The sequence below is a fragment of the Grammomys surdaster genome, unplaced genomic scaffold (assembly GCF_004785775.1).
Source record: "Grammomys surdaster isolate TR1022 unplaced genomic scaffold, NIH_TR_1.0 136, whole genome shotgun sequence".
In the NCBI taxonomy this organism is placed as follows: domain Eukaryota; kingdom Metazoa; phylum Chordata; class Mammalia; order Rodentia; family Muridae; genus Grammomys; species Grammomys surdaster.
The window spans coordinates 123,632-195,720 of record NW_021604594.1 but is presented as its reverse complement, the minus strand read 5'-3'; the positions used below and the strand labels follow the sequence as shown (position 1 = coordinate 195,720).

The 72,089-nt window shown below is 43.8% G+C and overlaps 1 protein-coding gene across 1 annotated transcript; it reads left to right on the top strand.

Moving 5' to 3' along the window:
- The first annotated feature begins 33,591 nt into the window (after positions 1 to 33,591).
- Aplnr (apelin receptor) lies at positions 33,592 to 37,093 on the top strand. The gene has a single exon (XM_028762964.1). It carries the CDS (start codon positions 33,853 to 33,855, stop codon positions 34,984 to 34,986), a length of 1,134 nt encoding a protein of 377 aa, XP_028618797.1. The 5' UTR covers positions 33,592 to 33,852; the 3' UTR covers positions 34,987 to 37,093.
- The last annotated feature ends 34,996 nt before the right edge of the window (positions 37,094 to 72,089 follow it).

Below are 72,089 nucleotides of genomic sequence, written 5' to 3'. Positions count from 1 at the left end.
CATGACACAACTAGAAATCTCCACTTTATTTGGTTCCTGACACGATAGAGCAGAGACATGCCATACTTCTGGCCATATCATTCTTCTCTGTCCAAACTTCTGACCCACAGCTTGCAGGTACAGAATATAATGATTACCTTACGTTGCTAAAATTTGGGGTAACATATTATGTAAGGATAATAGGGTAGAAAGAAGATAGCTTCTAGAAGGGCCACTTTAATCTTCCTACTGGTAGAAAAATGGAAAAACCCAAAACTAAAACAAAATTGCTTTCTTGACTCTTCTGTCTACTTGCCTCATCCTCTGACCATCCCTTAGAGGAGGGTCTAATCACTTTTAGACCTGGTGTCCACCTTCCTGTGCTCAGTTGTTGTCAACTCTACACAAGCTAGTGTTTCTTGGGAAAAGGAAACTTCAATTGAGGTACTTCCTTAACCAGATTGGCCCATGGGCATGTGTCTGGGGGGATTTTCTTGATTAATGATTGGTGTGAGAAGGGCCCAGCCCAGCATAAGTGGTGTCATGCCTGGGCAGATGATTCTAAGATGTATACAAAGCAGGCTGAGCAAGCCATGGGGAGCAAGCCAGAAAGCAGTGTTCCTCCATGGACTCTGCTTAGGGTTCGTGTCTGTCTATCACTGAGGTACATGCTGCCTTCGCTCTGTCTGTCATTTGAGCAGGTGCTCATGGTTCTGAATGAAAGGCCTTGAAGGCTGCCTGGATTCACAATCATTCTTTAGGCTTTGTAGTTGTGTCTTTTACCTTGAGGTAGTGTGGATCCACTATAGCACCACCTCCAGATGTGTTAGTGATGACTAGCGAGCAGCTGCAGCATTGAAGAGCCTTTGGACACTGGAGGCTGCAGAACAGTGTAGCTGGCCTGCCTTCCGAAGCACACTGCTTTGAGGCCTTTCTTTCTGTGATCCCTGTGGGTGGGGACAGAGGGACTTGCAAGCTGCTCTTTTTTCAAACTGGTAATGGGAAGAAGGATTTGATTTATTTTACCTTTTTTTAAAAAAAGCTTTGTTGAGATAGAATTAATGTGTTGAGATAGAATAAAGGACCCATTGAAAGTGTGTAATTTGGTGGTGTTTGGTATATTTTCAAAGTGGTACAGCTGTCATCATAGGCAATCTTAGCACATCTTTATCATCTCATAAAGGTATTTTATACCTCTTAGCCATAATCTTCTCCCCACTCCAATCTTGTCTTCAGCCCTAATGCTATAGCCTTGTCAATTCTAGACATTTCATATACCCAGAATTTAGTAATACTAATTTTTAGTGATTTGCTTATGTTTTTAGTGCAATGAGTCTTTTAAAAAAATTTTAACTAAAAATTCTAAAACCACACTATTTATTTATTTATTTATATGTTTATTTATTGTATCTGTGTTTATATTTGTGGATATGTATGTGCCACAGTGCACATGTGGAGGTCGGAGGACAACTTTCAGGAGTTTGTTCTCTTCTTCCACCGTGAAGGACCCCAGAATTGAACTCAGGTTGTCAGGCCTGGCAGCAAGTGCCTTTACCTGCTGAGCCGTCTCCTCAGTCCTGGTTACCATATGTGTTACTGTTTCATTACTTTTTCTAGGATGAGGGTAAAAGATACTGAAGGACTTGCTCATGATAGGTGGTGAGGACTCCAAGCTATACCCTAACCATTAAAATATGTTACTTTGAGATGATCTTGCTTAGTGTTCAAGGCAGGCCTTAAACTTTCAATCCTTTACCTTTGACTCCCGAGTAGCATTTGCTGCCACTCTTGGTGGCTTCATGCCTTATATGCCAATGCCAGTCCAAGCTGTGACTACACTATGCTCTCTTTAGTGGGGATTTGAGCTGATTTCACCTTTGGGATTTTAGGAACAATGCCTTTCTGTTGGAAACACTGGTGTATACTTTTAATCCCAGCATTCAGGAAGCAGAGGCAGGTGGGTCTCTGTGAGCTCCAGGCCAGATGGATATACATAGTGAGTTTCAGGACAGCCAAGGCTACATAGACAGACCCTGTCTCAAAAACCAACCAACCAACCAACCATCCAACCAACCATCCAACCAACCAACCATCCAACCAAGCAACCAACCAACCAACCAACCAACCAACCAACCAACCAACCAAAGAATAATGCTTTTTTAAACCTTTGCGTGTATCCTTATGTGGGCATAGGTGTCTTTTAGGCAATGTACCTCGGAGTAGAATCGTTGGGTCATATAAGCCTCCGTGTTTAGTCTGTTGAGGGACTGCCAGGCTATTTTCTAGCACTACTTTCCTGTCTCTACCAGCAGTGTAGTGTTCAGAGTCCCTGCATCTGGCATGTCCATAGTTTCAAGTGTTTCCCTAGTGGCTAAGGATGCAGACCACCTTCTGATTTTATGCTTGCCTTTTGTATGCCTTCTTTAAAAACTTGTTAAAAGATGCATCTATTTTTGTGTCTATGGGTGTTTTGTCTACATGTAGGTATATGTACATGCTCATGCAGTGGATTTTCCATGGAACTGGAATTACAAATGATTGTTAGCTACCAAATTGGGTGCTGGGACTTGAACTCAGGTCCTCTGCAAGACCAGCAAGTAAGTTTGTGTGTGTTTTTCTCTCTATGTCTGAGCTACTTTTCTAATGCTGTGATAAAATACCATAACCAAAACAACCTATAAAAATCAAAGTATTTAATTTGAAGGATATGGTTTCAGAGGGTTAGAATCCATGACTATTACGGTGGGAAGCATGGCAGCAAGCAGGCAGGTGTAGGTAATGGAGCAGTGGCTCAGGGCTTATATCCAGATCGGTAAGTATAAGGTAGGAAGCTAACTGGAACTGCTTGGGCTTTTGAAACCTCAAAGCCTGCTCCTAGAGAAACACTTCTTCTAACAAGGTCACACCTCGTAATTCTTCCCTAACAGTTACGCCAACCTGGGACCAAGTATTCAAACATGTGAGCCTATGAGGGCCATTCTCATTCAAAGCACCACAGTGGTGGTGGAACTCACTGTGGTCCTGGAACTCACTGTGAAGACCAGTCAGGCCCTGAGTTCACTGAGATTCCCTTGCCTCTGTCTCTCAATAGAGTTCTGAGATTAAAAGTATATGAGACGGCACCGGTGAGAGTAGCAAGTGCCATCTCGCCAGCTTCCTGATACACCTTTGGAGAAACAAGGACTCATATTCTTTGCTGCGTTTTCCTCTTATTGTGAGTTGTAAATTCTTTACAACCACCCCCACACGTCCCTCAGGTTGGTTTACTTTTAAGGCTGTTTAGAAAAGGCCATTGCCGAACTTCCTGGTTCCTGTGTTTACTGACTGGAGAACTGGCAGAAGATAAACTTTGGCTGGTCCATGGGCACAGCGCACACTGAGGAGGCGAGTGCTCACGTGCAGTCCTGGTGCTAGTGGGATAGGGCCTTCCAGTTCCCCTCTGAAATTCTTCTCCCTAGCTTTCCCTGTGTGAGAAGGGCTGTCTCAGGGTGCAGAGTACAGGGGCTTGTCAGGATCATCTGTGGGATTCTTCCCACCCCTCATGACTCACCTACCTCTGAGAGTTGGCTATTTTTTCTATTTCTTCCTTCCCCTCCCCTCCCTTTCTCCTGTTTCCTCTGAAAATTGTCTTGAGAGACACTTCTGAGGGTAGCTCCTGTGTGGCGTGACAGGGCACCTGGTGACCAGAAAACTGAGAGGGAGGGGTGGGGCAGTGTGGTCAGTGCTAATTCTCAGGCAAAGGAAGGGACATTGCCTTCTCACAGGCAGTGAAGCGGTGAAGTGGCCAAGCTGTTCTCTGACTAAGGCCAGAGTGTAACCCTTTGAGGTAAGATCGCACCCTAGGGAGGAAGGAAGGGACAGTGGCCTCTTTCTGTCTCCAACAAGGATCTTGGCAACATCATTCAATGTTTATTAACCTCTAATGTTGAGCCAGGCATAGTGGCGAAGGATTTGTATTCCTTATCCATTTAAAGCCCAGCCATAACTTTAAGGGTTATCCAGTGATTCCTTACATCTCCAAAAAGGCAAGTGAGTCGGGATGAATAAATATGCCAGCTCCCACCCAGCGCGCAGGCGCAGGGCTGTCTGATTAGAATGTCTGTACTCTTAAACTCCTTTTTGATGCACAGAACTCCCAAGTGCTGGAACCCAAAGCCTACACATGCTATTGCACACTGTGAAGTTCCATCAAAATTTGCATGGGAGGTAGAATTTACCTGCAGAAGAAAGCCCTGAGCATGGATTAGAAACTGGTACTGAGGGCTGGGGAGATGGCTCAGTGGGTAACAGGATTATTGCAGGAAAATCTCCACACAAGCCAGGCACAGGAGAGTGTGTCTGTAGTTTCAGCATTCATACTGGGTGATGGGTAGAGGAGGCAGGAAGATTTCTAAAGCCCATGGGCCAGCTTGCCTAAGGAGGGCAGTGGCGAATGACAAGAGACCTTTCCTTAAACAAGGTAGAAAGCAAGGCAGGGACTGACATCTGAGGTTGTCCTCTGACTTCCACACATGTGGGGTGGCATGTGAATACCTATAGTCACATGCACAAGAGCAAATGCTTACACACCCATCATCAAAAAATTAAATAAACTAACAGCCACCACTGGGAAGTGCCCAGACTGCACAGGTTTTGTGTGACGCTAGTCAGTTACATCATCCTTCTCGAAGTTTCTGTCCCATACAATGGAGATAACATGCCTAAGTCACAGGGTTATTGTGAGGTCAGTCGAGATTGTGACTGGGAGTATGATTTGTCAACTCTAGCGTTTTGAAAAGTCAGAGGTTGTTATTCTTATTACATTGTTCACTTAACTCAGGTCACATCCTGTCATTAACAGTCCCAAATCTAGATGATAGTCAGTCTAAGTCTTAGCCAATGAGCTCAGTGTTGGCCCCTTTTCCTGAGCAATCCTCAAAACAACAAAGATGTGGTACTGCCCAAGCACTGGGTTTAGAGATAACTTTAAAACATGGGTTTCTTTTATGTATTTATTTCTTCGTATATATGTATGTATATGTATACGGGTGTGAATGACTGGCTGTGCTGGTGCATGTGGAGGTGGATATTGGGCCTCTTTCTCAGTTGCTTCTCTACCACATTTTTCTGAACTAGGGTCTTTTATGGAACCTGGAGCTCAGCTGGCTAACCATCCCCTGGCATCCTTCTGATTCTAGCCCACTCCCATGCATGCTGGGGTAACAGGTGAATGCCGCCATTGCTGAGTTTTTTATGTGGGTACTGGGGATCTGAACTCAGGTCCTCATGCTTCTGTGGTAACACTTTACAGATTCTGTAGCTTTGTTGTTGTTTATTTGTTTGTTTGTTTTTTGAGACAGGGTTTCTCTGTGTAGTCCTGGCTGTCCTGGAACTCACTCTGTAGACCAGGCTAGTCTCGAACTCTCAGAGATCTGCCTGCCTCTGCCTCCTGGGTGCTGGGATTAAAGGCCCATTCACAGACATCCAGCAGTTCCAGAGTTTTTGATCCTAGAGTCTTGATAGTTCTTCCTAACTCCTCAACTAACAGTTCAGGTCTTGGCCTTTGCTTTTCCTCTGTGATACCTTGGTACCTGTGGGCTGATATGCCCAAGTCTTATCTTGATCTTAACAGGTACAGGATGGTTGCTTGGGACAAAGAAAGACATACTCATCAAATGTTCAGTGCATTGGTTGGGACAGTGAAGCACAAGCAACTGACACATGTGTGTCATTGGCTGAGGCACCTAGAGCCCAGAACATCTCTTCCATTTCTCTGTGCCTCTGTTGGACCCTCCTTCCAGTAGGAGAGAGTTGTGTCACTTGACTCACACCAGTCTGTGCTATCAGGAGGTACAGAGACTTGAGGGTTGGTTTGTGCAAAGTGTAGCATTACCCCGACACGTGTCTATTCCCTGCCAGGTTATAGAGAGGGAAGGAGGGACAGCCCCTCCTCACATCACTCCTGTAGTGAGATGGGTGATGGAGGCAGGGGAATCTCCTGGTTGCTTGAGGATTGGCTAGCTAACCTGGAGTATTCAGAAAGGCAGAAACAGCTAGATAGATCCTGCTTCCTCAAGCTGGAAAGAGGTAACTGACTTTGGAGAGCTGGCCTTTGACCTCCACATGCATGGTTTGGCAAGTGCACTTTTGTGTATTCATACAGCACACTAATAATAACAAACAACCTAAGAAGAAATGAATAATGGGGGCTGGAGAGGTGGCTCAGCAATTAAACACACCTGCTGCTCTTGCAGAAGACTAGAGTTTGGTCCCCAGACCACATATAGTGTGTTACAACTTTTTATAATTCCATTTCCAGGGCATCTGGTACCCTCTTCTGACCTCCAAGGGCATCAGATATATATATGTATGTAGACAAAACATTCATACACATAAAATAGGTAATCTTAAAAAAGTAAAAGTGAGAACATACAGTGAGAAAATAAAAGCCAAGAGTCATGAAGAATATTAGAAGAAGTCTTGTCTGGTGGAGGAGGTGTATACCTTTAATCCCAGAGATCTCAGGCAGATCTCTGAGTTCAAGGCCAGCCTGATCTACAGAGTGAATTCTAGGACAGCCAAGGTTATACAGAAAACTCTGTCTTGAAAAAAAAAAAAACACCAAAAAACCAAAAACCCAAACAAACAAAAAACAGAAACCAAAATCAAACCCAAACCAAACTAAGGAAGAAAGAAAGAAAGAAAGAAAGGAAGGAAGGAAGGAAGAAAGAAAGAAAGAGAAAGGAAGAAAGGTAGGAAGGTAAAGAACTGTCAATCAAAGATATTTTGAGGAATTAATATTCATTCATTCACGAGTATTTCCTGAGCATTGAGCACATGCCATATACTGTACTAGGCATGGGGATATAGTAATTACCACAAACAGTGTGGTCCTTGACCTCCGGAGCTGATAGTCTGGTGGTTCCAGGGGCATTGGCCTTCTCAGAATGACCTGTGGGAAACAAGACAGACACATGACACTACAGCTCAAATGAGGGAGTAACCAGACTTGGCTTTGGGGGTTCAGGGAGACCTTCTTGAGGATGAATTGCTTCAGCTGATGTGGGAAAGCTCAGCAGGATAAAGTGGGGCAGGCAGAATGATGTGGTGATGGGAAGCGTCCGTGGTGGAGGGGGTCTGATGCTGCAAAGGTTCTGTGGTGAGGGACCACGGGTGTGAGAAGAACAGAGGAGATCCATGTGTCTGAAGCACAGAGGAAGGAGTGGGCAACAAGCCGAGACAGGAAGGTGCAAGACCCTGTGGGCCTTGAAGGCCGCTGCTTTCTTACATATTTTTGGGTTTTGTATTGATTACTTTTGTGCCGCTGTGACCAAAATACCTGACATAAATGATTTAATGGAAGAAGGTTGTCTTTTTTCCCCCCTTCACAAATTCTGAGGGTACTGTTCATGGTTACTTGGTATCACTGATGAAATGTAGAATGTCATGGGAGTTGGAGTGTGTGAGTGTGTGATCAAATCAGGGCAGAAAGGAGAAAGGGAGAGCGGGAGGGTGGGCAAGCGATTGAGCACTGGGATGATTTAATTGAGATTTACCACCAGTAATTTACTTCTGGTTGTTGACTGTGCTTTCTAAAGGGTTCACAACCTCTTAAAAATAGTGTTATCAGCTAAAGACCAAAATATAACACATTAGCCTATGGGGTACATTTTATAGTCAAACCACAATAACTGTGTCTTTGAGTTGGCATCAGGAAGGATTTGTGAGTGGACAATAGGATGGAAACAGGAAGCAGCGTGTGTAAAGAAGGGAGTTAAGAAGGAGCATGTACACTGGGCTGGGGTTTACCTGGAGAGGCCAGCCCTAGCCAGCCCATATTTCTGGTTGTCCTAGCCAAGAATGGAGACATTCTCTTGCTGGTTCTTGTCCCATCCTTAGCCTAAAGAAAATATAGTCTGTGTTCTTAAAACCTGTGGCTGGAGAGGTGGATGGCTCAGTGGTCAAGAATGCTTACATCTCCATCATAGGAACAGAATTCAGACGCATGTACCCACACTGGGAGGCTCACAAAGTAAAGAGGCTCCTCTCTTTACGCATGCTGCTCCCTGTTCCTATCCTGTTGTTCATTCATGAATCCTTCCAAATCCCAACTCAAAGACACAACTATTGTGCTTTGAGTCCAGCTGTAATAGTGCCAACATTCTCTTCTGGCCTCTGTGGGTATCACCCACAGAGACACAAACAAGCAACATGCACATGTATATCACACACACATACACACACATCACACACACATACACACACTCACACACCACATACACCACACACACATCACACACACTACATACACTCATGCTTACATTCACACGTACCACCTCTCTCGCTCTCTGTCTCTCTCTCTTTAATCTTAAGCCACCATTCCCCTCATAGCTCCTCTTCCTCCAAGTAATATTTAATATTTCTGCTATTGGTGAAAAACTAGTTAATTTCAAACCGAATGGCTTAAAGCCATAGTGGTTTGTCAGGAATTCTTCAAGATTCTGTGGAAATGTAGTGGAAGGTCGAAGATAGCTTGAGTGATGCCTTTGGCACCTTGATGCTCTCCCATCTGCCCCATTCTGTCTAACTGCCTTAGGCTTCCTGAGAGAGGGTGGATCCAAGACCAAGATTTATGCTACACTGTGACATTTGATTAACAGCTTCACTTCACGTTTCATAGGTTCAGTGGAAATGAAGTGTGTGCATCGTGTGTGTTTGTGTATGTGCCCATGACAGTGTGTGTATGTGTGTGTGTGTGTGTGTGTGTGTGTGTGTGTGTGAGAGAGAGAGAGAGAGAGAGAGAGAGAGAGAGAGAGAGAGAGAGATATTGAGATTTTTTTCTAGGTGGAAAAAAGATGTTGCAAATTTTATACTACCATCAAACTCATAGAACGAGTTACCCTGTTGTTTAACTGAGTAATACTCATGGTCCTTAATGTCATCGCTCACTCACTTCACTCCAGATGCTTTTAAAATCACTCAGAGTGTCATTTTCCTCATCCATAAAACAGGATTATGACGCTGTCTTGGCAGGCTTATGGGGACAGTACAGTCAGTAAACTATAAACTATGATTAAATAACCTCCATCTCTCCTTGGACACAGATGATGGATGTAGAAAGATCCTGGGAACACATGTGATGGAGGGATGGAGAGAGAGAGAGGAAAGGGCGGGCCTGGGAACACAGGTGATGGAGGGAGGGATGGAGAGAGAGGAAGGAAGGGACCTGGGAACACAGGTGATGGAGGGATGGAGTGAGAGAGGAAGGGCGGGGCCTGGGAACACAGGTGATGGAGGGATGGAGAGGGAGAGAGGAAGGGCGGAACCTGGGAATACAGGGACTCTGGTCCTCCTGGTTTCTTCACATATACTGGTATGCAGGTGGGTGATGAGGGTACTCTGCCTTTATCATCACAAAAATGGGAATAGTGAAACTGTAGAGAGGGCTTAATGGTTAGAGCATTGTGTACAGGACCTGGGCTTGGTTCTTAGCACCAATGCGGAGGCTTATAATCACCTGCAACTCTAGTTCCAATGGCTATGATGCCCTCTTCTGACTGCCAAGGCACACATGTGATACACACACGCACACACACACACACACAGACACACACATACATTTAGTTGGTATTTTATTGCTGTGAAGAGATACCATGACCAGGGCACCTTTTATAAAGAAAAACATTTAATTGGAATTGGCTTACAGTTTCAGAAGTTTAGTCCATTATCATCACTGTGGTGTGTTGGTAGACACAGTGCTGAAGAATGAGCTGAGGATTCTACATCTCGATCCGCAGGCGGCAGAAGCAACTGCCACCCTAGGCCTAGCTTGACCCTATGATGATTGAAAGCTTTCCTGTACAGTGACACACCTCCTCCAACAAGGCCACACCTTGTAATAGCATCACGCGCTCTGGGGCAAGCATTCTCACACATGAGTCTGTGGTGGCTTTTCTATTCAAACCACCACCACCACCACCACCACCACCACCACCACCCACCCACACAGGAAGACAAAATACTCATACACATCGAAACAAACAACTGAGAAACCAAAGTGGAACTAGTAAGTACACTTGTCTCATTGGGTTGTCTTGAGATGAAAAATGCATTTTGTGGAGCAAATTTTGCAGGGCTGGAATTTGTTTCCCTTTTAGAGCATCACTCATTCTGTGTGTGTGTGTGTGTGTGTGTGTGTGTGTATGCCCGACACAATGTGTTGAGATCAGAGAACAACCTCGGGTGTCAGTCCACACCTTTCACCTTATTTGAGTCAGTCTTTCTTTGCTGTTTGCTGCTGCATAAAGCACACTCACTGGCCCAGGAACCTCCAGAGATCTCTGCCACTCATCTTGCAGCTGAATGAGTTACAGATGATTGTCAGCTGCCATGTGAGTGATGGGAATTGAACCCAGTTTTATTCATAGTGTGTGTGTGTGTGTGTGTGTGTGTGTGTTATGAGTATAGACAGGATTCTTATGTGTGTGCACGTGCAAGTAGAAGTCTGAGGTTTATGTTAGGAAGTGTCTCTCTTCATGCCTCCACCATATCCTTTGAGTCATTAACTGGGACTCACCAGCAGGTTAGGAACCTCACTCTCTTTGTCTCCCCAGCACCGAGATTACAGATATGCACCGCCACACCTGGCTTTTCCTGAGTGCTGGTGTTCCAAACTCAGGTCCTCATGCTTATGTAACAAGACATTTACAGACAGAGACTTCTTCCCAGCAACTCTGGTTTAACATTAATTGACCAAGATTTAGCTTTTGTTTTGGTGGTGGGAGTTTATCCCAGGGCCTGGAGCATGCTAAAGCATATGATATACCACGAAGCAACATTCTTAACACTGAATTAGTTAAAATGAAAATGTCTATGTGTGTTTGTGTCTACCATGTTGGATGGAAATATTACTGAGTTTTATTGCTGCCTCATTAGAGTTGAGTTTTAGACAATATCAAAGATGAAGAGACAAGGCAATCTTCAAATCGCCACCGCTTCCAGACATGAAGCTGGTACCCTGACTCAATGCTTGCGTGTCAGCTCCATGTTTCACAGTCTTGTCTCCAGTCTTGTCTCTTCTCTGATGAGCTGACAAAGATTGGGCCATAGCTGTAGTTTCCTGAGATGTGACAAAGAGCTGGTTTCCCTGTGGCAGGAGGTGGACCTCTTACTTTCCTGATGGAAGGTCAAGCATCCCTCTTTTAATCTCTCCTCCCCATCCTCAAAAAACACCCTATTTCATCCACAGTTCTGCTTTCCCAGATAGGCAGAGAGAAGCCGAGGCAGGAGCTGTACCAACTGCCTGCATCGTCTCTGAGCTGGAAGCCAGGCTGGCTGGTGCTCAAGGTTTAATTAGCTGAAATAACTGCACATAATCATCTTTAAAATGATAGTGGTTAAAGCCCAGGCCTCGGTGCGGATGATTATTCAATCGCCCTGCATGAGCATATTCCTTTGCCAGCTCAGCCGTGCCAATGAGGCTGCCAGCCTGTGTGCATGGCTCCAGTGTGCCCTACTGAAGCACCTCTCCTGCCGTTCTCATGCCATGTGATGGAGGAGGCAAGGCAGAGTGTGTGTGGCTCAGCCCTGCATTTCTTCAAGGACAGAGATGACACCTCTCAAAAGGAGAGTGTTTAGGGATGGGGGTGGGGTCTGTCATAGGTTCTGTAATACTATCAAATATTCCCAGAGAGTAGCAATCAGAGAGTCCCCATGGAGATCACAGACAAGGAGACACTGGCTCTAGCTGATGAATGCTATAACCCAGCCTTTTATATCTGCAAGTCTGTTTCTTTGTTTGGAAAATGGAGGGCACTCACTTTAATTTCAAAAATCTATTTTATGTGTCTGGGTGTTTTGTTATAATGTATTTTTGTGCATCATGCCTGGTGCCCAAGGAGGCCAGAAGAGGGCATTGAAGGCCTTAGAATTAGAGTTACAGACAGTTGTTAGCTGTCATGTAGGTCTGGGGAACTTAATCTAGGTCTTGGCAAGAGCAGCTAGTGCTCATAACTGCTTAGCTTTTCTGCCATGGAAAAGGGAGAATTCTCACTTTTAAAGGTCTCCTGGAGAATATTTTATTAATATAACAACTTATTACTATTATCATTATTATTTAAAATTTTACACATGAATGCTTTACTTACTGGCAACTCTCACCTCCCTACCACCCCAATCCACACTCTCCACAAATCTCTCTTACATTCATATCTATTCATTTTGTTCTGTGTCTCACCAAGATTAATCAGGGCATCTGTATGACTATAGGGTTGGAGCTATGCAGTTAAGCTTGTTGGTCTCATTGAAGGTATACAACTAAAGAAAGTAGATTCCCAGAATCTATTGATAGCCAATAGTCAGAATTAAAGGGTAGTGCTCCATAAGTCCCTCATCCTTCCTTGACTTATTCTTGATAGGGATTGTCTTCTTTAGGTCCAGAGATTATAGCCATAGTTGATGTGGCATTTAAATATTAATTATTAATTAATTAATTACAGTGCTGGGGACCGAGTCTAGAGCCTGGTCATGCTAGGCAAAGAGCCTGAGTCCTACCCTTTGTCCCTGTACAAGCGGCACTTGGGCCATGGGCCTGGAACACAGCTAGTTCTCTTCATCTTCCTTGTTTCCCCTTTTCTCTTTTGCCAGGTCTTTGGAAACCTTGATAGTGCAGAATGGGAGAAAAGAACTCAGTCAGGAGGTTCAAAGGAGCTGATGACCCAGAAATAGCTTTGTTCCCCAGAGTCACCAAGACTTCCTCTGAGAGATGCAGTATTTAGAGGATGCCTGGAAAATGAAAGAAGAGGCAGGGATCAGGTTCCCTCAAGGGCAGACCGTGTATATTCCCCCCGAGAAATCCAAGCAAGGGAGAGTCCTCCAAAGCTACTGACTAACTTGCATGGGACAGTGAAACTGTGGGACAGAAGGACCAGAAACTGCTATTTTTCAACATCGAATCTGGAGAAATGTAAGCAAGACTCATAATTATAAATTCAGCCATTGAGTTTTCACTTTATTAACTAATTTATCTGCATTAAGTGATATGCTGCTCCTATAAAAGAGTTCATTAAATGACAAAAAATATTTTAATGCAGAAGAGAGGCTACCAAACAGGTTGTCACTCATTAACAAGTGATTTATAGAAAAGAAAACTATACACACATACACACACATTTACACACATGTAAGTGTATAAACACATATGTATGCACAAAGGCATATGTATATACATATATACACGTGTATGTAGACATACACACAGATGCATGCACACATGGACACACACACATTTGGGAACCTTTAAGAAGCTATAAAATGCTTAGGAGTACGGAAGTTCTCAAACTGAAGAAATTATTTTACATTTTCACCTAAACCCCATTTGCCATCAGACTGTCGCAGCATCTAGTCTTTCGTAGGAAATAAAAAAAGACAAAAGAAAAATGATTGTAGGACTGGAAGGAGGGAGAGGGTGCTCCACTGACAGTAAATGGAGCGAGGGGTGAACTAGGAGAGGTGCGTGGTTTTGACATCTGTCTAGAAGGCAATAGCAGCTGGGATAGGCAGATAGAGAGCCGACCAGTGCAGACAGAAACAGCGCCACCTAGGTACGGGAGGACTCTGAAGCAGAGCAGGGTGGGGAGATGGTGTCTCTATCTAGTCAATGTAATCTCTGTGACAACAGACGTCAGCAGTTACTCGATGAGATAATGACTGAATCAGGGAGGGCTCCATGGCTCAGTGGGCCAGAACTGTGAATGTAAGAGCACCTGACATCTGCCTGCTTCAGCCTCCTGAGTTCTGTATCCACGCCTGGCTTCAGGGGCTTCGGGACTTCAGTCACCTTCTCAAAGCCACTAAATTATTGATGTGTGTGTGTGTGTGTGTGTGTGTGTGTGTGTGTGTGTGTGTGATAGCGTATCTCTATGTAGCCCTGTCAGGCATAAAATTCACTATGTAGCCAAGACTGGCCTTGCAAATATCTGCTTGCCTCTGCTTCCTGAGTGTTGAGACTACTGGTGTATGCCACAATCCACAGCGAGCCACCAAATATTTTTTAAATTTAATTTTTAAAATTGAAAATAAACCTATTTTCATAAAATATATTATATAAAATATCATCATCTTATCTCTTCCTAGATCCTTGCCACTTCCCCTCTCTTCCAGTTTTATATCTCCTTTCTCTTTCTTTCTCTTTCCCTCTCGCTCTCTTAAGATGCTGTTGTGTAGAAAAAACAAGCAAACAAGAATAAAACAAAGATCATAAGATGCCTTCTCTAACTAAACAGAGAAGGGGGAGATGCCAGAAGCCAGGACCCTCGTCCTTACCCTCACCCCCTACCTTTCCCCGCCTGCACAATGTCCTCTGAAGCTTGGCAACTGCAAGATCCTGCTTAGCAACTGCAGATAGACTCAAAGCAGTGTACCATATCATCTTAAGAATAGCAGGGAGACCATAACTCAAGCAGTGTACCATATCTTCTGAAGAACAGCAGGTAGATCATAATTCAAGGCAGAGTACCTTATAGACCATGACATGTTTCAAGGCACAGGCCAAGAAGATTTTGTACTTTTCCACCACCTGGCCCCTCTTACCCCCTCCCCTTGTAAAACATGCTATAAAAAAGCATTTCATGTTCAAAAATAAATAAATTAAAAAAAAAAAGAAAAGAAGTGTATGATTTCATAAAACTGTAATTGTGTTGAAACCATTCACCATTAATAGAAAGATACATATAGTTCTTCTGTGAAAGAAAATAAAGCATAAAAATATATTAGTAAATACAGTCTACATGTGAAATAAAGTTGTTACTGCCAATAGAGTACTTAATAATCTACTATCTCCACTGTCCTTTTTCCTACTACATGTACAAAATTTCTTCAAATAAATTATTATTATATTAGTTTAAAAAAAAAGAATAAAACAAAATGAACAAACTAACAAACAGAAAGAAAAAAATAAAAAGGGAAAAAATGAAACAAAGAAAGAGCATGAGAAACACATATGTTGAAAGACAAAAAGAAGCACTTAAGCTGTAGCAGTGTGCGCAAACACACACACAGACACACACACACTCACGCATGGGTGCGTGACCAATAAAAACAAAATGGGGAACCGTAATATACAAGCAAAAGACCAGTAAGGTTAAAAAAAACAAACCAAATAACAACAACAACAAAACCCCCCAAAACGATTGAGTTAATTTTGTGTTGACCATCTATGGCTGCAAGTGGGGCTTATCTCTTAAGTGTGACTTATATATCCAGTGAGATTCTATTGGGGAAAACGAAGTTTTCCTTTGGCAGTGGTTGTTAACTGAAGATAGTTTCTTAGTTGGGGATGAAACCTTGTGTTCACCTCCCCTCTCAGTGCTGGGACCCCATCTGGGTTGGATCTGTGCACGACCTAGCCAGCTGTTACAGTCTCTGGGAGTTCACATATGCATCAGTTCAGGAGTATCTGGAAGACACTATCTCCTTGGTGTTATCTATCCCCTCTGGTTCTTAAAGTTTTCCCACCTCCTCTTGCAGAGGTGAGTCTTGAGGGTTTGCGGAAGACATTCCATTTATGATTGAGCGGTTCAAGGCTTATTGCTCTCTGTACATTGTCCAGTGGTGGGTCTTTGTGTTAGTTCCCATCTACTGCAGGAGAAAGCTTCTCTGAGGAAGGCCAAGTGAGACACTGATCTATGGGTATAGCAGAATGTCATTTGGGATAATATTGCTATGTTCCTTTAGCAGAACAAAGCTATTTGGGTTTACCCTAGATCCATGACCTATCTAATCTCAGGTTCTTGGGCACCTAAATAACATCCAGCATGTGTTCCTTATCATGAAATGGGCCTTAAATATAATCAGAGAATGTGTGGTTTCTCCCACAGTGTTTGTGGTACTATTACACCAGTATATTATACAGGCAGGTCACCATTGTAGACTGAAGAGTTTGTAGCTGGGATGTAGTGACTTTCTCCAATGGCAGTGTGCAGAGTATCTTCCAGTACCACAAACACTAATCAGTAGAGGGGAAGGCTCTAGGTGGGCACCAGCTTGGTTTCTCCATGTTCAGTGAGTTATACAGGTGTTATTTTCAGCAGTAGGGTCTTACCAGTTTGTGGAGAATAACCAATAGACTTATGTCTGGATTTTTATGTGGATGTTGGGGAACTGAACTCAGGTCATCAAGTTTATGTAGTCAGTATTTTAGTAACCAATCTCTCTGCCTCTTGGTACTCTTATTTTGATGAGATGTTTTCATCTTATTTTAGAAAGAATGGTTCTTGGTATCCTGTGAATGGGTGGTATCATATTTGTTTTTAATAAGATGCATTTACTTTATTTATGTATGCACCTGTGCCTGCATGAGTTTTTATATGCACCCCATGCATGCAGATACTTCAGAGGCCAAAAGGCACCAGATGACCTGGAACTGGAATGACACTGGCAGTTATAAGCCACCTGAGGTGGGCAATGCGAACTGAACCTAGGTGGTACATACCTTTAATCTCAGCACTCAGGAGGCAGAGGCAGGTGATCTCTGTGAGTTCAAGGCCAGCCTACTCTACAAAGAGAGTTCTAGGACAATAAGGGCAAAACAGAGAAACCCTGTATTGAAAAAACACAAAACAAAAAAAGGAGTCTAGTATCACTTTAGAGTTCAGTCTTTACTAACTTTCATTGTTGCTGCTGCTGATATCCTGGTATATCAGTTGCTTTGAAATCTGATTAGATACAAGTTAAGAGTAAGGCTGACTTCGACCTAAAACATGTCCTGCCTACAAGATATGCAGGGACAAAGATGGAGCAGAGACTGAGGGAATGGCCAACCAATGATAGCCCCAAATTCAGACCTATCCCATGGGCAAGCACCAATCCCTGACACAACTAACAGTACTCTGTTAGGCTTGCAGACAAGATCTTAGCATAACTGTGCTCTGAGAGGCACCACCCAGCTGCTGATGGAAACAGATGCGGAGACTCACAGCTCTGGGACTCTTATGGAAGAGTTGGGGGAAGGATTGAAGGTCCCTAACAGGATAGGAACTCCACAGGAAGATTGACAGAGTCAACTAACCTGGACCTTTGGGAGCTCCCAGAGACTGAACCACCAACCAAAGAGCTAGTAGGGGCTAGTAGGACTATACATAAGCCCTCTGCACATATATAGCAGATGTGTAGCTTGGTCTTCATGTGGTTTTCCCAACAACTGGAGTAGGGGCTGTTCCTGCATCTGTTTTCTGTCTGTGTATTTTTGTTACCCTAATTGGGCTACCTTGTCTGGCTTCAGTGAGAGAAGATGTGCATTGTCCTATAGATACTTGATGTACCTGGGTGGGGTGATATTCACAGTGGGGGCCTTTCCCTTCCTAGAGGAGAGGGGGATGGAGGATGGGGGAGGATCTGTGGGGGGACTGAGAAGAGGGGGAAGATAGTGGGATCTAAAGTGAATAAATCTCTCTCTTCCACAAGACTCTAGGTCCCATGAAGGCAGAAGTCTTGGTGGTGTCTTGACACCACTGGGCTTAAACTAGGGTCTTCCAAAGAGGAGAAATAGGCAACACTACTCAGTGAATGGCAGGTGCCTGGAACTCTAGCTCCCTTTGATTGCTAATTACCTCTGTTTGCCTCTGATTATGTCTGTCAGCACAGAGTGTGCTGAAGTTCATATGTCTTATCAGAATGGCCACAGTCAACGAAATAGGATACTACCACCTTAATCTCTCCTCCTCTCCTCCCTGTTCTTGTCAAATTCCTACATAGTGTTTACTTTTTTCCAGAGTAAAGACTGGGATATCTTTGAATAAACACTGTCTCCCTGCGTATATATTACTTCAACCAACTCAACACATACACACCTTTAGAAATGCTAAAATTAGTAGGTACAGCACAGAAGACTCCAGCACAAAGTACGTGGATATAAAAAGGTCCAGACAAAGGGATTAGGAACCTACAAAGTGCTTAAGAACAGTTTTGTAAAAAAGTGCATTTAAAGATTATTTGTTTTTTTTTTAAGCTCTTATACATGTGGATATTGTATACTGGGCAGGCGCTGCAGAAGAGTGGAAGCAGAGTGCTAGTCTTAGAAGCAACCACAAGGTGGTGCTGTGAGCCCAGTGATGAGATTCTCGCCTTTGTGCCTTCATGTCATCTTTTCTCACCAATTATCAGTTGAGTAAAGCAATTTCTCAGTCTCTTTCTAGCCCATAATTTTTTTTTTAGTCAAATAGTTTCAGTTTTCCTTTCTGTGTCATCTTTGCAGAGTGACATGCTTAAGGAAGAGTCATGCATAAAGCTGAGGTTAATTCAACGCCTCCTGGTTTTATGCCTGTACTACCCAAAGAGAAAATAGTTCGACAAAATTATTCCTTTTCTCTATCAAAGTCATAACATAATACTGTGTCATGACAGTGTGCTGTAACTACATTTTGAGAAAGAATAAGCATGTCAAAACCATGAATGGGGTGGAGGGGTGTGAGATTCTGTTTTGGGGGTCATTGGGACCTATGCTGGGATCTGGAACCTGTTCACCCTCAAAACCATCAGCTGATTTGCTTGTAGCCAAATCTCCTTTTTAAAGGGCTCACCCAGTTCAAAAGCTACAAGATAGTGGGGTTAGCAGTTCCAGAGACCTGAGGTCCTTCAAGAAGAGAAGATGTCAGTCGTAGCAGTCTTCTGGGCCTTATCCGGACAGGTCTTAACTCCTGAGGCAGGTTTCCCAGGCAGTGCTGCAAACTTGCACTGGAGAAAGGATGAGCCTGAGTATCTGGACACGGCCACTAGAGGTCAGCATCACCAAGCAGTCAGAGGCACTGAAGATGCTTCCCAGGCTCGGTAGGGTGTTCTAGCAGAGCCCGTCCATGCCCTGTGCCTTATTCTGTCTGACCAACCACAGAAACCCTCAGGAGTATGGACATAATGTAGCATTAGTATCCTGTCTTTTTGGCAAGATACATTGTAATTGGGTGCCTGTGATCTTGGAAGTGCCTAGGAATTGATGCAACTCACAAGCAGAGCCTTCAGATATGCAGGGACAGTCAGACACAGAGTGATGGGTCAGCCTACGGGGTGCTAATAAAGCTGTGGCTAGAGCTGGGTATAGTATTGCATACTTGTAATCCCAGGACTCTGGAGGTTGAGGCAAAAGGATCACTTCAGATTCATGGCTAGCTTTGGCTATGTAATGAGCTTGTCACAAACAAACAAACAAACAAACAAACAAACAGAAATAGCATGCAAGCAAAGAAGCAACAACAGCACAATCCTGGACAGACAGATGATACCTCTTTGTTTGTGTTTATTTTAATTTAATTTTATTTTTGAGACAAGTTCTCTTGTAGCCCATGCTGGGGTTGAACTCTTGATCTTACTGCCTAAGTGCCAGCATGTGTACTGCCTAAGTGTAGGCATGTGCCACCATGCCTGGCCAAGGATGAAATATTTTGTGCAGAAGGAAATTAGGATGGTAAATATCATTAAAGAAAGAAAAGCGGGATTTAAAAAAATACTGTGGCTTTGTGAGTTGCTTAAGACCATGACCTGTCCAGCTCGACCGTTGTGACTGCAGACCTTGGGACCAACAGTCCCCGATTCGAATCCCATTCTAGTACTTGGAAGCGGAGGGACTTAGGCACGCTTCCTAATCTCTGTTCCCCAGTTTGTGAAGTTATAACTTGGGAAGATGATCATTTCAGAATCATTACCGACGACGTTCCCATAGGGTCGCTGTGAGGATTAAGTAAAATCACTGTAGCAGGAAGCGTTTACTGTGTGCTCGGTGCAGGCGGCAGACTTAAGTCCTCAATTTTAGCATTTCTCACAACCGGTGTATTCCATCTTGCAGCTACTTAAACTGAGGCGTGGCTACATCGACACACCTGAGTATGAACTAGTCGGTTTCCTCTCCAGAGTCTGCTGCTTAGCTGCCTTAATTATTACTCTGTTTTCATCGAACAAACATTTAACAGCAGGCTGGGGAGATGGCCTGGTAGGTTATGTGCTTTCTGTACCAGCCCTGGAACTTGAGTTCTGACCCCCAGGCACCCTTGTAAAAAAACAGGTTTGAGGGTGCATGCCTGGCAGTCCGGTGCTGATGGCTGTAGCGGGAAGTATTAGAAATGAGTGTCTGGCTGGCTCCCAGCTTATCTGCCATGTTCCCGCTCTGAGCCCATTTTGTCTCAGAAAGTTCTCTGGCAAGGCTGGAGGTCCCGAGCTGGTTCCACCAGGCTACGCTCTCTAGCTTGTCCCTGTAGTGACCAGTCCCTGTGCTTCCAGCTCCACTTCGCTTGTCCCTGGACCCGCTAGTTCCTTCACGGCCATAACCTCCCGGTTGTCGGTGCACCCACCTTCCAGTAACCCAGTAAATCAAAACTCTAGATGCTTAAAGTTAATCTATGGATTTAATATCAATACAATCTCAATACACAAGATACCCGCACAATTTAGAAAGTTATCCCAATTTTCCTAACCTTTAGATTTCATATCTACCTATTTACTTGAAACCACGCGGGTCTACGTCCACTGCCTTTTCGCCTTCCTCACTCTCCCCACTGAGTTTCTCTCAGAGTCTCTGTCTCTGCCACCCTTAGCTCCGCCTCCCTTTCCCCCTATCTAATCATAGGCCTCCCGATGCAAATAGATTGGATAGAGAAATTTCTGCCACAGATGGTGGGGAAGAGACATGTGGGTCTAGAGGACTTTCAAGCCAGACAGCTTAGTCAAAATGGCAAGCTCCAGGTTCAGTGGGAGTTTCTGTCTAAAAAAAGTAACATGAATAATCTCACGTTATATTTTTCCAGTATGCTATCCAGCGATTTTCCCACAGATTTCATTTTCTTTACAGCTAAATACGATTCTGTGGTTTATCTATACCATATTTTTATTGTCCAATAATTTGTGGATGGAACCTAGGCTGACTTCATTTTCTAGCTATAGTAAATAGGTATGCACAAATAAGTGTCTCTGTGGTGGGATATGCCCAAGAATGGAATATCTGGGTCATGTTTTAGTTCTAACTCTACCATTTTGAGGACCCTTTCATGCTAGTACCCACAATGGCTACGCCAGTTTACATTCCTACCAGCACTGAGTAAGTGTTCTTCTTTCTCCACAGCCTCTCCAACACTTATTGTTAGCTTTCTGGGATTGTAAGATGGTGCAACCACTTTAAAAATCAGTCTGGCAGTTCCTCAGAAAATTGGACATAGCATTACCTGAGGACCCAGCTATACCACTCCTGGGCATATATCCAGAAGATTCTCCAACATATAACAAGGACACATGCTCCACTATGTTTATAGCACCTTATTTATAATAGCCAGAAGCTGGAAAGAACCCAGATGTCCTTAAACAGAGGAATGGATACAAAAAATGTGGTACATTTACACAATGAAGTATTACTCAGCTATTAAAAACAATGAATTTGTGAAATTCTTAGGTAAGTGGATGGAACTAGAAAATATCATCCTGAGTGAGGTAACTCAATCACAAAAGAACACACATGGAATTCACTCACTGGTTATTGGATATTAGCCCAGAACCTTGAAATATCCAAGATTCAACTCATAGATCACATGAAGCTCATGAAGAAGGAAGACCAAGTGGGGGCACTTCGGTTCTTCTTAGAAGGGGTAACAAAATAGTCAAGGGAGCAAATATGGAGACAAAGTGTGGGACAGAAACTGAAGGAGGGGCCGTCTGGAGACCATTCCACCTGGGTATCCATCCCATGTGCAGTCACTAAAGGTAGATGCTGATAAGGATGTCAGGAAGTGCATGCTGACAAGAGCCTGATATAGCTGTGTCTTTAGAGGTCTGCCAGAGTTTGACATATTCAGAGGCAGATGCTCACAGCTAACCATTGAACTGATCATGGGGTTCCCAATGGAGGAGTTAGAATGAAGACTGTAGGAGCTGAAAGGGTTTGTGGCCCCATGAGGAGAGCAACAATACCAACCAACCAGAGCTCCTAGGGTCTAAACCACCAGCCTGGGAGTACTTAGGGAGGGATCCATGGCTCCAGCTGTATATGCAAGGGAGGATGGCCCTGTCGGGTGTAGGTGGGAGAGGAGATCCTTGGTCCCATGAAGGCTGGACGCTGTGTGTGTGTGAATTCGAGGGTGAGGAGGCGGGAGTGGGGGGGTAGGTAGGGGCACATCGGCAGGGAAGCAGGAGGGGGGGGGGATGGGATAGGGGGTTCCTGGGTGGGAGGGGGATGGGGTAAGGGGATAACACATCTGAAATATAAATAAAATATCCAATAAAAAAAATAAAAAAAAATAAAAAAAATAGTCATCATGCCTGGTGTGAAACAGCACCTTAAAAGTAGCTTTAATTTGTATTTTCCTGACTACTAGGGTTGTTGAACACTTTTATAAATACTTACTGGCTGTGTTTCTTCTTTTGAGACCTGCCTGTTCATTTCACTAGACTGTGCTCAGCAGTTTTGATTAGTTTGGTACTTAATTTTTGCACTTCTTTGTAAATTCTAGATATCAACCCCCTGTCTGAAGTACAGTTGTCAAATGTCTTCCATTCTGTAGACTGTGTTAAAAAAGACATGTTCTTTTTCTAATCATGAAAGATGATGTTTAATATCTTATGCTAATTAAAAATACAATTAAAAAACAAAAATAAAACAGAGTAAGCTGGAGGAGCAGCCAAGGACGAGGTTGGGACACTATCTTCTGGCTCCCACATACCCCTGCGTGGCTGGGGTACATTGATACACCGACACACCTGTAATTGTTACTACACTTCTTAACTATTATTGTAATGGGGCGACCCATGGCCTGATCTTCATGTTTCTATCATGTAGTCACAAACTGTATAAGTCTTGCAATGTTTAAATTTGCATTTTAGGTATATGTACGTATGCCTGAATATATGATACACACCACAAGCATACAGGTGTCTGTGGAGGCCAGAAGAGATATTAGGTTCCCTGGAGTTGAAATTAGAGTTGTACGTACCACCAGGTAGGCACTGGGAACTAATACTGGATTCTTTGCAAGGACAGCAAGGGTTCTTCACCACTGAGCCCTCTCTCCAGCCCAGATAGCCTTTTACAGTTTTGCCGTGAGCTCTGGGGAGTTTTTTTTCATCCAGTTTTTTCATCTTGCACACCATATATGGAGGAGAAAGCAGACTCTGTCTATCTCTGAGACTTCTTGCAAATCTTCTTCAGTAAAGCTGTAGCCACTCACTTCCGGGTGCATATGCAATATGCTGGGTTGGAAAATTACTTCCTTGGAAACATAGTACTCAGTTTGTTAGAAGTCAGAGTCAAGATCTTTATCTTTAAAAATATTATTTTAAAAATTATGTGTATGTGTCTGCATGTGAGTGAAGATGCCCCACAGAGGCAGGAGGTGTTAAATTCCAGTGATGTTCTTAGTTATCAATTTCTAAAGTACATGTAACTTTTTAGCATTTAATATTTACTTATTTTTTATTGTATTTTATATATGTATGTGTTTTGCCTGCACATATGTGTGTGCACCATGGGCATTCAGTGAGCAAGAGGAGGGAGTCAGGACCCTGGGACTAGAGCTATAGATACCTGTGAGCCACCATATGGATGCTGGGAATTGAACCCAGTTCTCTGGATGAACAGCCAGTGCTCTTAACAGCTTAGCCATTTCTCCAGCTTCACTTTATAGTGTTTAAAAGACAGACTTGTCTGGGAGCTAGTTCGGTTGGTATGTGCTCACTGTGTAAGTATGAAGACCTGCACAGAGAAACGAGCCATGGAAATGTTGCCCAGCTGACAGTGTGAATAGTGCGTGTAAAATACATGCTAAGTGTCAAGGACACCAAGTAAGAAGAGAAGTGTGACCATGCCTCATCAGACATGTTTGCACAGGTTTCTTGTAAAAGTAATAATAATCAGAATAAATAAAACATGAAAATGAGGTTCACTTTTTTTTTCTATTTTCCTCATTAGCGAGAGCACATGTTAAATATTTCAGGCATGGTGCTGCATCTTGCTGGGGAGGAGGTAGAGACAGGTAGATCTTTGAGGCTCCCTAGACAGCTTAGCTGGATAAGTAAGGTCTAAGCTAGTGACAGATACTGGTTTTTGTTTGTTTGTTTTTTTTAAAAAAGCATTCACAAGTTGGATAATATCTTGAACCTCAAGGTTTGACATCTGGCCGTCATGTACATTTATTTGCACAAATGTGCACTTAAACCCACATTTGCAGCTACATGCACACACATATAAACACACATATGCACCCACACACTCACACATAACACAAAACAAATTAGACCGAAAAAAAAATAAGTGACTAATAATAAACTTAGTATACCAGGATGCAAGACTTGGCCATCACCAGTAGGGGCACTCTGGCTTAGAGATGGAAGAAATCACTTCTCTCTGATTCGACTTCATGACAAATTTCCCATGATTCCAAGATCCAAACTGCATCCTCTCCTTCATACTGGTTTCAATCTGGAAAACTGTTTGTCTTTGTTACAAGCCCCTTCCCTTCTAAGCTATCACCAGAGACTGAAGCTGACATCTGGTCCTTTATCTCATCTTTGTCCAATAGGAATATTACACAGGCCACATAACTGAGTCTACATGTGCTCTCGCCAATAAGGAAAATAGAAAAAAAGTGACCTTATTTTTATGTTTTATTTATTCTTATTATTATTATTTTTACAAGGAACCTGTGCAAACACGTCTGATGAGGCATGGTCACATTTCTTTTCTTACTTGGTGTCCTTGACACTTAGCTTGTATTTTACACTCACAACTCACACTGCTGGGCCACATTTCCATGGCTTGTTTCTCTGTGCAGCCAGAGCTACGGTGCAGGGATAAGCTGCATCTTATATGGGACGAAATGATCAACTTTTTGGCCTTATCTAACTTCATACCCATACTCATTAGCATATATATTGGTTATATAAAGTAAGGAATTTCACACTGATATTTCTGTATGCTGGGCTGTAGCTTGCCCGTGGGTGTGTGTCCTGTTGGGCTGAGTTGTGGATCCTGTGTGTTTGTCACTGCTCAGGGAGGCAGAAGCGCGGGAATTTGACTGAGTTCACTCTGTGTGAGGCCGGGCGGATGCTAGGCTGTGAAAAGCCACCAAGCTCCACTCCAGGAATGGGGAGATCTCAGTCTGAGACCCACTGGGGCAGAGCTCTCGGGTCAAGGGTCTCTGGGCTGAGGTGGCAAGGGGGAGACTGGTGGTCTCGGCCCTTGGGCTCCCAGACGCCACTGGGAGGCTGCAGAAGGATCAAGATGAGAGGCATACAGGCTGGACCAGCCCGCAGCTGAGAGGGGCAAGAGGGAGAAGCTTCAGCAGCGTACCTCAGGGTAGAAACTTGGTCACAGCAACTTGCTTGGCTGGGTCATGGCTGTCTTGGCTAGCTTGCTTGAGTTGGCAGGCCTCTGTTGTGGGATCATAGAGAAGTCCTCCAGGCAGGAGATTAGGTGGCAGCTCATTAGTTGAAGGCCCCTTCTACGGTTCTCCATGGCAGGCCCCAGTGACACAAGGAAGTCCACGGTTTTAAAAGGTTTATTGTCATGGCTGAAAGTGGATGAAGCTGTACCCCGTGTCCTCAGGGTGGGCCTGAGGTTAAATATTGTTTGTAAGGAGAAGGGTCTGGGAAGGAATGTTTAATTGGCTATGCCCTCTGGCCTTTAGATATCTCATTAATATGGAGATCTCTTGAGCTTCTGAGGCCTGTAGTCACGCCCTCTACCTGTGGAGGGGCTGGTAGGGGCGTTGCCCTACGTGATTGAAAGGCGCAGATCAATGGTGGTCTTCGGCCTCATGTCAGGAGCCTGGAGTCTGGGAGTGTGGTGAAATGCATACTGTCCCTTGCAGGGATACCTGTTAGGTCCCGGCCGTCTCTAGCCAGTGCTCCACCAGAAACCATGCTATCCTTTCACAGTCTGCCCCACATCTGTATGTGCATGCAGTGTCCTAATGAACTTTGACCCCAAGCAGCCCTCTTTGATCTTTCTCATCCTCAGTCTTCTTCATCCTTTATGCTTTCACATCCCTAATGTTTTTTTTTTTCTCTCCCCTCCAAGCCCTGCTCCATGCCTGAATCTCACACATGGGAGAAAACACCATGTTTGTCTTCATGAAACTGGCTTATTATTCTCAACAGGATGATGTCAAGTTCCACTCACTTAGCTTTAAAGGACACCATTTTATTCTTTATGGTTTAATAAAATTTCATTGTGGATATATACCGTATTTCATTATCTAGTTATCAGCTGTTGATGGGCATCTGTCTGACTCTGTACCTTGCTGATTTTGAGTTTGGCAACATGGCCTTGATTAGCGGCAGTCCTGTGACATTTTAAGCTCTTTCTTCTGTGTCCCTGTAACTTGGTCCACAAGGCCATCAGCCATTTTCTGAACACGGAAGTGCTTTACTTAACATTCTCACTGACTCCTGTCACCAGTGTCAGGTGATAGAGATAGATGAGCAGTCTCTAAAATGATGTCCACCTTATAGACAAGGAAACTGAGCCTTGCAATGGTTAGATTTTCAAGACTTCAAGTAGCAGCATGGGCTCCAATTCCTTTGCTTTGAACACTGCTTTATTGATGGTGATCCCATGGGAGGTGCAGGGCTGCCCAGACTAGAATGAGAATGTGCTGTCAAGGTCAAGAGTAAGCATCTGGTCAATTGAGGTACCCAAGTGGTCCTAAGGCACCCTTCAGGATGAAGTAGAGATTTCTGCATTCCATGGAAGCAGGAAAGGCAGGGTGAAGATGTTTTGTGTAGCTTTGAGAATGCAGCATACTCTCTTTTCCTCAGGGAGACAGGGCCAATACTGTGGTCACTAGGGCCTGCAGGCTGAGATTTCCTCCTGTAGTCTATAAGGCTAGCCTTCCCCCAGGCCCAGTCCCCTTGCACAGTGCCTGGGGCCTGATTGCGTTGGTCTTCTCCCCTGGAGGACCAGCCCCACATCCTCCCATTGTCAGAGCTGATATAGTCCCTCATTAATTTAGACTCGTGTAAATATTTTTGGAAGCTTTGCTTTGCTGTCCCGAAGGTTGGTAGGGCTGAGTGTGAGCTGGCTGGGGTCTCATCCGCCTCTTCCTGACCTCCTTCCTGCCTCTGTTGTTTCCTGCCCTCTGCCTCTTGCTGGAGTCCCTCATCACAGCTAGACAAAGGCCAGGGAGCTGTGGGGAGAAAGCTTCCTCTGTAGGAGTTCTTGGGGGCCTGGGAGGGGCAGACTGGGTGGCCCAGGGATAACTGGGCAAAGCCCTTTCCTTCCCTGGACCTTGCCTTCCTCCCAAGTGAAACCCAATGTGTAGATAGCTTAGTAGCCTCAACCTTTCACCATCAAAGGCCACTTTGCTTGCTTTCCTGTTCTTCCCCGGTGAGCTCCCTTCAGGGAAGGATTCTGTTTGTCTAACCCACACCATTTATTAAATAATAATGACACTATCTTCTCAGTTTTTATTCAACAAAGGCCTGCTGAGCAGCACGGGAGGAACCAGAGCCACCACATGGATTTGCTAAAACCCAGGCTTGAGCTGCTGGTGTGTGGCATTTAGAGGTTTATCTTGTGAAGGGAATGGTGACCGTGCCATTTCCAAAAGAAATGCTGGTGCTGGCCTCATGCTATCACTCAACTTAGGAACCAAAGGCCTCATTGAATTTAGGGGTTGTTCCTGTTCCAGGACCCAGGAGCTCAGTCTCTATCCACACCATCCTGAGGAAGGCCCTGATCCCTCCAAAGGTTCTACACATGGTGGTTATCTGATTCACGTGGGTTTGTTAGAGTTGCCATGGATGGGGCTCTGTGTGTGGGGGGCAAAAGTGGGTGTTAGTGAGTAAGAGCACAGGAGAGATCAGGAGAGACTTCCAGATTCCTGCAGATCCCGTTCTAATCCATCAGACAGGGCTTGGTGCCATGTTTGTAATCTGATCCTGCATTTAGTGGTGGAGATCAGTTCCCTGTTCCCTTTTGACCTCATTGGAAAGAAAACCACTTGGCCAGCCTCTGTTGGAGCTGCTGCCACAGTCCCCAGAATCATAGAAAAGTAGACCTGACTGGTCCAGTGTCTTCATGTACAGATAGAGAAACTTGTTGGTGGGGGTGGGGTGGGGGTGAGGGGTGTGGGGGATGGGGGTGGTTGGGGGGCTTGTTTGGGCTACAAAGCCAGCTGGTCATTCAAGCTTCAGACAAAGCAAACTCATCATTCAGGCTTCAGCTAGGATGCCAGAGACCCCCACAGACTATGCTTGCTCAAACTACCAGCTTTCATTTACTCTCTGCACCATTACTCCAGCTTAACTCTCTTTCTGGTGTTTATCAGGCCCTCAGTGCTCTGCCTTCGCTCACCAGTCACTTCCTCACCCCTAGCAAGTACAGGGGATCAGAGACAGAGCCTGAATTATTCACTCATTATTATGGGCTCAGTCAACAAACACTTGCAGAGTGAGTGAACGAATAGGCAGGAGGGGATTGGAACTCATATCCCTGGGTCTCAGGCTGCTGCATTATTTCTGTCTTTCCTGTCCAGGGTGCTCAAGGCACCTAGAGAGTTTGAAATAGGGTCAAGAAATTGGAAGTAGTACCAAATGGTGGAATGAGTTAGGGCAGGGGCGGTGGCAGGGATGTCAGAGGGGTGTGGGGCGGAGTAGGAGGAGATTTGGCTTTAATTCCTAAAGATGACCATTTGGTTTTGGTCAGATAAGGGGTAGGGCTGGGGTGGTACTGCAGTGCGGTGTCTGAAGACAATAGCAGTGCGATGCTGCAGCTGGAGTGAGGCAGGTAGCTAAATTTCAGCTACATCTCCTTCCTTTTCCTCCCTAACTCCCCTCCCACCCCCAGCTTCTTCACATAACAAACCAGCTGTTAGGGACACAGCTGTGGCTGCCTCTTGGTGAGAGAGAGAGAAGAGAGAGGGAGAGGAAGAGGGAGAGAGAGAGCTGAGGAGCAAGCCTGTTACCCTGGGTGAGTTCCCAAGCTGTGGAGTTCAAAGCAGACCTGTGAAGTCAGGGGCAGAGAGAGAGCTAGGAGGGAGGAGGTGAGAAGTCAGTGAGGGGCAGAGAAAGGCTACACTTGTACTTTGATGTCCCAACACAGAGCTTGAGCCAGGTCTGGGTGGGGTCCCGGCAGATGGTTTTAGCTTTCCTCCTCAACTCAAAGCTTTAGAGAGAGCCAATTAACCACACTTTCCTGTCCTTTAGGCAGGATGTTTATCTAGTCCTCTGAAACTATGAAATAGCTGTGTGAGTCCAGGGCACATTCTCACCCCACTGTATACAAGAAAGCACATTCCCCTACACATGTAAATACATATACACATTTATTGCACATGCAAGCCAGGCACACTCTTGCACACATACGAGTTTACACACATAGTGCCCGTCATATCTGCAGTCTGTTCACCAAGTATCCCTAGACTTCATATCTAAGTGGCCTTACATCATGTGTAAAACTTGCACTCATTAAGTGTCCATCACAGGCTGTCTTTATTTTTGAGATAAGGAGTCAGCCTGTGGGCAAGGTTGGGGAAGACTTCTGAACCCAACTCTAGAATTTTCACTCTGCCAGCAATTTTGGCTCTTCTCAAACAGCATGGAACAGGTCCAAGGCACTTTTCTGCCAGGAACTGTTTATCACTGACTTGTCACAATACCTGGCAGAGATTACCTAGGAGAGAGAAGTCCCCTAGGAAACCTGTTTGTTCCTCTTCTAGGCCAACCAGCCCTGGAGACTCTGGCTAACAACCCTACCTTAGCTTTACTCTGCTTTACCACATGGCTGCAAGTAGATTACTTTGGATGAGTTTTGCAAAAAGTTGCCCATGCTGTTACAGTAGAATGATCCTGAGGTAAAGACCTAAGTTATCACCAACTCTCCAATGCTTTAATTCAACAAACATTTATTAGGGGCAAAACAGAGAGGTTGGATAAAGATAGATATCAGTCCCAGGGCTGGGGTATGTGTAGCCTCTGAGTCTTGGGGCACATCAGGCTGGTCTGCATCCTCAGTTCTGTTTACCAATCTCACATCTTCTGTGATGGATAGTGTGGTGGGAGACAGGGATGGATCAGCACCAGGTTGGGTGAGGAGTGAGTCTGGCTGTCAGTGTTGGGATCACTCAGGCCATCTGGCTCCAGCTTGCTCTAGGCTGGAGTCTGGATCTTATCAGCATCCCACCATGCCAGGCACAGATCATTGACCCCCTGTCCCATCCCAGCTCCCAATTCCCTTCCTTTTCAACTGAGACAGAGAATTAAGGAAATGCATCCATATTTTCTCCTATGGAGAACTCTGGGTTTGCACCTGGCTTGGAATCCAGGCAGGACAGCTGGGAGAGATAGACAGGAAGTTGATTTCAAGGATATTGAAGCTTTCATGTTTCCCTCCCTCTGTGTCCTCAGTTACCCAGGGTTGCTCCTAGATCTCTCTGGAAGCAAAAAAGAAAGAAAGAAAGACAGACAGACAGACAGAAAGAAAGAAAGAAAGAGAAAAATAAATAAATAAATAAATAAATATGTGTGATGTCAGCATCAGTCTCTGTGGTGGAATGGGTACAGCACAAGTGTTTACTCCATATACTCCATCTGGAGAAAACTGCCCCCTTCCTACTATGTGGTCCCTCCTGACAGGCAAAGGGATCTGCAGTGGCTGACAGTTAACCATTTCTATTTCACCACACTGTCATTCTGCCACCTGTTCAGGAGAAGCAAGCGGGCTTGCATACTCTCAGATTGATGAAGCCCCAGCTCCAGGCAGAATTGAGTGTGATGACTACTGTTCTGTAGAAGGACAAAGTTCTAGAGGCAGAACCATGTTATCTTTTCAATTAGCACAGCCAACCAGGTGCTCTCTCTGGCAATGGTAGATACATAAATCACACCTCCTAGCATTCTCCCGTATCTGTATAATGCTTAACATGTGACAGTTCCATTTTTAAAAGGGTTGAAGGACTTTATTTAGCGGTTGAGAGAACAAGTTACTTTACCTCTCTTATGTCTCAGTTTTCTCATCTTTCGGCTAAGGCTAAATAAGAGTATATATCTTCTAAGTTCTCTCTCTCTCTCTCTCTCTCTCTGTGTGTGTGTGTGTGTGTATGTGTGTGCAGATGTACTCACCTGTGCATATGGAAGCCAGAGTTTGTTATTAGAATGTTAGTCTCAATAGTTTCTCTATTGAATTTGGACCTGATTGCCTTGGCTAAGCTGGTTCCCTGTGTCTGCTCTGTCTAATACTGGATTACAGATGCATGCTGTCTTTCCTACTTTTATGTGTGTGCTGGGAATATGAACTCATGCCCTTATGCCATCTCTTGCCTATTCCTCACATTGTTTTACTGATTGACAGAGACAGTAAAACATACAGAAGGATGCCTGACACTCAGTATGTGAACAATGTATAGTGGTCAGGAGACCCAGACAGTGGCTTTTAGGAACTTTCTTATCTTTCTTTCCACCCATCTTTCCTTTATTCTTCCCTTGTATCCTAAGACTTTGGCTATGGTTATTTATTATTTTTTGTTCTTTGCACTTTCTGGTTTCCTTGTCTGAATATCCTCTGTTTCTTCTACCTCCTAGGAAGCTCTTCCTGTTCAAAACCTACCTACTGGAGATGCTACAATCTGCTTTACTTACCTCGTTTCATATTTTGATATGGGTGTTACTGCGCTGAACTCATTTCTGCCTCAAACTTCTGTTACTGCCTCTCAGTTGTTGGGATTATAGGCTTGTACTAACTTGCCTGGCACCTAGAATACATTTCTTTTAAAAATGGAATTAATTCCTCATGTCAATCAATCTGATATTTTCTCATGAGCCTTCAGAATTAGACATTGTCTTGAAAACTCTTGAGGTATGGGAACGCTGGTCCACATTTCTGCATAGCAACCAGAGACTAGAACTGAGGAGGCCTTCCGTCTTATTTGAAACAAAGTCTCATTATGTTGCTTAGGTTGTCCCCAAACTTTTGGATGCAACTGATCCTCCAACCTCAGCCTTTAACATAGCTGGTACTACATGTCCTGTGCCTGCCCAGTGTCCTTTGATAGACAAACTCTACTTAGTCACAGTCTCCGATTCCCTGTTATCACAAACTGGCTGCTTTGCCTGAATACATGCTTAACTTATTCATGCAGGTATCTGGATTTGTCTACTTGAAGATCCCTGGGGATCTTTGCTGCTGACAAACTCTCCTTCCAGGAAGTTGTTATCAGCTCTGTAAGCCTTTGCCTTAGATAACTAAGGCTTACCTAGCTTGGACCCATTTCATTCTGCCCCAACATTTCCCTCCCTCTCTCCCACTCCTCTCTCCCTTCTTCTTCCTTCCTTTTCTCCTTTTTGTCTTCCAACCCCAGGCCCCAAGGGGGGTGGGTTGGTGGGTGGGGGAGCAAGGCATGAATCCAGGGCTTCACATTCTACTATTAAGCTAAACTTGTAATCTTCCTGCCCAAATTCAGGTAGCTTCCCTCACTTTTGGGAGGTGAAATAGAAAGGATGCACTTACAAAAAAAAAAAAAAAATCTTATCTTGTGCATCCTTCCTCTTCCTGCAGAGGCCTCGGGAACTGGGCCAGATGGGAGGGTGACTACTACAACATCTGTTGGGGGGGGGCTGCTTCTTTTTCTGCATCCTCCTCTAACTCAACTTCCTGACCCTATGTGGTCTTATGAAACCTCTTGGCCCACGGATATTGGTAAGAACCCAAAGAACTAGATTCATGCTCTAACCACACAGTAATTCAGACATTTATTCTTCTCCTTGTCTTCCTCCTGTCCTAATTTGTCCATTTACATATTCACTCACCAATCAAAGATCCCTGAAGACATGCTAGAACTGTGTTCTCTATGTGCTTAGAGAAGAAAAGCAAACAATCAACCATAACAAAATTTACCCAGTGATCTTTGTCTTGAATCACTTATCTTAAGCCTCAGTTTCCCCATAGATTTAATGAAGTGGCTAGGAGACATTTTGTCTCGGTTTCTTCCATCCTGTGACTCTGCCAACCAACTTTCTAACACCACTACCTGCAAACTACAAACCCTGGCCTGCCAGCAGCTTATGAACTGCAAAGAAGTTTCATTTTGCTTTTGCCTGCAAAATACCAAGGTTCTCAGAAACAGGGTTGAAGGCACTGTGTAGAGAGGAATGAGCAAAGTGCAGGGAATCCCAAGGTCTCGTCTGGGTGGGGGTGGGGTGGGAGTGCAGGGTCAGCAGGGATCATCCAGATTCTAGGACACTCCTGTGAAATATCACACCCCCTCTGCCCGGTGCTTGTCTTGGATTCAGGTCAAACTGGATTTCAATCTGCATAATTTGTCCCATTTAGAAGGGTTGGGAGAGGGTGAGAACAGGAGGGTGAAGATTGAGGAGGGGGATAGATACCCCTCCCCCCTAAAAGTCAGGCATGAAGTGGTGGCCAGAGGAAACCAGAGTGAAGAGGCTGGAGTGAAGGCTGGTAGTAGCTAGAGAGAGGAGGTGGGACCAGGAGGAGCAGGAGGCTTGCAAAGCACAGATAATTGTCAGCCCAGCCCAGTAGGGGTCAATTTAGTCTACTTACCCAGTGGCAAGAAGAAAAAAAAGTGGGCTGTGACTTAAAGATCTTAAGACTCACTAGAGAGGGAGGGGTTAGCCTGGAGGTGGGAGGAGGGAGTGCTGAGTTTAGGAGGAGACAGAGACTCAGGAGGGTGCAAGGAAGTGTCTTAGCTGAGCTGGGCTAGGACGGGAAGGTTGAGGGGAACTGCCTGAGAAGCACATCCTCCTGGGTCTGAGCTCCCAGAGAGGCTAGTTCTGCATGCCGGGAAGGGCTCTAAGCACCCACAGACCTCTTACTCTGAGGTTCAAGCCAAACCTTCACGGTGCTTGCTGAGTTGGTGACCTAACTGGAACTGGTGTCCCTGGGACTCACTACCCAGCTTCACTCCATTCACTACCATGGAAGATGATGGCTACAACTACTATGGGGCTGACAACCAGTCTGAATGTGACTACGCAGACTGGACGCCCTCTGGAGCTCTCATCCCCGCCATCTACATTCTGGTTTTCCTTCTAGGCACCACAGGCAATGGCCTGGTGCTCTGGACCGTGTTTCGGAGCAGCCGCGAAAAGAGACGCTCAGCTGACATCTTCATTGCCAGCCTGGCAGTGGCTGACTTGACCTTTGTGGTGACTTTGCCACTATGGGCCACTTATACCTACCGGGAGTTTGACTGGCCTTTTGGAACCTTCTCTTGCAAGCTCAGCAGCTACCTCATCTTTGTCAACATGTACGCCAGTGTCTTTTGCCTCACCGGCCTCAGCTTTGACAGATACCTGGCCATTGTCAGGCCAGTGGCCAATGCTCGACTAAGGCTGCGAGTCAGCGGGGCAGTGGCCACAGCAGTCCTGTGGGTGCTGGCTGCCCTTCTAGCTGTGCCTGTCATGGTGTTCCGTTCCACAGACATCCCAGAAAACGGCACCAAGATCCAGTGCTACATGGACTACTCTATGGTGGCCACTTCAAATTCAGAGTGGGCCTGGGAGGTGGGCCTTGGGGTGTCGTCCACTGCTGTGGGCTTTGTGGTGCCCTTCACTATCATGCTGACATGTTATTTCTTCATTGCCCAAACCATTGCTGGCCATTTCCGAAAGGAGCGCATCGAGGGCCTGCGGAAGAGGCGCCGGCTGCTCAGCATCATCGTGGTGCTGGTGGTGACCTTTGCCCTGTGTTGGATGCCTTACCACCTGGTGAAGACTCTCTACATGCTGGGCAATTTGCTGCACTGGCCCTGTGACTTTGACAGCTTCCTCATGAATGTCTTTCCCTATTGCACCTGTATCAGTTATGTCAACAGCTGCCTCAATCCTTTCCTCTATGCCTTCTTCGACCCCCGATTTCGTCAAGCCTGCACCTCCATGCTCTGCTGTGATCAGAGCGGGTGCAGAGGCACCCCTCACAGCAGCAGTGCCGAGAAGTCAGCCAGTTATTCTTCTGGGCACAGTCAGGGCCCTGGCCCCAACATGGGAAAGGGAGGAGAGCAGATGCATGAGAAATCAATTCCTTATAGTCAAGAAACCCTTGTGGACTAGGGCTGGAACCAGAGGGAAGCCTGGTGCCTCAGGTCTGACCCAAACTTTATCCAACCGCTCTGAGAACCAGGTAGCATGGCTGTACCCTCTCCCTGACTTCTCACTCCATTCTCTGCCCACCTCCAAGCTCTGCCTTGCCCCTCTCTTCTCAGATGTTTGTGGTTTAGTGGAAAGGGATGGAGCCGTGCAAACAGCTCAGCTCTTCAATATTGGTTGACTTTGCATAAATCTCTTAACTTCTTTAAACTTCAATTTCTTTGTTTGTAGTAAATGGGGGAAGGTTATATGGACCCTAAAATGTTGAAGTGTGAGTCCTGACCTAATTTGTTTCTTTTGGCTGTTTTTTTTTCCCTCAGCTCTCTAGCCCCTCCTTTTTGTTTTCTCTGCTGCAGAAATTGTTTTTGTCAACTACTCACTTTCTAGATCTAACCCTTTCTCTTCTAGTGGGTTCCTCCCCATCAAACATTCCTGCCTGTACCCCAGCACCTTCTTTCATGTTGGGCTCTTAAGGGTTAAGAATCCTGAACCTTGCAGGGTAACTTATCCTTTGAGTTCTTATCCATTTTCTGAGAGTCAGAGGGTGGCTGTATGTAGGCAAAGAATTAGTGCTCTGGTTCCCAGAGCCAGGAGCTCTGGATCTTTCCAAAAAGTTGGATCAGTTCATTGTTGGTCCAGACACTAGGACTAGACGGATTTTTGAATAGAGATTTCTCTTTGACAGAGTCTCTGTGATGCTTAGGGAAGAATGCATCCTACCAATAACCCAGTAGCCTTCCCATCATTTTTTAAAAATTGTCTGTGAGAATTGCAAGGCAACAGGACTGAAGAAGCTGTGGATTGTCCCATCCCTATGAAGGGGGAGTTGGGAAGGGAAAAACAGAGAAAGGGTTAGAGGGGAATCCATATTTAGTCTGTATGCTGCTTGCCTCCCCTCCCCCACCCTCATCACTCCACCTCCTACAGAACTGTGAACTGTAGAGCAGATCCTTCTCCTGTCTCCTCCCCCGCCCCACCATATCTATAGGTTTTGGTGCTACTTGGTACCAAGAGTTGTTAGATAAGGCTATTTGCTTTTTGTCTGTATGGGTATATATAAATGTATACACACACACACACACACACACACACACACGAGTATCACATAAACTTCATTGATAAAGGACTGGGGTGACCCCCCACTCACTCTCTCCTGTGCCTCTGTAGGTCTCACTGTCCACTTGGGGAAGAATGGACATATGGAGGGAGTGTAGAATAGATATGGGCCCACCCCCACTGGATTTGGGAAACTCCGACGGCTGGTCCGTATTTAGGAGAGAGGTATATGTTTGTGCTAGGCTTTCTGTAGGGAACTGTTTCCTCAGTAGCATCTGGTCCTAAGGCTGAAGAAGTCTGGAGCTGGGCCCCAATTCCTCTCCCAGTTCCACAGTGGCAAATCCAGATTTACAGACTATATAGTACAGCCCTTCTCCTCGCTCCCTCCTGGCCTCTGACTTATTTCTCACCCCTCTCACTCTCTTCAGGGGTCTGTGGTCCTCTTCCTAAGGAGGTTTATTCTCCTTTCCATCAGGACTGAGCCTCTTGGCTCCTCTGGCTCCTTTAGCAGGGAGTAATGTTGGAAAAGTGTGACTGGAGCCACTGTGTGGGTCTCAAGGACAAAATTAATAGTGGGGCCTTTGTGAGCTGGAAATGGGTGTGCGTATTCCGGGTTTTGTTCTTGGAGAGCTCTGGAAACCGAGGACAAGACATATGCCATGGAAACAGGAAGAGCCTGGCTTGATGCAGTTGGACCATCTCCGGCAGAGATTCTGCTCCTGGGGCAGAAAAGGGGGTTGTGGTGGTGGGGGATGGAGAAAACAGCTTCTCTTAGCTGAGCTCTGCATGTCTCAGGCCAGAAACTTTCACACAGCTACTTTCTCTGCCAGGCCATCTCAAAGCAGCCAGAACAAGCTGCAGGAGGCTTCTGGGAGACAGGAAACTCAACCATGGCATGGGACAGATAGCAGAGGAGGCAGCCTCTTTTCCCCACCCCCACCCCTTCTTCAGAATGTGCTTTTTTTTTCTGATCTTGTTAGTCACTGTGGTTCATCAAATAAAACTGTTTTGTGTAGCTGTTGTGTCCAAAGCCTTCTCATTTGAAAGTACCTTGAGAGAAGTGTAAGAACCTGCAGTTGTAACTATTTCAGTAGAGGTGAGAGGGTGTATGGGGGAGGGGAGAATCAGTGGGAGCTAAAGAGGGAGAATCTCCTGGAAAACCTGAAAGGAGGCTGAAAGGAGATGGAGAAACAGGCACCAGACAAGTGTAAAGATGGGTCTGGGAATGGACAGCGCATTGTAAGCCTCCTGCCCTAACAACCACAGAACAATGGGCGCGCATTTTGTAGAATACAGCGCAGGTATATCTCGGGTAAAATAATATCAGTTACCTACTTCTGTCTATCCATTAACTCATCTATCCTTCCCTACCTCTCTTTATCACTATCTCCTACTGACTCAACCATTCACCTCTGTTAATTTGTTATCACTTGCTGATTGAGTGCTTCATTCATCGCCACAGTTTTTTAAGTCAGACATTTGAAGCTCTGTTCTCCAATGGGAGCCCCTCTGATAATCTTGAAAGTGCCCGTTCCTGCATGTCACTCCAGACCTACGGAGTCAGAATCTCCTAGATCCATTCTAGGTGTTTACAGGTGCTCAAAACAGCCCAGGCGGTTCAGTGGGAAGGTCAGGCCTAAGGGTGCCTCATCCAGCTACAGTCTTCCTGAGTTAAAGCAGGCACACAGACAAGACAGTTGGGATCAAGAAAACTAGGCTCTGGGTGACAATCTATTTGGAAGAGGCTGGACTGATCTTTGTGGAGGAAATATTAGGTTTAGATGTTCTTCAAAGAAGGCCTCTCTGGGGCCATTAATTTTGCAGGTGACAAAAAAACAGTCACCAGAGAGGGGAGGTGGGGGGAGGGGAGACTGATTGTAGCAGGAACTCATATTTATCCAGTTTTACAAGTGTGCTAAAATTTTTCCAGGCATTATCTTGCAACCTTCCTCTAAGAGGGACACTTGTGCCACACTTTGCTGATAAGAAATCTGAGACACAGAGATTAGCAGTATCTCCTGATCACAGACTGCTGTGGGAAAGAGCTAGGGCTAGTGTCATGGATTTAACTCCAAAGCTCTAACTCTTGACCATGGAATGCTGCTGCTTCCCTCAAAGTACAGATGAGGCAGCACCAGATGGTTGGGAAGGAAAATGTAATCTCATCTGCAAGATGCCAGGTACACATGGAGACCAGGCAGGATAAGAAGTGCCAGGGAAGGGTGGGGATGCTCAAGAGAGACAGATGGGGAGAGAAAGAGAGACAGAGACAGGATATGCAAAAGAGATGGTAACAGACAGAACAAAGAGAGGGAGAGGGAGGGAGGGAGGGAGGGAGGGAGAGAAGGAGGGAGGGAGAGAGAGAGAGGGAGAGAGAGAGAGAGAGAGAGAGAGGGAGAGAGAGAGGGAGAGAGAGAGAGGGAGAGAGAGAGAGGGAGAGAGAGAGAGAGAGAGAGAGAGAGAGAGGGAGGGAGAGAGAGAGAGAGAGAGAGAGAGAGAGAGAGAGAGAGAGAGAGAGAGAGAGGAGAAATGAGGAGAGGGACAGAGAGGCCACAGGGAGAGGAAGGAAGGTATAAGGATGTAGGGGGACAGGGGTAGAGTGGGGACAGTGATCCCCTTTTCTTCTTAAAAGGGAAAAGCCATCAAGAATTTATGACTATAACAAGGAACTGGGTTTTTTCTTTTCTTTTTCATATTAATACTATTAAAAAGTCTCCTGAGAAATTCGTTAAGTTGCCTAGAATATTATAAAATTATGAAGTACTTAATGGTTTATTTGTTCACACCTTACTTCGTTTATATACCCCTGGATAGGATGAGGTTACAGACTTCTGGGGCTCACAGGTTGCTTGTGGAGACAGTGCCAGAAAAGATGACAGCCAGAGGGTCAGCTCTGAGAGAGGGAAAGCTTGCAGTGCTCCGGGGGTCTATCCTGGGGCTGCTGAATGAGAGATGTCAGAGCATGCTGGGAACCTGGTTTTTGAAGTGTAGTTGGTGATCTGTTAATAAATATTTGGGCAGAAGAAATTCCCAGGGATATTGTAGAACACAGGCCCTCTGAGGAGCTGGAAAGAGCCTGCATCCTAACTTCATGCATGACCACTCCAAGTCTGGGAGGTTGGCTGGCCAGAGAAAAACTTGTCTGATTTTCAAAGCACGGATGCCAGGAAGACTGGGAGCTAGGGCTAAAATACACGTCCTTATATAAATTGGGGATGGGGAATAGACATTTAAAAGTTTTTGTTTTAGTGACTTGAGGCTTTGTCTGTCCTTACAGATATGAGTTGTTTTTCTCTGGTTATCTACCAGGGTACATTAACCAAGGACTGAGGAATTCTGGGCCATCTTATTCTGGGAATGTTGGAAAAAGAGTTTAAGAAGAGGCAGATAGATTTTTTGTTAAAAACCTCACCTCCAGAAGCCACGGTGAAATTCCCCATAACGAGCTAGATTATCTGGCTGCTCTATCTCAGTGCCGGTGAGTTGACAGTTTGTAAGTCTTGATCCAAAGGGTATAGTATAGTTTTTCAAATAGGAGTTTGAAACATTGAGTAGAATCTCATGATTCCCATGTAAAGTTAGAGTGTTAAAATGTTAGAGCCTAGGTGTGGTGGCATATGCTTTTTATTCTGGCACTGGGGAGGCAGAGGTAGGTGGATGTTGGTGAAGGCCATTCTTGTCTACATAGTGAGTTCTAGGCCACCCCAGGGCTAAATAGTGAGACCTTGTCTTAAAAATAATTGACAGTACACACACAGACACACAGACACACAGACACACACACAGACACACACACGTATATACAAATTATGTGCATGTATATGTATATATATGGCAACATAGAATGGACTGAAAGCATGTATGTCTGTATACATGTATAGTATGTATAAATATATACATATTTTCAGTTCATTCTGTATTGCTATAGTAAAACACTCAAAGCTGATTAATTTGTAAAGGAAATAGACTTGTATACATAGATCATGGTTGTGGAGGCCCAAGAATCCGATGCTGGCATTTACTTGTCTTTTTGTGAAGCATTTTGTTGGTCTTTTTGTGAATTGTTTCATCAGTTCATGGTGGAGAAATAGAAGGGGGATAGTGCATATTAAGAAAGGTCAAAATACAAGGAGAACCCTTTCTATATATCAACCCACTTTCCTAGTAATCAGTATAATTCTATAAGAAAGAAGTTGCTCCCAGAAAACCTAGTCCAGTCTTAAGGGATCTTACCTAGTTTCTTGAAAAATACACTAACCCATTCATAATGGTAATACTCATATGAACTTCCCAAAGACTCAACATAAGCATTGCAAGGAATCAAGTATGTTTAAGCCCTACTATAGCACAGTCATTCAAGACATCTTTACCTAGGACTGGCTTTAGAGATAGGGATAACTGGTCAACCAGGTATCACCCTGATTTGTGGAACAATTTGAAAGGCTGTTTGCTCTTATTTTCTTTATTAATAGATAGGTGACTTAAGGCCCATCAAGAGGGAAAGGAGAATAATTTACACGTGGTCACACAGTGGGAAAGTGGCAAGGCTGAGACTAGAACTCAGGCTTTTTGCTGTTAGGCAAGAGCATGTTCAGGCTTGTGAAGGAAATCTTTATTTTTATTTTTATCTTTTATTTTTTAACAATACATAAAGCAAGTGAAGTCAGACCAAAGATGAACTCCTGCCTGGGAAGGGAGAGATGCTAGCTGATTATCTAAAGTTTTGTTAAGTCTTTTGTTTGAGAAGAGCTTCAGATTCACAGGATAACTGCTGATTCAGTACAGAGAGCTCTTGTACATTACACACCCAATTTCCTTTATAATTAATGTCTTACATTAGCATGATACACTTGTCATAGTTAATGAACCATGTTGGTACATTACTGTTAATTAATGCTCATTCTTCACTTAGGTTTTCTTACTTAAAAAAAGAAAAAAGAAGGGAGGAAAAAAAAAGATTAAACCAAAAAAACAACCCAACCTTAATGTACTTTTCCAGTTCCAGAATCTGAAGTGGCAGTTCAGTCATCTTAGGCTTCTTGTAGATCTGGAAGCTTCTCAGATACTGTATTTGATGCCTTTAAGAAATACCGGTCAGGTATTTTGTTCCATGGCTCTTTGTAAAGCAAATGCTTTTTTAAAATCTCCATTTGCTAGGCATATGCTAGGTGATGAGTAAAAAACACTAAATAATACTCAAACCATTCATGCTCTTTTCGGAGTTTAACAAAGAATAATAATTGGCAGTCAGTGTCACTGCAGGAAAATCACAGGATGCTGTGGAGACAAACATGTCTTCTCTCTCTCCCAGGGAGGACTCACAAGTTAGAGCTAACATACTGGCTGAAACACGGGTCCACACTCAGCTCCACTAGGGTGTAAGTGTCTGGCATTCTTTCTCTTCCAATTCACCACTTTAAGACTCATTTTGTTGCCTGAATAAATGCAAACAGGAGTGTAGGAGACAAAAAAAAAATACTAGTATCTGATGGGCACCTCACCCTATGTTGTCTCATAGTGTGTCACTCAAGTGTGTGACACACCTCATGATTGTGTGTCTACCTGAAGCTGCTTTTAGATGTACCATGGTGGATTTCTTAAACCTGGTTGACACTTCTCATCCAAGCACCGTGCTACTTCTCAGTGCACGTGCCCTGGGTATTAGGAAGACGTCTCTAGGAGAGGCCTGCTTTTATAAAAGCTCTGCATTCTTGCCTATCCCATCCGCCCCATGGACAGCTGCTCTGGAGCAGGACCGTGTTTACAGATATTTGTTTTCCCACTTTCTGTAATGTAATAGGCACACACAGGCAATTTGCTTAAACAAGTGAACCACTGGAATGAGAGGTGAGAAGAATTGTTTTTTATTTACAGCAAACAAGTCGATATTTTTTTCCAAAGAAGCCAGGGAAATAAGGTAAATCAGGAGGCAGGAGAGAAGCAGGGGAGTTGGAAAGTATGGACCTAATTAAACCAAATGGTTTTGTGTCTCGCAGCTGCTCCTGGGTGACACATGATTAGAACGAAGTTGGGTCATGGTGCTGGGGCACTTCTGGTAATTTCTTTATCAATTATTTAAGGTTTTGACTCATATAAATGTGCATATGTAAATCCACAAATCCATGCATATATATACATTGCTCTATTGCCTCCCCACTAGTCTCTTTCTGACCCCCCTAGACAGTTTTACTTTTATCTTTATGCCATGTGTACATACATGATCTTATGTATGTATATAAAATCTAGGATATTAGGGAAGATATGATCTTTGTCTTTCTGGTTTAATTCCCTGAGTATGATTACCCCCAGTGGCCATTTTCTTGCAATCAACATAACTTCCTTCTTTGTGGCTGAAAATAATCCTTTTGTGTGTCTATATTACACTTTCTTATCTATTCTTCTGTTGCTGGTTCCATAGTTTAGCTGTTGCATGTAGTACTGCAATAACCTTGATGTGTAAGTGTTTCTGTTACACACAGGACAAACTGTTTTTTAGAGAAACCGCCATACTGTCTATATTCTATAGTGGTTGGACTAGCTTACATTCTAACTAGCAGTATATGAGGGTTCCTTTTTGTTTCCATCCTCAACAGCAGTTGTTACTACTTTTCTTAATGACTATCATTTTCACTATTTCAATATAGGTTTGGTTTCCATCTCTTTGATGGCTAGTAAAGTTGAACATCTTTCTGAATCCTTACTTCTGAATTCTGAATACCATGGCTTCATAGAGATTAGTTCAGTGTTAATGCTGAAGAGTGTGTTTTCAAGTGTATTTGATTGGATGAGTGATTGCAAGGCTGGCTGGCTTCCTATCAGTGCCAGCTGGAGCCAGTACTGAGTCAGCCAAGCTGCTGGGAATCCATGCATAGCCACCTTCATAGAGGAAGAACTGCTCTGATGGAGGGGATGTACTGACTGAATGTAAAACAAAATCTTGGACTTCCTTTTCTACAAAATACTCAAGGAAAACCTTCTCTTCCTGTCCCTGAAAAATCTGTGTCAGGGTTAAGGGCATTCAAGAAAATTTGGCAATCTTTCTTCTGACTCAGAAGTATATCTATAAATTCAAAAGGGTTTCCTGTGTAATGGGGATGAACAGCCTTAGCCGATAGATTGAGACTTTGCCTTAGTTGGCTTCAGTCTGGTAGACTGAGGACTTTAGTAGCAGGACTCAATGACCTAGAGTCTGGAGACTGATATCCCAAGGTTTTATGGTTGAGGAAAATGGAAGTAACCTTTGCTCTTAGGAAAATGGACACACCAATATGGTGGCTAGTTGGTTTCCGGCTGGAGACCTGGAAGCCCTCAAGCATTGCTGGGATCCAGCTGGCACTGAGCTCTGTATTGTGGGTGCTGTCAGATTTTTCAGGGACCCTGGAAGATGGTGATTGTTTGCTGTGATAATAACAAGTTATTTTTATGCTTGAGAAAAGCCACACAATAATTACCAAAGGGATGGTACAGGCTAGGAAAGGAAGTTGTTTCAGCTATGACCATGACAGAAGTGGAGAAAGAACAATGAGCTGGAACCACAGCGTTATGAGACTGGAAGGGATCGCTCCAAGCCTCCCATCTCAATAGAGGAAACAGTGAAGCCCTGGCAGGACAACTATTTGATGAATGATATTGCTAAGCAGTGTCTGGGATGGTTGATTCTCCTGAGTCTGAAGTCGACCTGAACATTTTTCATAACATCAGGTTGCCTCTTTTCTGTGAAATAGACTGATTTGGAAGAAATACTCCAAGATAGGTGGCTAACATGGTTTTGATGCTTACAGTTTGTGTTGAAACAACTTAATTTGTCTTCTTAGGAAATTTGTGTTTCTCTTGTGTATTGTATTAAGAGAGATTAAACTTGAATCTCAGTTCAGCTTTTATTGGGCTATTTCATCTAGATCATTGATTTCCAAAGTTTTGTATATACAGAAGAATCATCAGCAAGTGTTATTAAAATACAGAACACAACTCAATAGATGTGGAGAGTATCTGAAATACCCCCTTCCATTTTTGTTTGTATGGTCTATAGCTATGCATGTGTGTGGATACTCATGTACTTGGAGGCCTGAAGTTGATGTCAAGAATCATCATGGATCACTCTTCAACCATATTTACTGAGGTAGTTAAACTCAGAGCCCAACTGACAATATGACTAGGCTTGCTAGCCAGCTTGCACTGGGGGACCCTTTGTTCCCCCTTCCAAGGCTAGAATAACAGGTGGGTTGCCACACTTACCCTGCCTTTACATGGATCTCCAGAGATCCAGAATTCTAGTCTCATGGTTACATGGCAAACCCTTAAGTCACTGAGACATATCCTTAGCCCTTGAACATTTTGTTTCTAAAGAAATTTTATCCATGGTAGAAGCTATTAGTCCTTGGACAACACTCAAAAGATCAAAGAATCAGAGCTCAACACTCACTATCTCCTGTAAAATAGAATAGTAAAAGGAGTTACTTCACAGGATTGTTACGAAGGTCACACAAGGTAATGTTTGCAGTGGCAAGCAGTCTCCTTCACATTAGAGGCAATCAATAGGTTTTAATTTTCTTCCGTTCTTCCCCCTGTGCCTCTCATGTTACAAGGGAAAGTGACTTGACGTACTCCTTTGCACTGCAGAGGGCTTGGAAGACCTCTGCATTTGAAAAAAGGGCATGTGGCAGAAAGGAATGTTCAACTTGGGAAATGTGACATTGGCTTTTAATACTTCTTGAATTTAAAATATTTTTTTTTATTGTGGTGATAACAAAATAAAGCTAGAAACATTTGACAGAAGTTTGCATATAAATTAATCTGGTCAGAAGTTTGTTGAAAAAAAAAGATCAAAAATAATGTACTACATAAGTAGTTTTAGATTTTAAAAATTCATAGCCTTTCAGATTTGTGTGGGTCTTAGCTTCACTGATTCAGGGAGGCAGGGTAGAAAAAAATGTTTGAAATTATTCCAAACTGAAGGTCCAGAGAGAAAATTCCCTTCTCAGCACTGCTTTAACTGTCTCCTGGAAAGCTACGGGATCTGCCTTAGTTTCCCATGAAGAGACGGAACAAGATTGGAGGCCTACCACTTCCTACTAACTTATCAACAGAGCAGGTCTCTTTAGCCAGTGTTTTGAAGGTTCTAGTCTGTGACTGATTGTCCTACTTTCTCTGGGCAGGGTATGGTGGAAGGAACACGTGATAGAGAAAAACCACTTAAATCATGGTCAGGAATTAAGGTCCCTTAGTTCCCTTCAAGGATAACCCCCAGTGTCTTAAATCTCCCTTTCCTAAGTGTTACACTACCCCCCAACAATGCTACCTGGCTGATCAAGCTTTTAAGTCATGGGCAATGGGGACACACTCAAGATCCAAACTCCAGAAGGTGGAGATGGTCTTTCTCATCTGATGATAGTTCTAGACATGAGTATCTTTCAGAGAGCTGCATTCTGGACAACTGAACTGGCAAATGTAATTCTGAATGACCACTCTTATAGACTGGCATTCTGTGGTACAGAGAATCTTTAATGATGAAATCTTAGGCCTTAGAGTTGATGGTGTCTCTTGAAAGATGACCAGGGTTTTGGCAAGTTGAATGAGGATCTGGGTGGTAGGAGGCATCCAGACTGATGAGACAGTATGAAGACAGGCAAGAGAGTTGGAATGTATGCAGGGAATGTGAAGAATAGGATAGTGTGTGCTTAAGGTGTACTTGCAAGAAGATTAGGTTGTAGACCATTGCAATGGTTCATTCCTTACATCTATGAAGTTATTCTGAGAAATCACTTTATGTCATTCACTAGCTATTGAGATTATATTGGAGGATAAGATAGACCTGGCATGTATGAAACCTAGCATTTTCCTAGGAATAGATAATAGGCACACACATAAATGAAGAAATTGGACATCCTGTTTTGAAAATGCTATGAAAGAAATAATATTCAAGGTGGAAAATAACACTGAGAGTACATTCAGATTAGGTCGTCCTGCATCTGGGGATATGACCTTAAAGGTTAGAGTGGGCCTGCTATCTGACATGCTGGCTAAGAGAGCAAATGCAAACACTGAAGCAGAAAAGATGTTAGTAGGTTCTAAAGTTAGGACAACTGGAAAGTTAATGGACAGGAAGCCAGGGGGAGGGTAGTGTAAAACAAAGTTAGAGGCAGGTGAGGGCAGGATCACAGGGAACTTTGGAGGCTAAGGCAAGAGGAGAAGCTTATTCTAAGGGCAATGAGAAGCTGTCTTACAGGCCTTTGTAAAGGGATTGAATGGAAGCGAAGCTGGAAGAAAGTAGAAGCACCAAATGGATGCTACTTCAGAGGCCAGGATGAGCTTGAAGGTGAGTCATGTAAGGGGCATCCATAGAGCCCAAGAAGAGAGACAGATTTGAGTCATAGTTTTTGATGCAGAACATGTAGTTACTTCTGATGGCTGGGATGAAGGCACACGTGAGATTTATCCAAGGTTTCAGGCTTGAGTAAGTTGGTAGAAATTGATATCCATTAGTGAGATGGGTGTGGAGGAAGACTAGGAGAGGGGGTCTAAGAGTGAAAGACAGTGAGAGGGAGGGATGGGGGTGGGGAGAAGCATCCTGAAGGGTGTCTGGACTGGTAATAAAAATCTGAGCATTGTGGAGATAGGGCAGTAAAAAGTGCTACTGTTGGGTTATTTGAAAATAAACCAGAAAGCTGTTTCCGGGACTGTGCCACAGATGGACTGTGCCATGGACGTCCTTGGTAATCTGGATCAGGGTAATTACAGCATTGTATTGTTAGAAGGCACATAGAATGGTGTTGGGGGTCGGTAGAGAGAATGGTTATGGAAACTATAAGTTTTGACAGGAAGGGTAGAAAAATTAGCAGTAGGCAAGAAAGTATGTGTGATAAAAGGAAAACTTAAAAACACTAGAAATGCAAAGGCAGACCCTATACTAGGAGTGACCTGGAAAAGACCCACCCTACAAACCATGGTGAGAGGAACAGGATTATTGAGGGTGATGGTAAAGAGATAATTGGAGAAGAATGGAAGCCATTGTGCATTCCCCACAACAGCTGTGGATCACAGGACCACTGGGAGGATGTAGACATAGTTAGTGGCTACTGGTAAAGAGGACAGCAACAAAGGGGCACTTGCTGGTGAAGAAGAGGAGGTCATCAGGGGATGGGGGAAGAAAGAAAAGATATTGGGTAAATGTGATGGAAATATATTACATATACATATGAAAGTGTCCTAAGGAAACCATTATTTAGTATAATTAATGTATGTGAAAAAAACTAGAAGCTCAATACAAAAAGAAAAAATATGACTTTTTGTTTGTTTGTTTTTGTTTGAGACAAAGTAGCCTTGGCTGTCCTGGAACTTGTTCTTTAGATCAGCCTGACCTCCAATCAGAGATCCAACTCCTTCTGCTTCTTGGGTGCTGGTATTAAAGGTGTGTGCCACCACTGCCTTTTCGAGACTTCTAATTCTTAAATGAGTTATAATATGAGACCAGCCCTGAACATGTCAAAGTGAGGAACATGTAGAAAGCTTTGTGGAAATAAATTTTATTCTGAACAATGAAAAAACCCAAAATTTCCAAGAGCCAATTTTCCCACATGAGATTGGTGTCCACGAGTTAAAAAATGAAATCACTTAACCAGGTTGTGTGAGTTTTCTCTGGCAGCGTTTAGCTGTAGTGTGATAGGCCCAGAGATAGTGCTGAGCAAATGTTGGAGTTTTCCAAGGTGATTGTGGCAGAGGAGAGAGACTAGAGAAGGTTGAGGCAGCTTGCAAAGAGTCATTAAAATGTTTTGCAATGTGTGTAAGGAAGGAAGCGGAAGACAGAAGGTCAGTATGTGATAGGATCAGTGGGTGGTCAAGATAAGTGAACGAAATGTGGGAGGGACCAAGACTGGAGGACAAAGACGAGGACAGAGCAACAGAGATTTCGGTCATGTTGTAGTTTGCAGTAATACTGCTGAGTGGGTGACTGTATTGGTCTGAGGAAAGAGGTAGTCGATGGGAGACAACAAGAAACCATACTGTGTGGCTGATGAGTTGCACACACAGATACTGAAGTTTTGCATCATTGCTAGAAGTGGGCAACAACTATGACTATAACCAGGGGCTAACATCTTCAGAACAGTAGGGGTGACGGGGTGGGGCAAACGCCTCCAGCAAGGAATTGGGCAGACAATAGCTGTGAGTAGGGATGTGACAGGTCTATTGTAAATCAGGACCCAATCACCTTCTTCTTGGTAGAAACAAGTCTTTCTAATTTCCCAGGATGCAATATGGAAGTCATGGGCTGGGTTTGACTTACTCTTTAGTTGTGTAGCTTTATCTTGGAGCATAGCAGAAATATCATATCAATATTTTTAGAGGCTGTTTTTAAAGACAGGGAAACTGAGACCCAGAGAAGGGAAAATAACTCAAATGCATAGGGGACTGGTGGCAACATTGCAACTAACTCCTGTTTTCTTGACTTGGTGCTTTCAGTTGCACCCTGTAATGGAAGTGGTGTTCTGGCAAAATTTTAAAAATTACAAATTCAAAAATATGTTGTCCCTCAAAGTCACTTCTGTGGGAGGTGACAGACTTCTTTCTAGTGATGGTGCCATTGTTCCAGCCATTTCTGGAAACTCCTTCAGAGAAATGATCTTTGGAGCCAGCTTCTGAGTCACAAGGACAGCCTACTTACAGTGTCAAGACTTATCGAATGCAGGGGTGGGAAACATCTCTTTCTCCAGTGCCGGGTTACAAGAGCACAGAGTGTAACCAGGGAAACAGACACCAGGGGTCTTACTACAGGACACATTAGTCTCTATTCAGTGTGTCCCAGACATATAAAGACCCAGTCTACTGGGTGGTGGTGGTGGTGGTGGTGAGATGTTCCTGTGAGTTTAATCTGATCAAGTTTATTTTTGCTATGCTAGCAAGCAGATTTATATCCTTCTTGCATTTTAAATGAAGTCAACAGAACCTCCTCAAGCTATTTATGCAGAAAATGAATGTGACAGAGGATGTCAGGTAGCTCACAGAGTCTTTAGAGTAATTCTTGAATGATCTGACTGGAATAGAGACATCTCCCTCATGTTGTGAAGTCCTGGCTGGCTTGGACTCCCCATATCTGCCACCATTGCTGTCTCTGAGACTTCAGACATTTAATGTTCTTTCCCCTCTCTGCTACACAGTTCCTCTGTTCTCCAGTTGTGGAGCTGTGTTCTCCAGTTTCTTTCAAAGTGAGTTCTCATGTATGCATGAATGACAGAGCAGAGTCTCTCAATGGGAGGATGGGAAAGGGCATCTCAGTGTGTAACTTGAGAGGTTATGCTTAGGTTGTGGGAAGAAGCACATGTCTTTAATTCCAGCACTCCAGAGGCAGGGGCAGGTGTCTCTCTGGGAGTTTGAACTTATTTTCCACAGCAAATTCCAGGCTAGCCAAGACTCTTTAAAAATTAGATAAAATATCTTACATTTTATTTCTTTATTGTGCATGTGGCGTATGTGCATGTGTGCATGTGTGTGTGTGTTCACACGTATTTACAATACACAAGGACCATAGCACAAGCATGGAGGCCAAGTAACAAGTTTCAGGAGTCAGTTCTCTCCTTCCACCTTGTGGGTCCTGGGGACCAAATTTGGGTTGTCAGGTTTGGCAGCAAATGCCTTTACCTTCTGAGCCATCTCATTGACTTTTTTTTTTCCAGACTCTTATGCCTTCAGGTTGGAGGAAGCTGCTTCTTGTTGTGTAGTTGTGAATGGGTTAGGGTCCTTTTTGGTCTAGTGATATACATTCATAAAGGATTATCTCCACTTAAGAGATCACAGCATACTCAGGCTTTACAAATGGATGCTTTAAGGTGACACAGAAAGTTATTTCTGTGGGTACCTAGAAACAGATGTCTTTCAAGATCAAAGCTCTTCCCAGAGCATGTGCATCTGTGATGAAAGTGAAGACATTGCCAATGCTTGTCTTCTGTGATCCAGAACCATTTCCTTTTAGTCTACACAATACACAAAAAGAACCTCCAGTGGTCCTCTGTGTGAAGGGAAGCAGTCATTGAGGGCTTACTTGATGTTGAGGGCCAGAGGTGAATCTCAGCTTTAGGGGGAAATGGAATTTAGCAGATGACTAAAATATAAACTTTGTCTACAAGAATCTTAGCGAGAGATACAGGTCTGTGTTTGTTAGTGGGAGTACAAGGAGCAGGGGAAAAGGACCTTAGAATTTAAAAACCTTATGATCATGTCTTAGACACTGTGCAAGGGCTTTCTCATTAGTAAAGGATCATATGAAAGCTCATGTGGTAGCTTGAAAAGGTCAGTATGAAGCAGAGGTACAGCTGGTACCCAAAGCATCAGTGGCATTCCATGCCACAAGAGCTGTGCTCTTGACACCACACACTCCTTGTCTGACACTCACTATAAGGTGGGCTGGTGGACAGTTCTCCTAGATGACAGACATGTCAGATGGAGGTAGAAGAGGATGCCTCAGGTGTTAGAAACAAGATCATTAAAACTATAGAATACTGAGCCTTTTGAATGAGCCTGTGGTTGGAGATGTGACAGTAACGGAGAGGAGACTGTCAGGGTGCATTGTTGGAGAAGAACTGACGGGCTTCATGAGCTATACTCAAGCTCTGAACCTTAGCTCTCTAAGGTTGGGTGGCTGGTGAAGTGTTTTAGAGTAGTGGTTATTCTGGAAATATCAAAGCAGTTGTTTTTGGACTGATGGGAAGTTTTTGATCTGGAACTGCTCTGGACTTTGGAGCTTCCCACAAATATACTTTGAGAGAAAAGATGGGTGAGCTGCTTCTTCTACATTCAGCCTGAGGATATACATGGTTAGATATGCAGCGGAACTTAACACCATCACTATTTTAAATAAAAGCCATAGTAATTCCATCTGTTGAACTTCTGCTTTTTTCACACACTGCCAGCCCCAAGCCCTCTGAAAAATGTTAAAGAAAAAACATTTTGAAGGCAAAACATAAGCTTCCCAAATGTTAGAAATATTGTTGGAAGTCATGAGCCATTATCTGGCCTTGGATACGAAGTTACTTTGTCTTCATTGTAAAAACCTATGTTGATTGCACATGCCACATTACTGTATTTCACTGGATTGTTTCTAATTACTTGCAACTTGGGCCATGAAAATCCTCTATTCATATATCTCGGTATATCTTTCTCTGAATCTCAATCCATTATGTATGTATATATGTATAAATATTATCTATCTATATCATCTATCAACTATAAATCTATTATCTCTCTCTATCATCTATCTATCTATCCATCTATTCATCTAATCTATATTAATATATTACTATGTAGATACATTAGTTACTTTCCTTCTTGCTTTGAAAAGTATCTGACAAAAACAACTGGAGGATGGAAGGATTTCTTAAGGTTCACGGTTCAAAGGTACAGTAAGTACATCATGGTGGGGAAATCATGGCTGTGAGACAACAAAGTAGCTGTTTATATATGTCTGCAATCAGGAAGCAGAGAGTAAAGAATGCCAGTGTTCAGCTAACTTCGTCCTTTTCAGTCTGAAACTCCAAATGTTGGAATGGTTCCTACCATATCTGGAATCTGTCTTCTGACTTCCTAAACCCAAATATAGAAACTTCCTCCAAGACATGTCTTTGGGTGATTCTAGATCCTGTTGACAATAAGTACTAGCAATTAAAGCTCCCTACCATTGTCCTTATTTGTGTATCCATATGTCTATCTAATAGCACACCAGAATATTTTCTAGTATCTGGGAACCTCTTGTCTTCCTTTCTCCAAATCTCTGTCAGACCCTGGTTATTCTTCTTTCTGAATAGGAAGCTGAAATGTACCTGATTATTGCCATCAAAAGTGGTTTTGGATGAGATGTTCTGCCAGCAAACCCTCAGTCATACACAGAGAAGAACAGATGTCCCCTCAGCCTAGGACTCAGAAGATAGACTCCTTCAGAAGAAGAAAACTGGGCAGATGACTTACAAGACATGAGAGGTAGTTTTCAGACTCTGGTCTCTTACTGCAGATTTCTTCAATTCCCCAGATAGTCTAGAAATCTCTCTATCTCTGATCTATTGTACAGTAGTGTGCTTGGACACATATAGTGTTAGATTCAGATAAACTCAGTTGGGATGTTAGGCTGTTCTCACTAGTGCTTTGAACGTCTGGTGAACTGTTAAATGCCTCTGAGCTCCTATTGTTGGCCAAGAAGTTATAGTTATTATACTTATAAGCTTGTGTGAGGATGAAATAAAGCCTCTGTAAAATACTGGGCACATGGATGCGTCTCTTTAAACTTGTATTTCCTGGGGGTGAAAATGAATTAAGCTTTGATAGCTATTTTGAAAAGATATATAGACTTAAATCATAATGACACTTTCTATGTCCTAAAATATGTGCAGAAGTGTAGCATCGAAGGGAAAAAGAATGAAAGGGACTGGGACTTCCGGTTTGGGCCTGAGCATAGAGCAGGTCACAGCCGGCAGCTCCGTACCCAACCCCAGAAAACCGAGAGAAACAGGGACTCCCAGGAGCTTGAACTCACGCAGCATCCCAGAAGGCACAGCTAACTGGCTTCCACAAATATTAATGAAAAAAATAGATACCCTCACAAAGCCAGACCCAACCATAAATACGATGAATAACAATTTACATCCAGGGAAGAGAAATCTCCCTGAGAATCCCCTTCTTTTTTCTTTCCAGGTAAAAATGAATCACCCGTGATGCCTGCTGTTAGAAGTTCTAATCCAGATGGGCCAGAGGCCAGGATCCTTGCCCTTACCCTCACCCCCTACCTTTTCCCACCTGCACAAGGTCCCCTGAAGCTTGGCAACTGCAAGATCCTGCTTGGCAACTGCAGATAGACTCAAAGCAGTGTACCATATCATCTGAAGAATAGCAGGGAGACCATAACTCAAGCAGTGTACCATATCTTCTGAAGAATAGCAGGTTGCAGTCCTCCTCGCCCCTATGAATAACTAGGACCTGCTGGTCGGGTCAAGTGGGCCCCAGATGTGGGGCTCAAGGCACGGACCCCTCTGGACAGACCCTCATTGAGAGGATGTGCGCACGACATCAAGATTGAGCGAGACAGAGATCGTCGCCCGCGACCTGTCATCCACGGAACCAGGTTGATGCTGCCATCAAGGAGACGGTTGAAGTTCATTACCATCAGCCGAAAATTGAAGAGGATCCAGAAGTGACTCCGCAGGAGACTGACACAGCTGCCAGCTCCCCTGCCTCCCCCTATGGTCGACCACTAGACTTCCACGCCCTCCAGAAGGGTTCCTGGTATGCCTGGCTTTGCCCTCGTTTCTCTCGCTAGAGAGCTTGGCCTCTTGATCACCACAACAAAAATTGGCTTTTTCCTAAACCAAGGCCGCCCTTGATATGGCCGCTAACATTGGGGAGCCTTCCTTTATGACAATATTACACCCCAAACTGACAAATGGTTGGTAACTTGAACATTTACAAGAGACTAGGATGGCTATGAGTTAGCCCAATGACGGGATTATTGTAGGTTCACTTCCCAGGGGCCCACCCAATGCAGCCGAAAAGGAGTGCGTGGTGCTGGGAGTGGGTGCAGCCTACATGGCCTAAGACAGGGCTCTCACCCTCCTTTCACCCACATCGGAGGAGTCCCTTGACGTTGCCCATCATCGACAGCCTAAAACCTTCGACCATCGATGTGACTCGTCTCACATCAGTGTTTTGGGGTTGTGAACTTGTCTAAGACCCCCCATAATTAGACATCCAAATTCAAAATTCACATAGTTGGGATTGATCATAAGATGCCTTCTCTAACTAAACAGAGAAGGGGGAGATGCCAGAAGCCAGGACCCTCGCCCTTACCCTCCCCACCTACCTTTCCCCACCTGCACAATGTCCTCTGAAGCTTGGCAACTGCAAGATCCTGCTTAGCAACTGCAGATAGACTCAAAGCAGAGTACCATATCATCTTAAGAATAGCAGGGAGACAATAACTCAAGCAGTGTACCATATCTTCTGAAGAACAGCAGGTAGATCATAATTCAAGGCAGTGTACCGTATAGACCATGACATGTTTCAAGGCACAGGCCAAGAAGATTTTGTACTTTTCCACCACCTGGCCCCTCTTACCCCCTCCCCTTGTAAAACATGCTATAAAAAAGCATTTCATGTTCAAAAAAAAAGAAATTAAAAAAAATAAATTATTTAAAAAAAAAAAAGAAAAAAAAAGAATGAAAGGGACTTATCACAAGTAAAGGTCAGTGGCTTTGTACATTTTAGGGGAGGCGGGGCCAAGTCTATCCACCATAGCAACTACAGGAAGGTAAGGGTTGACCCTCCATGCTGCGTCTGGAAAAGGTGGAATTGAAATCTTTCTTAATACATCCCGTAAAAGGAAAAATGCTCTCCACAGGGGTGACGACTTTATTTGGGTTTCTTGGGGGTAGGAGTCAGCTCACAGGGAACTCCTGGCAGGAAGCTGTTGGTGGCTACTGGCCAGGCCGGTGCTGCCCTCTGACCTTTTCTCTGGTCTTCAGGAACTTCTGTTTCCCTGGGAGGAGGAAGGTGAGAGGGAGGAGAGGAGGAACAATTTTAATTTTCCAGAAAAAAATGGCATTCAGGGAACTAAGGTGAGCAGGAACGCCCAGGGAGTTGTGAGGGCTCTTGGTGGTGTTTGCTGCTCAGCTCAGTGCCTTTTTGTTTGCTCAGGACCCTCTGGGTTGGTTTTTTTGTTGTTGTTGCTTTAAAGAATTATTTATTTTATGTATGCAAGTACACTATAGCTATCTATCTTTAGACAACAGAAGAGGGCATCAGATCCCATTACAGATGATTGTGAACTTCCATGTGGTTGCTGGGAATTGAACTCAAGACCTCTGGAAGAACAGTCAGTGCTCTTAACTGCTGAGCCATCTTTCCAGCCCTTTTACCCTCTGTTCTTGTGTGCAACTTGAAGTCATTGAGTAATGAAGGATCTTTGAATGTCTTTTCCCAGTTTACTTTATGCAGCAAACCCCTCAAAAAGGGCAAGTTGGTTTCTCAGAACCAGTAGTTTGTTTGTTTTTTTTTAATCACCTGTCTCTGCTCTCTGATGTTCTTTTATGATCCATTTACTTCAGTCTCAGATGGAGTTGATAATAACAACACAAGTCTCAGTGGTAACTAAATGCTGTGTAAGACAGATGCTTCTTAGGTCAGACTATTTCATTGGTTTTACCTATGTAGGTACTATTGTGATTAGCTCCATTTCATGGATGAAAAAAAATGAAGGCTCAGAAAGATGAATTACAAATTAAGCAGTCGCTCGAAAGTAGTTAGGATTTGAATGTGGGTAGATAGGACCCATGACCTGATACTTTCTTCATAGCTGAACGGCAGGAATAGTGTTTTCTTCTTGTCTTTGGGTCTGCAAGACTGGTATTCAACAGTTAAATTGCTTAGCAGACTTGGTTTTCCTTTTTATATTACTGTGGAATTTCGTGTAGACATATTTATGAGTATGTATATATGTGTGAGTAGATTTGTGGAGGCCAGAGATGAATGGCTACCATCTTCTTCTCCACCTATTTTTTAATTGATTAACTTATTTCTTCTTTTCTCACATATTATATAGCAACTGCAGTTTCTCCTCCATCCTCTTTTTCCATCTCTTCCAGAGATCCACTCCTCCTCCATTTTCCTTCAGAGAAAAAGCCGGCCTCCCAGGTATATGAGCCAAATATGGTCTAGTAAGTTACTATAAGACTAGGGACAGAGCCTCATATCAAAGCCGGGTGAGGCAACCAGTAGGAGAAAAAGGTCTCAAAGTTCTTAAAGGCAAAAAAGTCAGAGATAGCCCTCACTCCCACTGTTAGGAGTCACATGACAAGACCAACTGGGTCATCTCCCCATCCTCAAAATGTCTGCTTTTCTGATTTTTTAAAATTTATTTTTATTTTTATTATTTTCGTTTGTCAGCTCTGGTTGGGTCTTAAAGCAGAGAATATGTATGTACTCAGTACTCAACTGATTGGTTCAAAATTAATTTTGATGAATATATAGAAATTGGTTATAGACTTTTGGCATGAATAGATACCTTTCTTGCCCTACAAAATATGATTAGATATGGTGAAATAGATCATTTTACCTTTTTCCAGTACACCAAAGAGACCTGCAAGATTGAACCAGTTTGTGTCAGGCAGTATAGTATTTGCCATCTCACAGTCACTGCAGTTACCTTGGGGAAGTCGCTGTATCATTATATATTATGTATTTTGATGACCGCATAACAGACCGAATTTAGAGTTGCTATCATTGGATGTCAGATTAGGCAGTTGGAGAGTTACAACCTGAGACCCCTATGTCAAGTTAACTTTCAGGTAGGATAACCTTTATTAAAGGAGAAGCAGGTTTGCATTGCGTTCCCCATGCTGGGGTGAGATTTGGTGGAAGAAGAGCATGGTCTCCTTATTTCTTACTAGAGGTAAACAACAAATCAGACTTTGTAGGGATCTGGAAGGCACTGATTCAATGGGCTTGAGCTGATTAGCCTCTATGTTTACCCACTAAGGACCTCAGAAATATCTGGTCATATCTGGTCTACCAAACAGACTGTGGATTGTGAACTAATCCCTAGCTTACTTTATTTGCTAAAACATTAGGCTGAAATCACAGAATTGCCCACAAGCATTCTAGGCTTCCTGCAGTGGTTGACAGGAGCCACCTAGAATGCTTGTGCCTTGCTCAGCAAGAAAGTCTGCCTTCCTATGTTCACCTGTGAGAACTTTTTGAAATATTACTACAACTTGGAGGACTTTTTTCCAAACTGAATCCACTGCTAAACTGGTTTATGTCTCTAAACTGGGACTCTCATCAGATTGCCGGATGGGTGTCTCTTTCCATTCCACTTATCACCTGCCCTCTGTCTTCACACAGGATTGATGGCTTCTGCTGTGGTCTCCTGGGGAAGGCTACGGTGGCCTTCCAGCCTTCAGCATTTGTAACTCTGCTGTCACCAAGTGTTATAGAGGTGAGAGGCAAGTTTTTAATGTTATTCTTGAGACAAGCAGCTGGAGAGACAAGGTGTTGGGGGGAAGCAGGCTACTGAGGGGCATCAGCTCCCAAAGGTCAGAAGGGTATTTATACTCTGAGAACTATCAGGGGCTGTTGTAAGTGCAGAATCATGTTTGTAATGGAAGAGTTGCTTTCATAATGGATGGTTCCCAGCTGCTGCATCAGGGAAGGTGGGGCTTGGAAGCTTGTGTGTTTGTGTGTATGACTATATATGACTGTACATGTGTACTAGATATGTACGTGTTTCTGTGTAGGCATATGTATTACACATGAAGGAATAAGTGTATATGTGTAAATGTGTGTGAATGTGTATGCATGAATGTCTTTGTATGTGGAAATCAGAAAACTCAGCTTATCCTCCCCGTAAAACAGATTCAGGCATGAGGGTCAAAACATTCTTCATCCATTTTCTCACTTTCACACAATTTCTTCCATCTCATATATAGTAACACAATGTTGCTGTGAGAGACCTCTGGCTGCTAAGTCTTCTGGTTCCCATGGAAACCATAAGGCCCACTGGAAGCAGGAGGGAGAAGAGGTCAGGAGAGAGAGCTGGAAGCAGCAGCCTTCCTGGGAGGAGGTGGTGGGAGTCTTCATCTCCCACAAAGAGGCAGAACAAAGTCTTGGGGGAGGGCAGGAGAGGTGTCACCAAGGAAGAGATTTATTAGCCTTTTCCCTGGCTCTCTGGATTGATTACTAAATAATAAAGTCTCAGGGAATGGAGGGGCAGGCTGAAGGACCAGTACAAAAATGAAAGAAAGAGTTTATTCTTTCCCAGAGTCATTGCCTGTACAATCACCTGAGTCACCCACGACTGCCACTCAAGGCACCCAAACAGACCCTGCTTCTGGATTCTGTCCCTGACAGCCCTGCAGGAGACTGCCAGTCTTGTTTCTCTAAGTTGCTCCAAAGCAGCTACCTTATTTAGTTAGCATCTCTAGTGGTTGAGCTGTATACACTGGACAACTGTGTATCCTGACGACTCCAGTACATACAGCTTCACACTCAGTCCCCACAGCCTGGTGATGTCACTTTCTGTATGGATTGTATCCTTTTCCAGTTATCGACTGAAGATACTATGATGTTTACCCAGGGCACACTCATTACTAAGATCTTCAGAGGATGAATATAGTTCCCTGGCTTGCAGGTGTGTAATATCTGGTTTCTCTGAACATCTGTGTCTGTAGTTAATCATGGCCCCTTTGTTTATAAAATACAGGCTTTTTCCATCCTCTTGGAAAGGGCACACAGCTCTGGTAAACAAAAAGACTCATCAGTAATTCAGATCCTATTATGAGTGTTTGCATGCAAGGTATCATTTCAAGCAAAATATAATTTGGTTCCGTGGCTTGGCTCTGTGTCTATTGCTTCTGAACTTGATCAAGACATTTCAACTCTCTGAATTCCAATTTCCTCACATGGAAATAAGAATCATAAATATCATAATAGTCTCCCCATTTGCTTGTTTCAAAGATCATAAGCACTGTTAGTCTGAACAATGCTTTCAAATCTGGGTCAGAGTAATATGAGTTATTGTCACTGTTCTTTGACAGCAGACAGGTGTTTTACACTGTTATTTATGTCACACAGATCTATGCATGGATCTCAATTCATGAAGCCAAAACCCCTCACAGTTACTTGAATCTAGATAGAGGTGTAAGGCCCACTATGATCTTTAGTGTATTTAGAGGGACTTTCTTAGGCAACAAATTCAGAGGTAAGGTGTCTCAGACTAAGATGTTTCAATTATTAAGAGAAATTTAGGAGAAGGATATAGAAAAGCTTCAGAAATTTTAGAGAGAGGAGGCTAGGGCTATGGATCACTAGGTAAAAGTGCTTGCCACACAAGCACAAAGGCTTGAATTTGGATCCCCATCATCTCTGTAAAGAGTGCCTGTGCTTGTAATCTCAGAGCTGGGGAGGCAGAGATAGGAGCTCTCATAAAGATTCTTGGCTGGCCAACCTTGCTGAGTTGGTGAGCTCCAGGATCCATGAGAGATCCACTCTAAAAGAGATAAGATAGTGTGGAAGATAAGAGATATCAAAATCTGGCCTTCTGCAAATACATTCGTGTGCACATATACATGTTTTTACACACACACACACACACACACACACACACACACAAACACACACTCATGTGTGGGAAGCTCAAGCCTGGGCATCTGTTGCCTGTTGGAGGCCTTTGCTTAGCAAAACCTCTCTGGCTTCATTTTCACATCCATCTTATCAGGTAGGTACCACAGTTTAAGAGTGAAGCCACGATACTTAAAGATTTGCCTTGCCAAGACCCAGGACCATCTCCCATCTCTGTGGCTCTGTTTTTTCATTCTGTTCTTCATCTGGCCTCTGAGGTCCCATTGCCCTAAAGCTGAAGTTAGTTGGCCTTTGACAGTCCTGCTGAGTGCTCCTGGGGGAGAGAAAAACAATAGCAGTGGTGACTATAGGGAAACATTTGGTTGAACATCACAGCTTGTCATCCAAAAGTGAACTAGCATCAGGGAGATGAAACTCAATAGACAGAGCTTCCTGTGTTATTGTCAGGGTGGTCTGTTCCAGGCAAGACTGCCTGTTTGTTTAGCTAACAAACATCCTACACCAGGATGGGCAGTGTGGAGAAGCCAGGGAATGTGGAGGGGGAGGGAAAAATCCCTAGCTACTGGGACAGCTGGCCTCCCTGGCCCCTCTCTTTCCCTCCCAGGGCCTCCAGGTTTACAGGGGGCAGGGGTGAGTATGATTAAGAACCTTCTGTCAGGACATGTCTACCAGGTGCCTCGTGACCTCTGAGGCAGTTTAATGTCCAGTAACACAATGTCTGTCATAACCTCTGCCCTGTCTGTATGTTTGGAGGATAGAGCTTATTTTGAAGAGGAAGTCATCTTTTAAATAGAAACTGGCCACCTTGGCCTGCCCCTCTGGCTTTTCCTGCCACTTCAAGGCTCTTGTTGGAAGTCTGGAGATATGTGTTTTCCTTCTTCAGCTGAGCCAAGAAAGGGGCCAGGTGGGGGCTTTACCAAATGGAGCATACCACTGGGAACAGTTGTCTTAGATCCCATGAAAACATTCTGATGTCCTAGGAAATGGTTCATAGAGATTATCCCCTTTTATGAAGGAAGGTCTCTCCTGTTTTCTTAATTTTTTCTGTGACCATGTGTGAGTGGTGTGTGTGTGTATGTGTGTGTGTATGTGTGTGTGTGTGCCACTGAAAAAATCTGAAGGACATTCTTGATGTTGGCTATCACCTTTGATATTGTTTGAGACAGGGCTTTTGTTGTTCATGATAGGTTAGCTGGCCCATGAGCTCCTGCAGATTCTCATGTACTTGCCTCCCATCTTGTCACTAGAACGTTGGGATTACAAATGTATGCTTCCATGTTTGAGTTTTATGTAGGGTCTAGAGATCTGAACTCAGATTCTCAGCCTTCTGTAGAAAGCACCTCACTCAGTCATCTCTCTAGCATCTGACCATCTTGTTTTTGTTCTCCTGCTTGTTATCCACACACACTTTGAGGTGGTCTGTGCTGGTTATTCAACACACACAAAGATACATGTATATTGTATCAGTGGGAATAAGCATTTCAGTTCTTCAGCTCCATTGGCTGTATGTGGCTAGGGCCCACCACACTGGACAGTGTTGATATAGGGTATTCCTAAACCTAGTTTTCCTGAACCCACTTGACCATTAGGATTCTAGAACATTCTTTTGGTACAGATTTGGCTTGAAGGAAGAGATTGCACATTGGAGTCATCTAGTTACTTATGTAAAATTCTGATCGCTGGCTGGGTTCATCCACAAGACTATGAATTCATGGTTCTGATGGTAGAGACTGGCGTTAGAATTATTTGAAAGCTCACCCAGGAGATTCCCATGAGTAGCCAGTACTGTTCCACTGAGTTATAACGTATCTCACTGCATTATGTGGCACTTCTGAAGGATTGCTTGCCATGAGCTTTCTCTAAGAATTAGGATTCAGCAAGTCTGGGGCAGATGTCAAGAAACTGTTTTTAAAGCACTACATACAAAATCCTTATAGTCAAGTAGGATTTAGAAAAATAGATGTTCACTAGAGACAAGAGAAGCAGCTGCCTAATGGCTTAGGTGTTGTGTTAGGGCTGTGGCCACAGGCCCTAGTGACTACAATATTCTTAGAAGGTAAGCTTTATTTTGTGTTGTAACTTAGGAAAACAAATATTCAACAAAAAGTTGAGTGCTTGTCTATTCCCATCTCCGTGAGTCTAAGCGATGGCAATGGTCTTTGTATTTGGCCTAGGTGTTTAGAGGAGGAGGATTTGCTGAGCTCACTGCAAATCATTAAGTGTGTGAGCTGAGGCAAGCTTCCAGACTTCTTAAATTTAAAAGTTCTTAATTTAATTTATTTATTTACCATGTGAGTATGTGTGTAGGAGCACATGGGTATGTGCATAAGAGGACAATTTGAGTCAGTTCTCTCCTTCCACCATGTGAGTTCTAAGGATTGAACTCAGGTCATTAGACTTGGCAGCAAGTACCTGTCCCTTCTGAGTCATCTCACTAAAACCTTTTACAGTTGAGCTCACTTATAAAATGAGAATTATAACAGTATCTACATAGGATGCTTGTTGTAGTGCTTGATTGGGATAACACAGGTAAAGAATTCTGTATTGTTTTATAGGCACAAGGCAAATGTGTGATAAGTTTGCAAAGAAAACAGGCAAAAATAGAGCTATGAATGTAGATCTACATTCTACCTTTATCCGGAGACACTTTTCTCTGTCCATCTATCTTTGCTTTCTTCTGAGATCCATATATATAGTTTCTGTTCCTCAGGGACTGTGGAGCTAAATGCTGGCTGTATGAGGGTCTGTGGACCAGAGGGACTCAGCAGCCAGCTTGCCTCAGGTCTAATGTGTTAGAGGGTTTCACACACAGCTCCAGTAAAAGTAACAAAGGACAGTAGTAGAAATGACAATAGTTCAGCTGCCAATCTGAGAGTAAACTACAGGTACCATGCTAAGTGCTTCACATACCAATTTGCTTAGTCGTCTCAGCAAACCAATGAGGCACATGCTAGTCCTTCTCCCTCTATCCTCTACCAAGAAATACAAACTAATAGAAGTTAAGAGTTGCTGAGTAGTGGTGTTACACACCTTTCATCTGCCTACAGGCAGGCAGATCTTTGTGAGTTCAAGGCCTGCCTGGTCTACAGAGTTCCAGAGAGAAATCCTGTTTCAAGCACTCCAAAAAGAATCTCAGAGTTGTACAATATATACCCATCTGTGGCTTTATAAGCTGTAATTATTACCAAAACTTGAGGCTTGAAACCTGGATTCATGCCCTAAGACTGCCAACCTAAGTTGTTACATAAACAAAGCAAGCAAGCAAACTAGCCATGGAACAGAAGCAGGATTCCTTGTATGCTTCACAGAATTAGGCAATTCCTCTTATATGGAAACAATCAGATTTTAGGCCATTGGAGGATATCACGGTGACCTAGCTGTAAGAGTTGAGTGAGTAATTGGAGAAGATTGGTATGTTAAACGTCTTAAATTTCTTTTCTTTTTATGTATATTTATGTGGGTCCACCATGTGTGTTTATGCAACAGAACCCACAAAAGCCAGAAGAAAGCACTAGATCTCTTGGAACTGGAGTATGGATGGTTGTGAGCTACCATGTGGGTGCTGGAAACTGAACCTGGGTTCTCTCTCTGCAAGAGCCCCCATTGCTAAGCCATCTCTCCAGTCCCAAATCATGGTTGTTTGAATCTCACATTTCTTTTCTGGCAGGTATATAACATCTCCTAAAATCTTCAACCTGTTATTTCTTGTTTTGATTATCCCCACTCTTTACCTGCCTTGTCCCATGAGTGACAAGGGCTGGATTGACTCTTTCTACACGAGTGGAAATCCTTGGATTTGGTTAAGGCTTGAACAAACACAGATGGGAGTTATTTCACCTCTCATCTAGTGCTAATTATTTCCCAGGGTTGAGGGAAGAGCCTGTGACCTCTAGATTCCCTTTAGGGAGATTTTGGCTCCAGGAAGTCTTTTTCTTCTTAGTTTGCTGCGTTTCTCTACCAGCATTGGAGGAGAACAAGCTCATGGCCGAGGGAGGCAGCATGGGAGATGATACATGGGAAGGAGTGCTGGAGTCAGACAGATGTGCACGTGAATCCCTTTCTGTTTTCTTTGGGATGTGTGACGTTAGGCACATTTAAGAAAACTTTATTATTATTATCATCATCATTATTATTATAATTTGAGACAGGATCTTGCTGTGTCCTAGGCTGGCCTTAAACTCACAATCCTCTTTCCTTAATTTCCCGAGTGCTGGGATTACATGTGTATACTACTCAGCTCAGCTACTAGGGCCTACATTTTCACCTCTCTAAATCTCAGCTTGCTCTACTGTAAGAGTAAGAAAAATAATGAGTCCGACCTCACATGATGGCTCGGATGGTTGAGTTTAGCCAGTGGCTGTCAGTGCCCAGACACACAGGGGCATTCAAATGGGAGCCATCTATGATCACAATTGTCAGTCAGCCTGGAAAGTGTAAAAGCCTAGGGTTGAAGGGAGAACTGTCTCCATCCATCTGGAGGTGTTCCAGGTCCCCTTTCTCTCAGTTTTATTAGGGACAGAGGAAAAGGGGGGTTGGTCCTGGAGAAAGGACAGAGGTCCTTTAATGAGCTCAGGAAAGCCCATCTCCTGACAATAAGCCCTAGAGTCTGTAATAGCATCCTGTCTGAGGCAGCAACAGGATATATGTTGAGGGTGGGAGCATGTGGCAGCCCTACTGCACAGCTTCCTGCCCATCTACCCCCTAGCCTATGAGCTTCATAAAGTAGTTGCCAGGAATCAGAGGGAGATGAAGACTTCCCCTCCACAGGGATCCCAAACTGATAGTGAGGCGAGTCTGGGCAGCCTTGTACTTTATAGCCTTCTTCATGAGCTGCTCTTACAACCACTTGTCCCTGCTTTGGGTACAGATGTCTGCTGGGCCAATGTTCATCAGCCTCTGATGCTATGGAGTCAAGAAGCAGAGGAGTGGTTCATACCCGCCAATCAGTGCCTTACCGAGAGCATGGCTAAAGGTTCCCTGATTGCTGATGGCAAAGCTTGCCAGTAGAAACACAGTAATAAAGAAGAGAGGAAATTCTAGTCCAGGGGAGTTCACAGTTGGGTGGACTGGGCTGGAGGAATGCTGAGTTTAGTGGATATATAGCCCAGGATGTATTGGAGGTTGTATGGGACAGGAAGATTAGCAGGGAAGACTACACAGAGGAGGAAGATGGGTAATCACAGTGGAAGGATGAGTAGGAGTTGACTAGCCAGGGAGGTAGGGAACATCTTTGGGGTGAGAAGTGGTAAGAGTGTGGTTAGAGTTGGAATGTGCTAAGTTGGGAGCTATGGCTCAGAGCTTTGTGGTCTGTGTCTACAGAGGAAACCAGCGCCTGGTGTTTTGGAGAACACACCCAGAAGGATGCACTTATCTCAAGGGTAGAGTGCAGGCACTGAAGCCCTTTAATCAGAAAAACAACACAGCCCAATCTGTTTAAATCTTGGCCTGATTCCTTGCTTCTATAAACCTCCACAAGGACCTTGTCTGTCCCCAAGCCCAGAGAATTCCAAGGACCACACGGTGATCTGGGAAGTCAGTTCTGCCTTCTGGAAATCAGGTTGTATAAAAATATGGAAGCAGATAAGTCCTAAAAATCCTTTCACTACCTATAAAAAGCTTATTGTGTGGGGTTGACAGATTGAATGATAGCAATGGTTGATAGGATGCTTGACTCGTAGAAAATGCTTAGGTGGAATGAGGGATCGGGAGAAGGACCATAATGATTTTCTCATCAATTTTGCTGATGTATAAGATCAGCCTTACAGCTGATAAGCAAAGGACATAACAAGCTATGTCTCCTTTTCTCTGGGATCATCCAGGAATACTATTTTTCGGATTCTCCTTACAGAGGTGATTAATGTTCCCATAGGCCTTTGGAGGTCCTGGTCCTGAGAGTCATTACGAGGTCCATCCCTTGAAGGCAGAGAGAAAGATGTTGACTGGGTTAAATTTCTGGTGTTGCTAGTGAACCATGTGTCTATGACCTTGGAGGATATGTAATTTCTCCTCTGTGGAATTTAGTCTTCTCCCTTCTAAAATGAGTTTTCCCAAGTGACTGTTGTTTTCAAGGCATTGGGTACTCATGATAGAGGATAAGGGTCTGGGAAGATGGTTCAGTCAGTAAGCCACTTACTATGCCAACATGTGATCATGAATCCTATCTCCAGCACACAGAAAAAAATCAATCAATCAACCGATCAACCGATCAACTGATCAATCGATCAATCAAATAAACAAGGCCTGGTAGCTCACACCTATAATTCCAGTGCTGAAGAGATGGAGACACAAAAATTGCTGGCCAGCAGGGATTAGCTGAGTTGGTTCAGTGATAGAAACCTGTCTCAAAAAGTAAGGTAGATAGCAATCGAGGAGGACACCCAAATATTGACCTCTGCCTCATCAATGCACATGTATGACATGTATGATTGTGCATGTGTACACACACACACACACACACACACACACACACACACACACACTACCTGAGATGTAAGACTAGGTCACTTTGGTTGAGCAGCCTACAGCCTGGTTGGGAAGACAGATTCAGAAACATAAGCACTTAGTGTTTTGTATTGAGCACAGTGCTATGGGGTACTTGTGGGGATGTAGAGGCATAAAGACAGAGAGAGCCTTAAGTATGGCCAAGGAGAAGCAGGTATGCTTCCTGGAGGAGGAGGCTGCTAATTGCTCTTCAGCCATCAGTGGACTCAGAGGTTGGGCTGGGAGAGCAGGCATGTCATAGCTTTCTCATCATCTTATCTTTCCATGAATAAATACTGTCTCATCTCAGTCTCCAGTCTTATGCTATGGAGCCATTGCTCTGTGGTGCCTACTAGTTGGGAAGGCAGCCAGTACCCAAAGGTGTCAGGTTGAACTTCTATGTATTCTCTGCTGGAATGAACCTTGAGGACAGGCCACAGTTGACTTTGCATCTCAAGCTTGCTCTGGGCAGAGTTCTCCAGCATCCAGCAGAACTTCTCTCGGGATGCCTCAAAGACATAGATCAGAGTATTCTGAGCCTCAGTATCTGCCTGAATTCATTGTAGGAGATGCTGTAGTCATCCTAGGGGCTTCCTAAAGGCAGAGCATCCATCTCCACCTATTCGTCTTGGAAGCATTGACAGAGGGTAGACAGCAAGGTGAGCAAGACCAGCAGAAAAAACAGTACACTCCCCACAGACTGCATATCAGACACGAGCAGAGCAGCAGTGCTCTGTAGGAGAGACAAAACTCTGGCTGGAGAGTGTAGCCAAGGTTCTCAGCTAGCTGGGCACATACCAGAAAGGATTTTTGAGCAGGGATGTAGGAGGCAAGATCCAGGGAAAGGAGGAAATGTGCTCAGTTAAGAATGGGATGGCAGAGAGAGAGAGAGAGAGAGAGAGAGAGAGAGAGAGAGAGAGAGAGAGCATATCAGTGTACCGGACATATGAAACAGTGTGAGAAGAAAGCTGGGTGGCTATGCGCAGACATGGAGGGTGGTGAGACACAGGGCAGCGTTCTTTATCCTAAACTAGATGAGAACCTACACCGGCAGTGAGCTAATGATCAGAACTTATGAATACATATAAGTCTCTCCCTCTCTCTCCCTCTCCCTGTCCCTGTCCCTGTTCCTCTCCCTGTCCCTCTTTCTCTCTCTGTTTGTGTGGCAGGTACACATATATGTATGGATGTTTATGTACTTGTATGGGAGCACTGTATGGTGGCCAAGGGGCATCCTGAGGTGTCATTCAGGTGCTGTCAATCTTGTTTGTTGAGACACAGGTTTTCTGTTCCTCAGGAGCTGCCAATCTTTGTTTTTGAGACAGACAGGGACACTCACTGGCTGGAAACTCACTTATTAGGTTAATTTGGTCAACCAGTGAGCCCTAGTGATCTTTCGGTGTCTCAACATGCCTAGTGATTAGGTTAAAAGTACACACACACACCATACATAAGCTTTTATTTAAAAAAAATATAATAAATACAATATAAATAAAACATAAATATAATATAATATAAATATATAATATATATATAAAATATATATTACATATAAAATATATGTATATTATATATATATGTGTGTGTGTGTGTGTGCGTGCATGCATATATGTATGTGTAAAACATGTCACAGTGTGAGTGTAGAAGTCAGAGAACAACTTCAGGGATCAGTTCTCTTTCCACCATGCTCATAGTCCCAAGGATGGAACTCTGGTCATCCAGCTTGGGCAGTAAGTACATTTACTCCAGAACTGTCACAAAACTATGCTGCTGGCTCCTGACTTCTTCTTCTTCTTTGTTTTAAATGTGAGTTCTGGGGAATTGAACTTAGGTCCTCATGCTTATAGAGTAAACCCTTTACTGACTGAACTGTCTCTCAGCTCCAGCATATGTTTTGAAACAAAACAACCAATACTCTGGATGCTTCTGGGATAATGGATGGGGCAGGAGATAATGCATATTGATGGACATATTAGGAGGCAACTGTTATCACTCAGGAGAGAGATCAACATGGATTTAACTAACAGGTGGTGCTGTAGGTGCTGAGATGGGGCCATGCTTTAAAGGAGAGGATTTGGTCATAGAGTACATACAGGAGATAAGGGAGACAGTGTGCCAAGGATATTTCCTGACTTCTGTGGAGGTCTCAGAGATCATCTATTTCTCCTCCCACAGATATAACTACACAAAGAGACTGAGACCCAGAAATAAGGAGGGACTTTCCCGTGCTGGCAGAGCAAGGACAGTATTTAAGCCAAGTCTTCTTGTGTCCATCCTGTTCCTTTACAGTAGGACCCTACAGTCATAAGAGCAAAAGAAGGAAGTAACCTTAGAAACTGTCCAGCTTAATTCCTACATTATTTTATAGATAAGGAAGCCAAAGGGAAAAGCTTTAGCAGTCTGGCCAAAGGCCACCCAGGGAGTTAATTAATTAATGAGAGAAATAGTTTAAGTATATATAAACATGGCTGTGTTGACCCTTAGATAGTGAGACATGTTGTTTGCTCAGGAGGGAGATAACTTGGCAGAGGTCCCTCCAAATGGTTTCCCAAGCATCAATACACTGGCTGGATAACTTCTTTCTGGGCCTGTTGCCTGGGGTTAGGGAATCCAGATGTCTGGGGCCACAAAAGCCAGATGGATTTTTCCCATGCCATGGATTCCCAGTGCTTGGGCTCTGTAGATCAACAGTGAAGTTGTAAAGGGTGTGGGTGACTGGGAAGGAATGTCAGTTTGCTCTTTCGGTGAGTTCTTTGGCTACTTGAGTTTACTATTGAGAAGTTTTTTTTCTTTTAGTATCCTTCTCACTTGGGCAGAGCCCTGCAGCTAAAGCTAGTACTTACCAGTTGTTATCTTGTGTTAAACACAGGGATAGCATTCTTTAAAGTTAAATGTTGTGACAGGGTATGACAGATGTTATCAAATATTGTACTGTTTGCAGATGTGAATGATCCCTTGGGAAGGTGATATTTTGCAGACCAATATGCTAAAACTTTTGTTCTCTCTTTTTCTTCCTTCCTTTCTTTGGAGAAAAACAGGCAGAATACTTGAAGTTAGGATTGTGTTAGAAAAATTTTAAATATATATTTTTGGTGGTCTGGCTTTGTCCCCTTGAAGATTCAAATTTCCAAAGAACTAGCCTCTTGATCTTTCTCAGGAATATTCAGAAAAGGGGGAGGGGAAGATGCTAGCTTTTGAAGTGGTTCAGGTGGTTTGAAAGAAGGGTATGGAGTCTTCGAAATCATGCTGTCTCAGAGATGGGCTGGGGCACAGCTGTGCCCTGACTTTACCACTTAATGTCTGTGTGACATTGATGAGCTCTCTGAAAAATCAGTCTTTTTGTTGTTGTTGTTGTTGTTATTGTTGTTGAATGGGATTTCAGTCTTATGGTACCATTGTGAATATGAAGCGAGACAATTGAGACAAAGCACCTAACATCTTGTCTAACCTGGAAACAAAAAGTGTTCAGCAAATTTAAATTGTTATTATCTCTTACTTCAGGACTCTCAAATCAAGCAAGACTGAGTCAGATTGATTGAGATCAATGGAACTTTCCTTTTTAGCTTTGGCTACTTCTAGGTGCCTCTTGGGGTTCACTGTCATGGCAACGGGTTGGTGGACTGGTGTGGAAGTTGATAGGGGAAACTAAATAGCCAGAACACTGCCGGCCCCTGCTGGCGCCACAACCAGAGTGGAGTCTGATTAATGCTTGCCTGATCCCATTGGCTTTATTTCAGGTCACCCTGGAGAAGATTCTTGTTCAGGGACAGATGGAGCCTCACTCATTGGGACGAGCCAGGACCCTGGTCAGTGGGCACAGTTACAGGTGCCGAGGAGTCTTAGAACTGTCCAAGCAGAACAGAGATAAAAGGGACCCTGTAGTTTGGTTATTCTGGTAACTTCTCTTTATGGCCGAATAAAGAACAAAATGGGTAATGAATGTCTACAGTGTGCCCAACAAACTATGAAAATCTTTCCCCAAAGGAAAATTCTCCATGGAATATGTGTAATTATCCTCATCAAGGAGGTAAAGCTGGGTGGGGGTGGGGTAGCAGAAGACATGAAATCTGATTACAGAATGCAGCTAGTATTTGCATCCTAGAATTCCCCCTTCTTATTCATACTCTCTCTCACTGTTAACTTACATGCTGTGGTTTAGGTTTAAATATGTCTCTCAAGGACTCCACAGGAAGACCAGCAGAGACAACTAATCTGGACCCTTAGGGGCTCCCAGAGACTGAACTATCAACTGAAGAACAAGCATGGCATGGACCTACCTCCCACCCCTGCTCATATACAGCAGATGTGCAGCTTGGTCTTCAACAACTGGAGTGGGAGCTGTCCCTGAATCTGTTCTAAGACTCCTCGGCACCCACATTCATAAAAGAAACTGTACTAAAGCTCAAAGTACACATTGCCCCTCACACAATACTAGTGGGAGACTTCAACACCCCACTCTCAGCAATGGATAGATTATGGAAACAGAAACTAAACAGAGACATAGTGAAACTAAGAGAAGTTACCAACCAAATGGATTTAACAGATATCAATAGAACATTTCACCCTAAAACAAAAGAATATACCTTCTTCTCAGCACCTCATGATACGTTTTCTAAAATAGACCTTATAATTGGTCACAAAACAGGCTTCAACAGATACAAGAAGATTGAAATAATCCCATACATCCTATCAGATTACAACAGACTAAGGCTAGTCTTCAATAACAACCAAAACAACAGAAATCCCATATACACAAGGAAGCTGAACAACGTTCTACTCAATGATAACTTGGTCAAAGAAGACATAAAAAAATTGAAGAATTTTTAGAATTTACTGAAAATAAAGGCACATCATACTAAAACTCTTGTGATTCAGGGTCTCCAAATTAATATAGACTATTGCCATTCCTCTTGTTGTCCACCAGAAATAGATGATAAAGTCTTATTGCTGAAGATATCCACATCCTGGTTGCAAGATATAGAGGAACCAAGCTGGAGCTGAGCTGGAGGTTTCCTTCCTGCTGGGTAGCTCTCTCACTGCAGGAGAATGCTCTGTAGACTGCTTAAAGAGATAAGGCATCAGTGACCTTACCCAGATGTGAACCCTATTAACTACAATGCTAATGCTAATCTGCCAGATAAGATGTGCCCACTGGTGAAATAGTGGCATAACTTTTTAAAAGAGTTATTTATTTATTTATTTATTTACATCCTAAATGGTGCCATACTTCTGGGTACTCCCTCACAGACACATTCTCCCACCCTTCCTTCCCTTCTCTTCTGAGAGGATGGGATACACCAAATATCCCCCAACCCTGTTGCATCAAGTGTCTGTGGCATAACTATTAGTGAACTCAGCTACTCAGGTTGGACTTGAGGCCTATTTTGGAGGAGGAATACACGCTTAGTACTGTAAACTTTATCAACAAAACAGACAGACAGACAGACAGACAGACAGACAAAATAACCCATGACTGGAGAGGCCTTAGAGCCTAGGAGGGACTTGATTACTGTGGTTTAGCTAAAATTGACACAACACCAAACTGCAATCTATTTTTATGTCTATACCTGCAGATGAATGCTACTTTCAGCCTTAATAAAGAGAAGTTTCTCTTGGCCGTAAATGGTGGCAAATCCAGAGACTCATGGCTATCTAAGATGCTTAGAATAAATGATGGTTTGATACTCAGCCCTAAACAGGATGCTTATTTTACTTCTTCTAAAGCTCAGAAATCATTGTGAAAGAGGGATAAGGGGAACAATGAAAAGAAGCAGAAACAGAAACAGAAACAGAAACAGAAACAGAAGCAGAAACAGAAGCAGAAGCAGAAGCAGAAGCAGAGGAGGAGGAGGAAGATCACCAAGAGAAAAGATGCAATCTTCAGGGCAGGGCACAGTCATTACAAACATGATCTCACAGCAGATGCAGTTGCCAGCATTCAGCTTTCACAAGTCTGAGCTCATTAACGGAGAATCATGGGTAGGTAGGAGCTCACCGGTCCAACTCATCTCCATTGAGCTTTTGGCAACTGAAGGGTTCTAGGAGAGACATAGTCATTGCTTTCAGTGTGCACTAACTGGTAAGCCCTTCAGCTTCAAATTCCAAGCCACAGTTCCAAACCTGTGGCTATGTAGGCAGACCTGGTGAAATCAGATGGCTCATCTGTGGGTGGAGAGGAGAATCTGCTACCATTGTGCTACTAGAATGATGTAGTATCCCATTACCCTCTAAACACTCATCCTTCTTCAGTTGATTAGTACAGCTCTCACGCTTCACTAGAGAGGGCTCTTTTTAGAGGAGAGGGAGGTTGTTAGAGAGAACCACAACAGGTCAAAATGTACAGAATAAATGACCATGAAGGGACCATCCTCATATAGAACAGCTATAATGCATCCCCCTCACCCAAGGCTTGGAAACATCGTAGA

Excerpts from the sequence above, each read along its gene's own strand:
- Aplnr (XM_028762964.1), top strand. The coding sequence starts at position 33,853 with ATGGAAGATGATGGCTACAACTACTATGGGGCTGACAACCAGTCTGAA.